The sequence below is a fragment of the Ambystoma mexicanum genome, chromosome 8, assembly GCF_040938575.1.
Source record: "Ambystoma mexicanum isolate Mex_15411 chromosome 8, UKY_AmexF1_1, whole genome shotgun sequence".
Classification (NCBI taxonomy): Eukaryota; Metazoa; Chordata; class Amphibia; order Caudata; family Ambystomatidae; genus Ambystoma; species Ambystoma mexicanum.
This window is the reverse complement of record NC_090929.1, coordinates 1,466,268,279-1,466,340,367: the sequence shown is the minus strand read 5'-3', so window position 1 is coordinate 1,466,340,367 and position 72,089 is coordinate 1,466,268,279.

Genomic DNA, 72,089 nt, shown 5'->3' with positions numbered 1-72,089 from the left:
CACACAAACACTGGGCCGAGGAAGAGGGTGACTAAGAGCAACGAGGCTAACCCTTGCATATCCTATTGGATATGTCCCACCAATAGGGTCAGGCAAAGTCAGGCACTTGACGGGGCCGATTCATGGAACAAACGTGCGCTGATTCAAGGAAGGCGCTGCGCTACTTTCCCACTGGTTGTGCGCCAAATCCGTGCATGGCGCACGCGGGCACACACGTCATCAAACGGCATGCGCTTCGCGCACAGCAAAAGCGCACATAGCGCAGCGCACACAACAAAAGTGGGCGGAACACTGGGCGTAACACGCGGAATGGGGAACAACGCGTGAAAAAGAAGGCGTAACTGGGGAAGTACTGCAGGGAACTACACGGAACGCCCACACGCACGCGAACAACCCGCATTCATGTATTAGAATAAGGAAAACCCGCACACGGCAAAAGACGCACACAGGCGTCAACGCATCCGCCACACGAAGGCAGGCGGAAGCGTCCCCGCGCACAGCATAAAAGTGCGTGCAAACAACAAACACATATATACAGCTACGATGAATGCCCCATTTGTCGCAGCACTGATCGTGGGACACCACAGGAGGAGAATAGCCAGGTGTATTGCTCGCCAATCGTGCACGGACAGTAATTTATCACCAGTGCCGCCGCAGAGCCAATACTTTGAACGCAGGTAGACAACGCAATGACTTACAACCACACGCACGCTTAGAGAGTAAGTAGCACTTATACGGCTATTTATTCATAGTTAGGCATATATACAATACAAGCATAGATCAGATAAATCATAGGAAATTAGCAGGAATACATCACCATGGGCGTAACTTGACGAAACCTCATCTCGCCAGAAGCGGCTGAAAGACCCCGATAACAGCCAGGCCAAGAGCACAACAGCCCACAGGTATATCGGACCAGGGCGTCCCCCCTCCGACTGAGGTCTTTGTGCTTATCCCGTCTGACCGTTGAGGGTTTCCGCATATATGCCCTCCTCAACAAGGGGTGGCAACTTCTCGAACCTTCTGGCAAATGCGCTTGCGCATTGATGGGTGACCGTTGGTTGCCAGCTGGGTCAACCGACAGTAACCTCAAGGAGCACAGCGCTTCCCTCTCCTAAACGGCCCGGAAAACAATTCCATAACTCATCTCAAAACCTTGGCGCAAGCATAGCAAACCAAAACAAACTTCGTTATCAGGTACCAGCCGGCACCTGCGGATCTTAGCTTTCCCAGCGCCGTGTCCTTGGCTGAGAAGGCCTGCATTCCAAACCCATCAGCGAATAACGTTGAAAACATGTTGTTTCGCAAAGCAAGTGCAGCTTTCCACTGAGGCATGGATAAATATCCATCATGGCTCTGAGTTCCCCCAGAATGCACTGCGCACCAGCGCCATGTTTTTTAGCTCGAACACCACAATCCACCCTTGGATATTTACCTTCCATAGCCCAGTGGCAAAGGAGGCGGTCTTTGAAACCGCCGAAATATTAGAACCAAGTTGGGAATACATTGAATACAACAACAACAAGCTATTATGATAGCTAATATAATACAAATGCAAGCAAAAGCATAACGCAGTGTACCTCCAATATCAGGCAATGGATCGTGAATGGTCACTTAGATTGAAACAACACATACCTTCAACTGCGTTACAGCCTAAATTATGCTTCAGCAATACGTAATCAACAGCAGCTCTGTTTTGCAAAGTAGCTTTTCTAATAACTTTGCTGTCAAGGAGTAACTCTTCTAAAGCTTGAGAAGTATGATTGAGTCCTTTTACTACTAAACATGCTAATTTGATCAAAGACTTGTACCCCCCAGCAGCTAAACCCCACACTCCCACTAATGAAAGGGTTAATGCTAGAACTTCAGCTTCTGATAGCAAATGCACATGTGAATCACAATCGGGGGATAGACCCACAGATTCGAAAGTTGATCTTTTGTTTCGGGATATTGCTGGGTGTAAAGGAAACATCATTAGTCCTAATCGAGTTAAGGCACATGGACCTCCAGAAATGTTAGCTGGAATGTAAGTGTATGTGATGTTACCACATGAAAAGAGCCATCCTGTTGGAAGTTTCACATGATTCAAATGACTGGCAGCTATCACGGTATGATTGCAAGACATAGGGCCTCATTACGACCCAGGCGGTAAGTTACCGCCTGGGCCGTCACTTTACCACCATGGCGTAAACTACGTTTACGCCATGGTGGTTGGCGGACTTACCGCCCCATTCCGACCTTGGCGGGGCGGTAAGTCCCCAATCCCCATTTACCCTTCCCCATTCCCATTTTTGCCCCATAGGGCATAATGGGAGTGGGGAAGGCGTTAATTACGCCACCGTAAATTACGGTGGCGTAATTAACTCCATGGTCCCTTAGCGCCATGGATTTTAACACCCGCTAAAAGCGGGTGTTAAAAGGTCCATGGCGCTAAGGGACCTCGTAATTGGCGGTAAGGGGTCGGCGCAGCTAACGCTGGCGTAAACCCCTTACCGCCAGGGTCGTAATGAGGCCCATAGTATTATTCACACTGGTACATGTGCTTGGAACTCGTGAACACAATTGTTTCTCGAACACAGTTTGATTTTTCTGTTTGGTTAAATTTAGCTGTTGGCATTTGCCAATTTCTTTAGTATTACAGGTCATAAAGTAGCACACATCGCCTTGAGTTATATTGTAGGTTATAATGCGTGTCAAGTTTCTCCATTCGCGATCCGTTTCCTGGCAAAACCTGCAGTACTCATAGACAGAAAAGGATTGTCTGATATCGGAATCTTGAACTAACGAATCATTGTGTGTGACGCCAAAAATGTGCTTTAGAACTGGAACTGGCGTCGGCACTGCAACTAAACATGTAGTCAGTAAAGCTTCAGCATTGGGCACATCGGTTAAGCAAAAGTGCGTAATGTTGAGTACTTGTTGTGCCAGGTATGTCCACATATTCTCCATTTGGGTAATCATCGGGGAATATTTTCGCCGTCCTAAAGACGCCTCTTGCATAGCTGGCATTGATGTTGTTTGCACCTGACGTGTTCGTCGCCTTCCATGAATCCATGTCGTTGGTCTGGCTGGCTTTTCGGCATCGGTATCGAGCTGCTTTTGGACGTCATTGCTCCTCATCATCGGTCTCCCATGGATCATTGGCACAGATATGACATTTTTTATCCGGAGCATCATGCCGTTTGACTCTCCCAAATGGAGTCCATTTAGTTCCACAATCACACCAGCCAGACACAGGATCTAAAAGGCAAACCCAGAGAAGAGATATCAGTGTTGAAAATCACTCCCTTAGGTAACATTTGTCTGCGGGCACATACTGCCATTTGTCTTTACCAGGTTCCATTACTAAGACTATCTGGTCTTTGCCTGATGCAATAACATCTGTGGGCACTGGTGGACCACTTGGCCTTTCGACCCACACCTTTGCACCCGGTATCATGCTGTCTGAAGAGCCAAAACCACGATCCCCACGGGTAGTTAACACTGTGGGAGGCTCCCCTTTTTTAATCATGGACAACTTAACAGGGATGATAATTAGCTGAGCCACTCTATCACCCTTATGAATCGGTAACACTTGGTCCCCACTATTCATCAAGATGACTTTGATCTCGCCTTGGTAATCAGCATCAATGACCCCTCCCAGCACTTGAACTCCCTTCAATGCTAGTCCAGATTTAGGAGCAATCCATCCCATATGCTCTGGAGGAATTTGTACCCCAATCCCTGTTTCAATCACAACAATCCCTCTCGGGTCTAATCTGATTTCTTCATGAGAATACAAGTCTACCCCTGCTGACTCGGGAGTCGCCCGATAGGGAGCTAAAGAGCCCGGGGTAATTTCCCAGTACAATAGAGTCTCTCTAACTAGGTTAGGTTGAATCTGTAAAGCAGGAGTCATTAGTCGCAACAATGGAGTCTCATGATTGTTCACCGGTCTATTATTCCACACTTGCACCGCATCAAACACACAATCACGCCAACCTGCCAAACTGCCATCTCCAGACTTGCGTAGATGTTCCTTCAACAACCCATTCATTCTTTCAATTAACCCTGACGCTTCCGGGTGATAGGGCACGTGGTAAAGCCACTCTATACTCTTCTCCTGACAATAGTCCTGAATTAATTTGCCTTTGAAGTGTGACCCGTTGTCACTTTGAATTTGCAAAGGCACTCCGTAATGCAACGTGATCTGATCTAGCAACTTAATGGTATTCAGTTGTGTGGCACGCTTGCATGGCAAAACCATCATGTATCCAGAGTAGGTATCCACAATAGTGCAGGCATACTGACAACCTTTGCTGATTGGCAGAGGACCGATATAATCGATCTGCCAAATTTGACCTGGTAACTTTCCTCTTCGCAACGTGCCGTGAACAATCTGAGGGATAGGCCTATGCTGTTGGTGTTGGCACACCGGACATTGCAAGATAACTGTTTTCACTACCTCTAAAGGAATACTAATTCCTCGAGCTTGTGCCCACCTAATAGTAGCCTTTTCTCCAAGGTGCCCACATTTCTGGTGAGCCCACTTGGCCAAACACTCCAAATCGTCTTCCTGAGCCTCCGCATCCACAGATGAAATCTTGGTGTGTTCATCTGCAACAGAATTAAACCAACGTTCCAATGAATCTGTCACTCAATGCGCATGCACATGATATACCGTGACTTCACTTTGTGATAGCATTTCTGCAATATCTTGCCACAATTCTTTTCCCCACAATTCTTTCGAATGAATCTTCCACCCATTCTTTTGCCAGGTTGGCAGCCACACCGCCAACCCATTCGCCACTGACCATGAATCTGTGTACAAATGACATCGACCAGGGGTCTCTTGTTTCAATGCTTGGTAAACTGCGTAAAGCTCTGCAAACTGACTACTCTTCCCTTTCCCTGACGTTGTCAAAATCTTTTTTGTCTTGGGATTATATGACACCGCTTTCCAGTATCGCTCTGTTCCCACATATCGGGCTGAGCCATCAGTAAACCAGGCATGCTCTGTCTGCTCTACGGTCAAATCGCCATATGGTACTCCCCATTTCACGGGAGACTCGCGTTTCTCAGACACTTCTGGTGGTATGTAATCCGAGGGCGGTATGTTGGCTACTTGCTCGTGTAACTTTGCAACCCCACCCTTTCCTGATTTGGCTCTGTCTTGAATGTACCATTTCCATTTAATTATGCTGGCTTCCTGGGCATGTCCTATTCTGTGTGTTTTAGGAGAACTCAACACCCATTGCATGATCGGTATTTCTGGCCTCATCAATACATCATGGCCCACCGTCATTTGCTCAGTATCAACCAGGGCCCAGTAACATGCCAGCAACTGCTTTTCAAATGGAGTGTATGAGTTACCTGCATCGGGCAACTTACGACTCCAAAACCCCAATGGCACACGTTTCCTGTCCTGTTTCTGCCACACACTCCAGTTAGCATAATTGTCTTGTACAGACACATTCAATTCCACTTCGCCTTCTTTAATGGCCATAGATCGAGCACCTGCTGCATGGTGTCTTTTGCCAACTCAAATGCTTTTTGCTGCTCTTCCCCCCACTGAAACTCATATTTCTTTCGTGTCACTTTGTAAAGGGGGGCCAGTATCTGCCCTAAATGGGGAATGTGCTGTCTCCAGAACCCAAACAGCCCTATGAACTGTTGAGCTTGCTTTTTATTCATTGGCGTGGTAAACTCAAGTATTTTCTGTCGGGCCTTCGGCACCATTTCTCGATGCCCATTATGCCACTGAATTCCTAGAAATATCACTGTCTCAGCTGGGCCTTGAATTTTGTTCGGGTTAATCTCCCACCCTTCCTTCTTCAATCCTTCCATAATGACTTCTAACTGGTTTTGCACACTGCACTCATCCTTGCCCTGAATCAAAATATCATCAATGTAGTGAGAGATTTGTATGTCCGGTTTACACGGTATCTTGTCTAAGTGCTCTGCCACCAGCCGGTGACAGATAGTCGGGCTATGTATGTACCCCATAGGTAACCTTGTGAAGGTGTACTGACGCCCGCTCCAAGAAAATGCAAACTGCTCTTGACACTCTTCAGCAATTGGCACAGAGAAAAATGCATTGGCTATATCTACCACTGCATACCAAGTCCCTTCAAACTTTTGGACATTTTCAATCAAGGTAATGGCATCTGGGACTGCGGGCACCAAGGGAGGAGTGTGTTTATTTAACTCGCGGTAATCCACCGTCATCCTCCAAGACCCATCCCCTTTTTTGACGGGCCAGAGGGGGTTGTTCCAGGCGGTAGTGATAGGTCGTAACACACCCGCCTCTACATACTCTTTGATGGTGCCTGAAATTTCCTTGTGCCCCCCAGGAATGCGGTATTGCTTCATTGCTACCCGCTTGGTCGCCACAGGCACATGTACTGGGGGCATCTTCAATTTGCCTACTGTAATGGGTGTACAAGTTAATGCACTCACCCCAAACTGGTATGTTTTACCTCCAAGTCCCAAAGTCAACCCTTCCAGAATGTCAAAGCCAATTATGTACTCAGGTATCGGGACAATCAACACTTGGTACTTCTGCCTAGCCAAACTGCCTATTTTCATTTCCACTTCAGTTTGTACTGCGGGGGTCTCCTTCCCCCCTAGACCTGTAATAGTAAAGTGTCTGCCTTTGAATCGTGTTGGATTTCCGTGAATCAGAGAGGCCTCCGCCCCGGTGTCTATCAATGCTCGCACCCCTTGCGTATTTCCTGGTCCCCAAAAAATCTTAACATTAACATGGGGCCGCCTGTCCACCTTTATGCGAGCAGACGCTGCCGGAGCTTGGCCATAACCCTAGTCAAATTTTGAATGAGTGTAACCTGACTCTGCCTCTAGCATCGCACTCACCACCTTTCTCAAATCAGCATATGTCGGTTGGTACGGGGAAGGTGTCCCCATAGACCCCTCCTCCTGTTCTTCCTCAGGAGGGGCAGAAGGTGTGGTGTCCCTCTGTGGTTTAGTCACTACCTGTTTCTTAACCTGTTTGTAGCGCTCCTTGGCTGCAAGCCCTCTCTTTCTGTATAGTTCGTACATGACCCTGGTTTCAATGCCATCAATTTCTTCCCGTGGCACACCATCTTTTGACAGGGCCAAAAACATGTCTTTTCTGGACACTCGGGAGTCTCTACTATCTTGCCTCCTGCCTTCAGTTCTTCTCTCACTACGCCCCTCTCTCTCCCATGGCTTGTTGTCACTCTTATCCCACTCCCCTAAATCTGCCAGTTGCCGAATGGCATCCACTACTTCATCTGTGGGTTTGCCCGTCATACCTACGAGCAAAGTCATAATGACACTTTTGTATGCGGGCAGTGCAGTTCTGATCACCATGTTTCTAGTTGAAACTGAGAGCGACACGGCCCCCATGTGTCCTGGAGCATCTATATGAATTGCCTCTTTCATAGCATGCTCTCTGACCTTTTGAATCGCCTCTTTGAAAGTATACCACTTTGTTTCCTCACTAGGCCAATCTGTGGTAATTGGGTACTTGCGGTTACATGCTTGGGCTGCTAAGTTCAACAAAGACATTTGTGAAAGTTGGCCATTCTCATCAGGGGGCGGCCCTGCCCTTAAGACCTCCTGTAAATTAGTGTCATTGGACAAAGGCAAAAAGCGCGGTGAGTCTGCAGCATCTACGAACAACCCTGCAGCTCCCCCGTCTAGCAGTCTCACCATCCATGTCAATAAAGGTTCCCCTGACTTTTGCCTCAAACGAGTAATGATTTCTCCAACCTCCTGCTGAGTGTAATCTTCCAGCGTGGTTAAATCCACAACCCCGCCTCCAGGGTCCTGCGGGTGGGGCCCAGCACGGCGTCTTCTAACCGGCTTGGCTGCCACTGCCTTTTGATTCATTTCTGCTTTGGAATCTGACTCATTTGCCGAGCTACTCTCTGGGCTTGTTGAGTCAAAGATGTCTCCATCCCATTTATCGGGATCCCAATTTACATCTGCGGTAGCGATTACCGCTGCCACTTTTCTTTGGTTGACCCCTCCCCGTCTTTTTCTATACTTATATCGGGCTACTCTGACTGCTGCCCTTTCAGCCACAGCCTGATATTTGTCAGCTTTGTCTTTGAAAAGTTTCATCTGAATCTGCTGCATTAACGCAATCTGTTTCTCAGCAGCTAACTCTTTTTCCAGTCGCAAAATATTATCCTTCATTTCCACATTTTTCTGATGCATCTTGCGGTAGGCATGCAGGAGAACCCAACCCCGCCTGCCTAGCGCGGCGCATTCCTTTCCCCTCTCTACTGAAATCTGTTGTAAACAAGACATTGCTTCTGACGGATCAGCGTCTCCCACTTCATCATCCCATGTTTCACACAGCCCCGCACCGCATGCCCATAACTGAGCCAACTTATCATATGGGCTTTTCACCCACCCTGGAATCATCACATCGGGACATTCACCGCCAGCGAGAACTCCCTTTTTCTTGAACAAACTATTCATCACTGCAGTAATGTACAAAGCCTCTGTATATATATATAAATATTTCTTCCTACACCGCAGTCACTTGCGCAGATACGCACACACACACAGAACAGATTAACACAGTCCAGCACTCTCTGCCAAATGAAAACAACCTTTCGCTCGCAATGTAAGCAAAACCTATCTGCGTTCAAACGGATTCTTTAATATTTGGAACAATTCATCACAAACATCCCATCCTCGTCGCCAAAGATGTATTGCTCGCCAATTGTGCACGGACAGTAATTTATCACCAGTGCCGCCGCAGAGCCAATACTTTGAATGCAGGTAGACAACGCAATGACTTACAACCACACGCACGCTTAGAGAGTAAGTAGCACTTATACGGCTATTTATTCATAGTTAGGCATATATACAATACAAGCATAGATCAGATAAATCATAGGAAATTAGCAGGAATACATCACCATGGGCGTAACTTGACGAAACCTCATCTCGCCAGAAGCGGCTGAAAGACCCCGATAACAGCCAGGCCAAGAGCACAACAGCCCACAGGTATATCGGACCAGGGCGTCCCCCCTCCGACTGAGGTGTTTGTGCTTATCCCGTCTGACCGTTGAGGGTTTCCGCATATATGCCCTCCTCAACAAGGGGTGGCAACTTCTCGAACCTTCTGGCAAATGCGCTTGCACATTGATGGGTGACCGTTGGTTGCCAGCTGGGTCAACCGACAGTAACCTCAAGGAGCACAGCGCTTCCCTCTCCTAAACGCCCCGGAAAACAATTCCATAACTCATCTCAAAACCTTGGCGCAAGCATAGCAAACCAAAACAAACTTCGTTATCAGGTACCAGCCGGCACCTGCGGATCTTAGCTTTCCCAGCGCCGTGTCCTTGGCTGAGAAGGCCTGCATTCCAAACACATCAGCGAATAACGTTGAAAACATGTTGTTTCGCAAAGCAAGTGCAGCTTTCCACTGAGGCATGGATAAATATCCATCATGGCTCTGAGTTCCCCCAGAATGCACTGCGCACCAGCGCCATGTTTTTTAGCTCGAACACCACACCAGGGCACGCATTTTTTCACCACGGACAAGCCTTTTTGGGATGCCTGACGACCAGGTCTATGGCAGGTATAGGTTTCCACCCCATATCATCCTAGACCTGGTCAGGGAGTGGGAAGATGACCTAACACCCCCCACCCTCTGCTCCCAAGCATTGAGCCCGTTGGAGAAGGTGCTCAATGTCCTGCATTTTTTGGCCACTGGGTCTTTTCAGCGGACTACTGTCCTAGTGGGTGGGGTCTCACGGGCCACGCAGTCACACTGCCTACACCAGGTATTGGCAATCATGACAGCGCGCCCCTCAGTCAGCAGGCACATATACATGCCCAGAACACCGGCAGAAAGGCAGGCCGTTGTCCAGGACTTTTACAGGGTTTTGCACACTTCCCCAAAGTGCTCGGTGCCATAGATTGCACCCATGTGGCCCTACGTCCACCTAGGGCCACTGAGCACATCTACTGAAACCGCAAGCACTGGCATTCCATCAACATACAGGTGGTATGCGATGCAAAGGTAATCATCACCTCTGTCTATTCAAACTAACCTGGTCCCTCCCATGACACTTTCATATACAGAATGTCCGCCCTGAGCCGGTCCCTGGAAGCTGGGCAGCATGGCGACACATGGCTCCTAGGTGAGTACAAATGCCTGTGCACATGCATGCATGTCACACACACACACAAATACACAAACCCCAATAATCACAACCATTATCACCTCTCCAGGGGACAGTGCCTACCATCTGAGCAACCACATGATGACGCCAATCCGGATCCCCACCACACCACCCCAGGTAAGATACAACGCGGCCCATATTGCAACCAGGGCCATAGTGGAGCGCACATTTGGAGTGCTCAAGTCACGCTTCCGCTCCCTTGACCACTCTGGCGGGCAGCTACTCTATGCACCCCCAGTAGTGTGCAGGATCATTGTGGCAGCATGTGTCCTGCAATGTTGCAACACGGCAGGGCGTACCGGTGGACATGGTGGTGCCCCCACATCCCCAACCACAGGCACAGGCGCTGCCCATGGGAGGGGATAGGCCACGTGGCAGGGAAGCCCGGTCCCAGCTTGTGGCCAGATTCTTCACCTAAACCTCCAACCCTGCGGAGTGCACACAGGCCTGTCACATACCAGGTGACAATCGATGATGACAAAGAGACAGTCAACTGTCACAACCTTACCACGCTGAGATTGCTGCCATGGAATTGCCACATTGTGTGCATCCCTAGCTACTTAAACACAAGCAATCCTGTGTGACCAAAAGGCACACATGCAAGGTGTGAATTACACAGACCTGCAAAACAGGTCATGGCTATCACTGGTATGTCACTCAAACCCTCCCAAACCACAACATGACATGGCAAGCAATAGCCATACACCAACAGAGTACCAATAAGGTACACATTGCCATGTGAAAAATGTAAATGGGCACCAGACAATGATGCCTGACATGGAATCAGATGAAATGACTGACCAACAACCTCTCATCAAAAATAAGTCATACCCAAATGCATTGCAAAAGTCGTATTTGAAACATAACAATGAATGCCTGTCCACATGCATTGTGCATTGCATAATCAACACTGCAGCTACTGTGTGCCATGTCCACCTCCTGCAACACACTGCTCAGCGCACAGCACAGTGAACAGCCATTGTGTGTGATGCACACCCTGAGCATCACATCTAAGCGAAAAACTACATAAAATAACAAAATTAGGCATGTACAGGATCCACAAATGGTCATAGAACATTTGCTGCAGGGACACAGTGGGCACCAGAAAACAAACAGAGTGTACACGTGGACATGTAAGGGTGGTTGTACATGTAGTGGATCATAGTGCGAGTATGTGGGTCAGTAGGGACATGCACTCAGCATATGCATGTGAAATCAAGTGACCATCACTGTCCTCTACACATCACATGTGAACATTCACCATGTGTATACCCCAGCATGTCAAACCACAACTATCCCCTCACACCTGAAAGGTAAACACAACACATGAACAGGCATTGATGAGTAGAATACATCATGTACATAGTAAAGCACAATTACAATTTCAGGGTGCCCATCACACTGCAGGGCAAGGCAACTATCAACAACAAAACACCCCCCCTCCCTCACAAATCACCACGACCCACTGAACAACTGCATCTGGGTTATTCATCCGACATCCTTGAATTCCACCTGGCCACAGGATCACCCTTCCCCTTTGTCACCATCTCCCACCTTGTGTGTAAAAAGTTGCCAGCACCCTCAGCGTCCACCTAGATTTGCAAAAGCACAAAATCCAAGAGAGCAGGACAACACAGAAGCCAAGCAAATACCCTGCAGGCAGTAAAACAAACCAGAACAGCCTCCAGTAGATGACTTCAAGTAGCAGTACGCCACAAAGGCCAAGTACTACCACAATGATGTTAACAACCAAGGTAGCACAGTAAAACAATGTCACAACAGGATCTGAACCATGTGTGGTACATAACATAGAATGATGCAACACGAATGGATGTCTACAGTCACAGTTCCCGTGTACAGGCGCAGGAGTGGCACAAAACAACCACCCCCACAGTGGTCTGGGTGCCTGCAAGGTCTAACTCACACAGGCCTCTGAGACCCTGGTGGGGAAGGAGGGTCAGGGATATGCAGTCGGCACAGGCATTGGCATACTGGATAACCGGAATGAGCGGCAGGAGAGGGGAGTAGGATTGACAGAGGAAAGTAGGGAATGCACCAAAATGTAGTACACACATTAACACATACACAAATAGATAAATGTTGACATGCACATAGCAGCAAATTACTCAAATGGAAGTCAAAGAGAAACTTATCTCTGGGGTGAGTGCTGGCCTCCTGCCTGCGCACTCTCCGGTCCGGTAACAGGAGCAGTTCAATGCTGCAAAGAGAGCCACAGTTAATAATCTGTGCGTGCCCAAAACACACAAACACACCACCAAATATGCCCCAAAGTAACAAAATACTCTACAAACAGACAATCTTGTGTGGATGCTTCATACCCATACATAACATTACCCCTGTGATGGTTCATACACAGTCAATGCATTAAGTCAGGCACCGGTGGGTGCGTGGCAAATGGAACAGCAATGTGTCACGATTCACACAACATGCAATGTTTCCTGGGTAAGCAGACAGACGCATATAGGAAGGTCTGACTTCAGAACAAGTCCTGTACCACCATGGACAAAATAAAGTAGCCAGTGCATGTGTCAAATTCTACTTGGAAATGAAATGCACTGCACCCGAGTCTGTCCCTTGCTGCCTGTCCCTGTGAGCTGCTTCATTCCATGTCTTGCAACGCTACATGGCTAATGCAAGTGCCTCAATGGACCATTGTGGAATGGAGGGTATGTGCCACTGCCCATGCAGGTGCCCCAGACAACTTTCCCATCAACTAGCCATCAGTCCACCAACACATCTGAGCTGTATTGTGTGCTTCAACACCAATATTTGTCCAAGCTCACCGTCAATGCTGTTACTAAGCATGCATTTTCAACTGGCCAGGTGGAAGGTTTGCTGTGTTGTGACCCCCCTGTGTTGCTCACCTTGCCTGGAGTCCCTTGAAACACGTCATTGTTTATTGGATGTATGATCGCAATCCCTGTGCCTCTGCTTGCGCACACATGCGCATGTCAGCACCACCAAACGTGTCCAGATTCCAGACGTCCAATGGCCCATGTCTGCTGGCAAAGGTGGTCTTGAGGCTCATCCCCCTGCAGAAAGTCCATGAAACACATGATTAATGATTAATATTCATCTGTGTGTCTCTTCAGGCATTACATGAGTGGACCATGTCAGAGACGTACATCAGAAATCACACCATCAGTCCGTCTTTCACAGCAACAGTGCGGAACACACTATCTACGGCATGATTTTCAACAAGCACATGTTCATTAAAGATAAGAAGCATACTACACAATGCATAGCAATGAATGTACACATGAATCATTAAACACCCCATCTAGCAAAAGAAGAACAGTGGTCAATTACACCCCAATCATCCCCACTCATCCAACTCGACATGGTCGTCAGAGTGTTCTTCAGGGCTGGACTCATAGGCAGCCAGAGACAAGATTGACTGTAGCACCTGGGGGTTTTCGTGGCCTACCACCCCACTACCCCCACTTGTGCTTGAAAGGTGGCAGTCTGCATTGAAGTGGGTCTATGCAGTGCAGCAAATATGTATGTTACTCAATACCTACATGTACAAGGACTCCATGGTGTGTGTCAGAAAATGTGAAGGCAGTGCAAGGTCAACTTCAGGCATCACGTGCAATGTGCATTCAATGGGTAGCATATCTACAAGCAAAGCACCCCTCCACCCAAGTGCAAAAGCAGGGATGCCTAGCATGGTATCAGAAGGCTGACCATACACCTGTGTATTGACAGACAGTGTTGACTAGCATCAACAGCTTCATGTGAGTCAAGTGACAACACTGCAAATGATGATGGGACAGTAAGCAGGACACATGATGAAACCTCTGGAGTCCACCCACGTGTGAAGAAGACACTACACCAGTTGGACAGAGTCATTGGCCATTAAACAGGCTGAGGACTGTGACCCTCACAGATTGTCAGACCCTAAACATGTGTGCAACGCAGTACTGAGCCACAGTTGACATGGGAAGGCAGATGAAATGCCATGCAATTTGGGTCATCATGGACTTGTGTAACAGTGATCATCCAGTCATGGACACATATGGGCATGCGTGGAATGCACATGGAGCATGAATGGGCACTCATGTCCCTGCAAGGCATCTGACCCCTGCACAGTCCAAGTGAGACACCCTGCATCAAGTACTAATGATGTACCACAATGGATATGTCTGGCAGATTGGCCGTTGGATGTTAGAATGTACACAGGAGGCATGACCAGGGAAGTAACCAACGGCAATATTGTAGCAGACCAGTGCTAAAATGGAATTGGGGTGCAGAGCAGGGGGTTGAGGGACAAGGGAGCATGCCTACATTGGCTACCCTCTTGCAGGCAGAGGACACATGCACGTCAGTCACACTATGCATAGTTCCTGGGCTGAGAGGAAGCTCACCCCACGCTGCATGCAGAAGTGCCAGTGAGCTGGAACATGGACCGGAGGGGCATACTGGTAACCAGCATGTGACTATGGTGCAAAAGTGGTGATGTGGACAGTCCCCTTCTGCTCCACATGTCCACCATCCAGCAGAGTAGACATGCATCAGGGAAGCATTGCATTACTCACACATCATAACCATGTACACGTGACATGTAGTGGCAGTCATGCACAACACATCACACAAGTAAAACACACACGTCCTCGACAAACATGCATCAACACTCACCGGACTGGGCATCAAAGTCCGGCATCTCTCCCACTCCTTCGACCGATTCAGATGGTATGAACTCCGCAACAAGTGACTCATGCGGAGTGAGGTCTTCCTCCTCCGGTGCAGGCCCACCGCCAGTCACCAGAGTCAAGTTGTAATTTGAGGCATGCTTAGCCTCAGCGCTGCGTTTGAGGTCATTCCAATGCTTTTTGCACTCTTGCGCAGTGCGCACCTCATGGCCGAATGCACTCACATGTTCCGCAACTTGCTTCCAGTGGGTATCACGGTGGGCAGCCGTAGTCTGACAATTAGCACCCACTAGCATGTCACGGCTGTGTTTCCGCACGTAGCCCATGAGGAAGTCCAGTTCCTGGTTGCAGAAAGGCTTCTTCCTCGAAGTGCAGGAGGTTGTGGCTGGGTGTGGGGTCCCAGCCTGTGCTGCAGGTGCAACCTTCCTCCTCTTGGATTGTGGCGCAGACCCTGGCTGGCTGATGCTGCCCTGATCAGTATGGCCAGTGGGACTGGTGGATTGAGCCAAGGGAGTGGCAGGTGGAGGGACGACCAAAGGGCTGATTTGTGTCAGTGGCAGCTGGGTGCCCTCTAATGGACCCTGCGCATCAACATCTGTTGTGGCAGGGTCATTGACCGCAACTGTCCTGGTTGGCAGACTCACAACCGGGGTGTTGTTGGCTGCATCTGCCCCTGCACTTGCCAACACCCGGCTGTTCGGGGCAGCAGATAACATTACTGCCCCAGGGACACGTGTCTTGGTCAAGGCAGCCCTGCGTGCCCCTACGGTTTCCCTCCGGTCCTGTTGGAAATCTTCCAAGGGCACTTCAATCGCCAATGCAGCCTGCGCTGGCAGACCCTGAGCCTGGGTGGTGGGGTCCACAGCTGCAGCTACCACTACCCTTGGGCCCGTGGCAGTCGATGAAATGGACTGCCGGATCACACGGGCGCCAGTGCCAGATGCAGAAGCTGCATCTCCCAGAACCACAGGGGGTGGTGGTATGACTGCACCGACACATGGCACAACAGCGTGCTCAAGTGACGCACCCCTGCCTCTTCCCCCTCTGCGGCCACCCTGGACACCCTGGAGTCCCCCGACTCCCTGGTCACCCCAGCCACATCCCTGACCACGCCCGCCACGAGGAGTATGCCCAGCTGAGGCGCCCCTCACCTTTGGTGGCCTCCCAACCATGGCACAGATGGAGTAGTGCCGGCACAGATGGAGTAGTGCCAAAGGTGTACACCACAATTGACCTGGGCAATTGGGGTGAAGGGGGGTGGGATGCAAGATGTTAACAGCGCCCCTGCACCTGCAAGGTTGTATGTGACCCGGTGATGTAGTGACGGGTCACGCTATGCTCAGGCACCCAAAACTGCAGTAAAACAGTGCACGCAACCCTGCAGCCTACGTGCAAGGAATCAACCTCCCGCAGTATGCGGTGACAACCAGTAACACGAAAAACACGTACAAGTGGGACATGCAGGCTACTATGACCTCGAAAACGGGTGCGATACACAGGGGCACCCGCAGTGGGAAAAATAGCGTGCGCGACTCACCGTCTGACTAGCGTGATAATGAAAAACACATGTAGCCAATACCAAAAACACACGTAGCCAAAAGAAGAGATACGTCCTCGATCGCTGTGAAGATGTGATGGCGCGTGAAACAACACGAAGCAGCTACACACGTCGGTCTCCACGAAAGGCACGTACAGCGAACTGCTGGCCCTGCTCACCTTTAACCCGTGCTGAGGGAAACGCCCGCGCGCGTCATGTCAGTTACGCGCGTTGGCCCTTTCCTCGGATTACACGCATTCACATGCGGACGTGCAGTTTTTTCACACGCGCTGAACCACTATGCCCACGTCACAAGGGAAACGCCTGCGCGCGTAACGTCAGGGAAGCGCTTACGCGCTAAGGGCCTTTGGTCGAATGAAAACGCATACGTGTGCTGATGCGCTTATGCGCTAAGGGCCTTTCCTCCAATTACACGCTGATGTGCAATTTTTCACGTGCCAAATCACTCCGTATCAAGCTGGCCACGTGAAAACACACGGAAGACCACGCTCCTGCCCAGAAGGCTGAATTACTGCCCCCCAGAACCCCAAGCACGCTCCCACCTGCAATCTGCTGCTGCCTTACTGCCTGCTGCCCACGTGCCCTGCCATTTGCTGCCTGCACGTCAGCCAGAGGTGCAGTTGCTGTGACCACCCCTGCTGGAACTGAAGACTCCCGACTGGGATTCCAACCCTCCACAGCCCAGCCCCAGGACCCAGTTGCCCACCCACTCCTGCCTCTGGGGTTGCCATGTCCAGCACAACACCATCTGGCAGCACTGGCAACCCCCAGCCAGAGAGGCAGAGGGCCACTAGCTTCAGTGCCAGGGAAGTTGGTGTCCTGGTGGAACAAGTCCTGGGGCAGAATGATGCCCTCTTTGGAAGTTTGCGCGCCATAATGAAGGACGGACCAGGATCTGGATGGACATCGTGACTGCCATCAACGCGGAAGGTGTGGCAGTACACGACTTACATCATGTCAAGAAGCGCTGGGAGGACTTCAGGTCCAGGACCCTCAACAAGGCCCGGCGCCTCGCGAAGGCAGCGGATGCCGAGTTGCGACAGGGCCAGCTGTCGGACCACCAAATGAGGGTCCTGGAACGCATATGCCCAGTGCTCTACGTCCAGATCCTTGCGAGGCAGACCCGTCTGGAGTCGAGCGATTAGTGTACATGCAGGGTGATTGGACGCTGTGCATGTCGCGGTGTGCCAGTAGTGTGCAGGTTGCACATGTGTTTTTGTAGGGCCATGTAGGGATGTGTATGAACATGGGTGTGAGGCTGCCACATGTGTGTCCTCTCATGTGTGAGACACATTGATGGTGTATGTGTTGGTAAGCATGCTGGACAAATGCAGGTGTGGGAGCACACATGTTTGAATTTCTGTGTATGTACATTGGCATGGATGGTGGTTCCTAATGCATGTATCTGCACTGTGTACATGTGCATGTGTGTGTATTTGACAAGTGTGCAACTGTGATGCAACATGGATGCATTTGACACTGATATGTAGAAGGCTGAATGGCAGATCTGACACGTATGACGTCTCATCACTGCAACAGTTGGAGGAGATGTAGACATGCATGTAAGTGTGGTGGCGTGTGTGCATGTCTACTGCACTCCCTGTGTTTCATGTGATATCTGGCTCACCTTTGGATGCTCATGCTGTTGTATGTGTATGGATGGTTCTGGCTGTTGTGATATGGCTGTGGAATTGCTCATGTGTGTGAGTTGAAATGACATGTGTGTTGGGGATTGTGATGCCATGTCTGAAGTTTGACACTGCCACTCATGTGCAACTGTCATGTGTGTATCAGTCCATTGTACAGTGCCCTGATGCCTGTGTCCTATCTCTCCCTGTCTGCAGCGTCAACTGATGAAGAGGGCAGAGAGGGTGCTGTGGAGCACAGTGGCAGGGATCGCACCGCCAGCCGGAGATGCAAGGCCCGGCTCCCCTCGCAGGTTGTCATCTTGTCAGGGAGTGAGGAGTCCGGTGCCGCGTCCCAGGCCGCAGCTGCCGAGGGTAGGCCCAAGAGGCAGAGGTCGGAGTTGGACTCCTCGGCAGCAGAAGGGGCAGCTGAGACCCCACAGGGTCCGACAGAGGAAGATGGCACGGAGTCATCCAGGTTGGTGGGGGGTTTGGTGGAGGAGGCCGTGCAAGGGACAGACACGGGGTATGGAGGTGGGGATTCCACTGGTGCTATTGGTGCAGTGCAGGGGCAGGGACAGGAGGCAGCACAGGCCACCGTGGAGGTGCCTGTATGTAATCCTGTCCCCGATCCAGTGACTGCATCATCCTGCACCAGCAGGGATGCCTACGTTCAGACCCGTTTTCAGGGAGGGGATCCGCTTACAACAACTGGCCTTCCTCTCCCTGCGAACGTGGCTATCCGGGACCAGGTTGAGCCTGTCCTGAGTGGGATGGTGTTGCGTCAACGGGGCATGCGAGGTGACCTGCAGTGTTTTCATGAGGACACTGCACGTCATCTCAAATGCCTCGTTGACCGCGTTGACCTACTGGGACGGGTCACCAGGGCTGGATTCCTCCGTTTGCTGGACCTTGTTCCGACTCCCTCTCACCTGAACCCCCTATGCACTGGTCGTCCTCCATGCCATCTTCCCACCCATGTATCACCTGGGTACCCTGTGGAGCTACCTCTGACCCTGCAGCCAGGCTGGTGGAGGACACATCCCTGCCACAGTTGGGAGTCGGACGTCCAGCAGGGGTGGCCATCTCAACAACTGCACCCCAGCCGGAGGAGGATGTGCAGGCAGCAAGAGCCAGGGCACAGGCAGAGGCACAGCAGCAGCAGCAACAAGGTGGGAACCATGATGGCTCGAGGCCTTCAACATCGGAGGGGCAGGCATCGGCCAGAGGGCAGGAGGACGCAGGACTGGAAGTGTCTTCCGTGTGGCAGCGGTTAGGCCATGCTATAGATGCGGAGCGGCAGTGGGCAGAAGAGGCACGGCTCACAATGGTCAGGGTGGAGAAGGAGAACTCCATGCGTAGAGCTCTGAGGCGGGCCGAGTGCTTCGAGGCAATTCGCAGGGACCTGGAGGTCCACCTGTCATCGTCCCTGCGAACCCTCAGGGCCATGGAAGAGGACCGCCTCTGGGACATCGAGCAGGAGTTCGATGATGCCCTGGCCCGGGAAATCGGGAAGTGAGCCGTCGGACTAGCCCGCTGCCATTGTAAATAGTTTTTAGAGTTAGGTTTCCTTTTCCTTTTCCTTTTATTTGTGGTCAATGGACAATGCCACACACATTTGTATATAGTTTTATTTTTATGTAGTTTCTTAGGTAGGTTTCATTTGTTTGGTTGGGATCATGGACCCTTTACATAGTTGGACAATGGATTGATTTGATTTATTTTTTGGATTTTGCACATGGATTCATGGATTTTTCTTTTGGACAATGGATTGTGAATAGTTTGATCATGGATTAATAAGAATATTTTTTTTCATTATGCACATGGAGTAATGGATTTTTTTTTGGGACAATGTATTGTAGATAGTTGGACTATGGAATAATTTGATTTTTTTTTTTCATTATGAACATGAAGCAATGGATTATTTTTTTTTACCTTTCCTTTGGATTTGCGTTGGTGGAGGGAGAGTTTGGACAGTTTTTCTTTCATTTTTTTTTGGATTGGTTATAATTTTCATTCACTCATCTTTTGCACATGCTTTTCATTTCATGTTTGCTATTCTTGTATGATTTCATTTCATTTATTTATTTTTGTACATAATACATATTCTTATTTTATTTCCATGTGTGGGATTTGCTCATTGGGTTGATGCATGTGAAAATGTGTGTTTACACAATCAATGCCAACCAGTGTATCTGTGTGACGGGCATGTGTTGATGTACATAGTTGACTTTTGGTTTGTGTCTTGAGATAGGCATGTCAGTGTGGGGTGGATTGGGAAATCACTGCGTCTCAAGAATGGGGTGGCGTGATGTGGTTTTTTGGTGTAGAAGTGGCCCATGATTGTGCTTCTTTATTTTGTGTAGGGGGGACATGAGTGGGGGCCTGCTGGCAGGTGCCCCTCACTGCTGAGGGGTGGGGGTGCAGGGGGACATGAGTGGGACATGAGTGGGGGCCTGCTGGCAGGTGCCCCTCACTGCTGGGGGGTGGGGGTGCAGGGGGACATGAGTGGGGGCCTGCTGGCAGGTGCCTGTCACTGCTGGGGGGTGGGGGTGCAGGGGGACATGAGTAGGACATGAGTGTGGGCCTGCTGGCAGGTGCCCCTCACTGCTGGGGGGTGGGGGTGCAGGGGGACATGTGTGGGGCATGAGTGGGGGCCTGCTGGCAGGTCCCTGACACTGCTGGGGGGTGGGGGTGCAGGGGGACATGAGTGGGGGCCTGCTGGCAGGTGCCTGTCACTGCTGGGGGGTGGGGGTGCAGGAGGACATGAGTGGGACATGAGTGGGGGCCTGCTGGCAGGTGCCCCTCACTGCTGGGGGGTTGGGGGTGGGGGTTCAGGGGGACATGAGTGGGGGTCTGCTGTCAGGTGCCCCTCACTGCTGGGGGGTGGGGGTTAAGGGGGACATGAGTGGGGGCCTGCTGGCAGGTGCCCCTCACTGCTGGGGGGTGGGGGTTCAGGGGGACATGAGTTGGTGATCACTAGTGGAAGGTGACATGTGTGCTGGCTGGGGGGCATGCCCAGGGGTGCAGGGTAGTCCCCTGTGTTGTGGGTTGCCTGCAGGGGCCGTGGATGGGGTGGAGGGCACACCTCGGAGGACCCACACTGCCAATTCACGTGTGGGACTCCCCGTGCACCCCACTAGATACACGTACAGGGCCTATCGCGTGTGAAACTTCCCACGAACCCCAATAATACACGTACCCCACTGGCACAGGGCCTATCGCGTGTGAAACTTCCCACGAACCCCAGTAATACACGTACCCCACTCGCACAGGGCCAATCGCGTGTGAAAGTTCCATCGAACCCCAGTAATACACGTACCCCACTCGCACAGGGCCAATCCTGTGTGAAACTTCCCGCAAACCCCAGTAATACAAGTACCCCACTCGCACAGGGCTAATCGTGTGTGAAACTTCCCGCGCACCCCAGTAATACACGTTCCCCACTTGCCGTGTGCTGTGTGGCGGCCATGTATACTGGTTCAGGGTTAAGCGCAGCCCTTTGCGCTGGATTGGGGATTTTGATGGCTTTTCCCTGTGCAAGGGGCGTTCTTGGGGGCGTAACTGCCGCTGCTGCAGGGTCGCTGTGCCACTGTGCGCCACAGCTGGTTTTGGTAGTTAAAATCCATGAATACGCTGTGCGCGGAAAAGGTTTTAGCGCACGCAGCTGGCACAGAGATTCGCACGCGCACACTGTGCGCCAGCCGCGTGCGCCACTTGTGCGCTAAATTCTATGAATTACCCCTATGCATACATCTGATACCAATTAGCTCTCCTCAGATAAAAGGTACAACATAGAGACACACTCTGAGCAAGGTGGAACACGAGCAAGAGCAGAACTTCTGGGTTGAAGGCAAACCTACTGGAGTACAGCAACGGATTGAGGGATGGGAGCAGAGGTTGGAGAACCCCAGGAGTTCCCTGCAATGTTGTTACCTCTAAAAGGCAGAGAAAGACATGTGTAAAAGGCCAAATCCCAAACAAGAAGGCTGCATTGTGTTTCAAGGACGCCAATGTCCCCCATCTGAACAGCAGCATTGGGGAGGTGAGGCCCATGCCTGTGGTTCTAACCTTGATACGTGAATTGAAAAACTGTAAAGACAAGAAAGAAACGCACAAAGCCGGTGATTTAGTAAGCAACATAAAAGACTTATGTGTGTTAAGGAAAGATTGAAGTTGCAAAATGATATCACACAATTGAAGGTTGCATGCGTGTGAATGAGACGCAAACAAAGCAGACTTGTGAATTAACTTTTAAGTAACGATAGATATAAAACCAGCAATACTGAGTAACGTAGTGTTCCGGCAAAAGGAAGTAGCCCACTCGGAAGTCTCCATGAAAGGTGATATGTTTGTAGCAATAAAGGAAATTAACTGTAAAGGCAAAGTGGTCAAAATTAACCCAGAAGATAGGGGAGAGTAAAAAGGAGAATGTTGAACGTTGGTGCATATGACATTGAACTACCCAGACCATGAAGCACTGGGGCAAATAGCACAAGAGTGTAAGCTGAAGGGAAAGTCTAAATGGTCCTGAGGAGGTCTGTAGGTAAAAGCCACGCACATTCAAAAGTTTTCGACATCAGGAAATGGTCCGAGCCCAACTAAGGGAGACCAGAAGTGTAATAAATTAGGCGAGGGGAACTCCTAAAGGATGTGAATTAAGCTTAGGGAAGGGAACCCCTGGAAGTGTTGTGAACTTTTGCTTTAAGAGGTCTGAGCCCGACAGAGAGGGCCCGGAGTGAACTTTTTGTTGAACTGTGTTTTGAAAGCTGGAAAGATAGAGACTTTAACGTGGAAAGCCAGGTGGGCCTCAATCCACGTTTTGAACTGACTTTGTGTTAAGAACCTGAGCCAGAATGTGTCATCGTGTCTACGGGGACCGTCATACTCTGTGCTGTCTAATGTGGGGAGGAGAGCTGACTCATCCACATTTATTCTTTATATTGGCCCACTGACTTTGCATACATATTCTCCTTTACACACCTTTTGTACAAGAGATAGGGCAGGCATTAGGTTGTGTTAGTATAGGCCATTTTGATTTGACAGACTCAACTAGGACTGTTTTATTTATTATTTGCTGGTCAAGACTACTCCCATCCTAGCTATAGGGCAAAATAGGAGTTTTTGAATAAAGTTTTTTCAAATTGTACCTTTTGTGTCAGTGTCAGTGTCATACTTCTGATACCATGCCTCCCTTAGAGCTCCCACCTTCTATGTGGTAATTATTTGAGTAATGTGAGACAGTCAGTAATATTACTCTATGGTTGTGGAAATTTCATTGCAAAAGAGAGAAGAATTGTACACAATATGCTAAGTTACAAAGGCCAACTGATGCAACTGTAAATATAATAAGATGCCTTCACTTTTTTTCCACAGCCTCAATGTAACTTTTAACATTTCAAATGTAAAATTATTTCTCCTATGTGTGTATCTATATGCAACACAAATGTAAACTTTAAAGGCATTGGCCCTCATTCCGAGGTTGGTGCTAGTCATGGCACTACTAATACCGGTTCCGCCTCTGACGTGGTGGTATGGTGCCTTACCGGTCCATTCTGCCCTTTGCGGGACCGGTAAGTCCCCATTTGAAATGCCATTCCCCATTCCCATGGGAAGGGTGAAGGCAGCAATAACGGTACTGCAAATTGCGGTACCCTTATTGACCCCGGTATCCCATTGCGGGTCCCGTCCTTAACGCCTGCTAAAACCAGGCGTTAAGGAAGGACCCGCAAAGGGACCTCGGAATAGGGTGCAAAGGGATTACCGGCACCACTGTCATTACCGGTGCCCGGTATCCCTTTGTGCCCAGGTCGTAATGACCCCCATTGTCTGAATTGTGTTTTCTTTCCACTTTGAAACTATTTACAACATAAAAGCACTTCCTTATGGGTTTGGTGATATTTCTGCACATCCATTGCAGGTTGCAGTAAAATAGCGGTAACTTTGATGATCCACGTAATTTGGAGTCATACAGCTTTCAGTATTTACCACTTTGGAGTCCCAGTGGACTCACTTGGTGGAATGAGCAGTAATAACAGATCCCAAAATCACCTAGTCCATACAACCAGATTCTTTACACAGTGGTAAAACATGCAGTATTTGGAAATACGTGTTTTTCCATCAAAGCAGTGCTCGTAATGGAGTCCAAAGAATAATTTGAGTCATTTTAAGTTCTATTTCTTTTTTACTGCCTCTAAACGTGCAACTGTAAATTATTTCATTAGTTTTGGCTATTAGGTGGTGTTGAAAGCGTTACCTTGAAGCCAAACCTATTGTAATTAAAATAAGAGCTTTAAAATAAGATCTTCAAATGGGAGCTGTGAATGAGGGTCTGCAATGCTTTTCAATGGCGATGACATATGAGGATCGATACATAGGCTTTTGGTGCTCTTTGGTTATGTGTCCACTTATTTGACACTCATTTCTAAGTCAAATCTACATGATTTTCCACCCATTCGCACCCATGCCCACCCGCACCCCTTTTTCACTCTTTGTCTGCATTTGTATTGTGTGCTCAATTTGGCAGCCATATGTTAATGTTTATCAAAAGTTATTTTATGCGTTTTTTTATTTAAAAAATATATATGAGTGCTTTAAAGTTATGCAATATATTTGTATTTATTTTGTACTAAAAATAAACAACTTACTGTTATATATATGTTTTGTTGCAAAATGTCTCTGAAAATGTCCATGCACTTACTTGTGGGTGTTGGTCATGTGTTTTGTGATGTAAGCAGTACCTGATTATATGTGCAGTATGTTAGTGATGTCAGTATGAGGAGATTGGGTCTAGAGTATGTGCTTTTAGCCACAAGGTAGTCCTTTTCTTTCACTGATTCCTGGTTTGCAGCCGAGCAGGGCTCTACAGGCTGTGGTGAGTGAGCCTGATCTTTGAAAGGAGAGGCTAGTTTTAATCAGTCTAGGTGTGGCAATGGTAAATTATTGGGATTTATACAGCATCCCTCTGATTTTAGTGGTGACAGAAATGTACTAGACTTTTCTGATATAAGTACTTGGTTTCTGCCCATGGTTTCCCCTCTGTGGGGTGCACGTGCCTCAAAGTGGATGAAAGATATGTTGGTTGGCCCAGCGAGGGTGCATTCAGAGTGATGCTGCATTACCAGCATCGCAAGCAGCTGGCCAGGGGACGTATGATCTATTCCTGCAGCCACTGAGACTGGTTCTGGCCTGCCTGCCCTGCCACACATACACATACATTGCTGCATGCCCCCAGGCTCTGACGTGCTGTGTATTCTTAGAGCAGGCCAGCTTATTCCAAAATCCTTCTGGAGGGAGGCCGGGTTAATTAGTAGATGGGACGGTGACAATGAAAATAATGCCATTTGCATAGAAATTGTAAACCACAATGTCATCTATTTGACTAGTCCCCTTGGGTGCCATAGCACTTGCTTTTTATCACACCGTTTGATGTATTTTGGAGACGCTCTTCATCCCGGTCCTCGGAGAGGCTATTTTTATTTTGTAATATTTTTTCTTTTGGGTTTTGAAGATGTAAATGTGGTGGGCGAGGTGGCAATCTTAGTGTTGCTTCAAGCTCATAATCCTTTTCTGACACTTCCCTGGCAGAGACCAGCTGTGTGAGCTGAGGGTTTCTCTTCAGGCACTGGTTAATGGCACCTCCCCATCGCTGATTCTCAGACCCTCCTCAGAGAAGGACGACCCATGTTGAAACGTAGATTGGCACAGCAAGCAGCCAGCCAGGGGTTGTATGATCTATTCCTGCAGCCGCTGAGACCAGAGCCGACCCGCCTGCTCTGCCACACCTACACACCTTGTTGGGCGCCCACGGGCTCAGGCGCGCTCAACATGCTGTGAGTGGGCCAGCTCATTCCAAAATTCTCCTGGAGGGAGGCCACGTTAATTAGTAAGAGGGACGGTGATGATGGAATTAATGCCATTTGCAAAGAAAATGTAAAACACAATGTCGTTTGTTTGACTAGTCTCCTTGTGCGCCTTAGTGCTTGCTTTTCGTCACACCATTTGACGTATTTTGGAGACACTCTTCATCCTGTTCCTGGGGGAGGACATTTGTATTTTGTAATATTTTTGTTTTGCGCTTTGAAGTTGTAAATGCGGCGGGCGAGGTGGCAATTTCAGTGTCGCTTCAAGCTCATAATCCTATTCTGACACTTCCCTGGCAGAGGCCAGCTGTGGGAGCTGAAGGTTACTCTAGAGGCCCCGGTCAGTGGCACTTCACCATCTCTGATTCTCATACCCTCTTCAGAGAAGGCCCACACATGTTGAAACGAGCATTGGCAATGCCAATAGTTTGGGCTTTAGTGTAGACATGGGAAAGGCACTTGCCAGGCACTGCCATGGTGCTATTAACTGGCCATTGGTAGTGGCAGGTGCAACATTGTGCTACTAAATGGGCATGTAAGAGCAGTGTCTTTCAAATGCCTAATAGTTATGGAAAAGCCAAAACTGCTGGCATTGCTAATGCTTGTTTTTCGTAATGCGTCTACATTTGAATTGTACTGTTTAGAATTGTTGACATTATGTGATGCATGTATTCTGAAGTTACCCAACCGTGGAATCAAAGCATACCCCTAGATAACGCTGAAATCTGCTTATCAGCTATGATGCATGTGCACATCTAAATTGCTATATTTTGCATTAAATATATTTTATAAAATGATGTATTGACACCCAAAAGATGTGTGTGTGTATTATTAGATGCATTGGGGATTTGTGTTATGGCATTGCCAATCAGCCAAATTAAATTCAATCATTAACATAATGCAAATAATAACCTGTTGCAGGGACGGTCTGATACCCTTTTTTTAAAGCACCGGGCAAAGCACCTCTTCTGCTTCCCTCTTGAACACTCTGATGGTGCTTCAATGTGGCATGTGGCGATATAAAAACACATTAAATAAACTTGTATAAGAAAAAGGGAGCAAATTAAGAGGACTGGAATCTAAGCAGACAGATTGAAGCATAGCCTGCAATAATGCTAAGGACTGTTTAAATGCAGTAATCAATACAGACTTCCTGAAATATTTATTTGATTATGTGAAAACCCTGCAGGGTTTCAAAACTGCTTGCAACTGGCAACAGTTTGAGAAGAAAAGACACATTTACGGCATAGTCGACCATGGCAACCTGCCTAGCCAGATGTCCGAAGAGCAGACGCTGAACAGACGTCACCCAAATGGTTTCAATCCTTTACAAGTGCTGTTAAAGTGTTCCTTTGGGCGCCCATTTCATTTGGGAATCCTATCCGCGCACGCTTAAAATAATAAGCTCCAGCAGCTAATAGATGCTGAATTGCAACGCTTCTCTTCCATAAAGTGAACTCCCTCAATAGCATCCAATATCTTTCTGGAACCCCAGCTACTCATGCCAGCATGTGTCCTTCAATTTCACATAAATGCCAGCATACCTTCGGGGGAGGTGGGGTGGGGGCTATTGGTACACACTTCTCACGTTCACTTTTAGTTCGACACCTGTTGGTTGTACGACCAACATTGGGGAGGGTGCCCAGAGGGGTTGGGGGCGGGGCGTGTGTGTCAGAGTAAAGAGGGAGGAGGGTGGGATTGTGAAAGGGAGAAACCAAGGCTGTATGGGATGCCCCTGCCCGCCCCATTAAAGAAAAGAAATGTGTAAAACCAACAGGAGTCCAACTAAATCTCAACGAGTTAAGTGTGGTTGACCAAACCACATACAACCATCGTGTTACTTACATATGCAGATGTGCAAGTGATGTTACCAAATTATCACCAGAGCAAAAAAGCTTGCTCTAGCATAAGCGTCAATTGCAAATGCGTAAACAGCATGTGCGAATGTGCAAACATACCAGAATGACGCCCCTCTGGCCATAGCAACAAAGGCCTGGTCTATCCTTGGCAAGGAACACACACAACAAAGAGCCAGCTGTGTCCCAAACCTTTGCATTCCATTACTATCACAAATGCTGCTCCCAAGTTCACCCACAGTGCTCAGGAGTGGCATGCTGCCAGAGCTGCTTGACCTTCACCAATCCTGCCCTGACAGGATTAGGAAGGGGCAAGCAAGATACAGATTAAAGATGGACCCAGGGCAACTCCACTGCCCACTCTCGTAGGGGGGTGGACGGCACCCAGGATCATCCTTCTCCCTTTTGAACGCCTCATCACTGGGCGCACTGTGCGCACTTTCTATGTGACGCACACAGCTAGATTCCTCTTATGCATGCAAGAAGCTTGTATATGGAAAATCAGATCACCCCATTTTCATGGGGCACATCCTGATCCAAATGAGAGAATGTTCCCGCCAGAATAAATGCCCGCAAAGGTAGCAAGCACAGATTTGATATTACAGAAGGGCCCCTATATCTCGATCCATGATAACAATGTATGCTGAGTGTAGTAACATTTATGGAATAATGAGGCTCCTGGGCTGGTCTCTTTTTACCATGTGGCCTCTGACTTTAATTTTAAACATTTAGAAAACTTCAAGCAACAAATAAACACACAAGGAAGCTTGGCAAAGCCATTAATTAATCCCCTCAGCTCTCGCCACCATGGGTGGTCTGGTACAGAAAAACCAGCGCCAACTCACCTTCGACCTGATTATTCCCATCCTGAAAGTATATTCGTGCCATGCTGGCAAAATAACATCCTACATAGCTCAAGATTCAAGGATCCCATCTAACTAATTAGGAAGATGCTGGATGTCATTATGAGTACGGCGGTAATGGCAAAAAGTAGGAGTAATAGAATTATTGCCACTTTTACTTCTCTGCCAAATTACAGGGAACCTAAAAATGGCCAGTCATTCCCCTAGAGTTATTCCACTAGGGGAACTGACAAGTACCAGCTGTAAATTCTCCTGTGCTTATTGCACCCCCGGAATTAGCACCCAAAATAAAATTGTACATTCACAGTATCACAAACTGAAAGATCACCATCATACTGCCAAAAATGGATGACAATGCCTCCAAAAACAGAGTGCAGAAATCTGCCACCTAATAGGTGAAAGGAAAATGCATCCAGGTGATGGAAATTAATTCACAAGTGCACCCAATAGGGGCTTAAACATTATGTAGGGGCCACAACTTTCCCAAACGCATGTTTCAAACACCATTCACCCACAAGCAGTAGCTCACTTTGAGCTCTAAAATCTCCTGCTGTTCTATGAGCTACAGTGACCAGCAGCCGCATTCCATGGCAAATCCTGGCCAAAGGCGGAGGAGACGAGAGCACCCATTCCCCGGAGCAGGCGATCACCCTAGACTCTCTCTGATGGACAACTAATTTAACTGTAGTGCCTAAACAGCGAAACAAAAGCTGAGCTACTCACCCCGATTCAGACAGATATGGCAAGCAGTATCAACATAAGAAATGCCATTCCACCACTGTTGCTTTCCAACACACTGTGGGCATGCTGCATGCCATATCCGAGCCCACATTTTCTATAGGTGTTAGATGCACTTATGTGGCAGCACATTTCCTTGCCCACCACTCCAGAAGAGGTAAATGCTACACAGAAAAGGTTCTATGCAGCTGTCCAATTCCCAAACATACTATCAACCATGGATGTACGCATGCCACATTGTGGGGCACCCCCAGTGTTGAAAGAGGTGTACAAGAACAGTAAACAACAGGATTTCGTAACCTCACATGTGACTTGTTATGGTGGCATGAGGATTGCAGCCTGAAGGGCACATTCCCAGAATCCTGGCGCACCAAACACTGTGTCACATTGCATGCCACTCAATGTGACAGGCTTCCGGCAATGCAGGATGGAGAGTATCAGGAGAGGTCGCTGTAGCCATTTAAGATAAGTGGTGGGTGGGGGAAGTGTGGCAGCAAACCAGATGGCGGATTGTGGTGGGGAACTCCCCTAAAATGGACAGGGGAGAAGAGGGGGGCAGAAAAGACTGAACTTGCAGGGGGCAGTCTGCATATTTAGACCCCAAACCATGGCATGATCGTGAGTCACGGTAGTGCTGTGTTGCCGGGTTCCACACATGATGCCATGGTCCTGCAGAACAGTACACTACCTGCATACATGGAGACCTCCAGAATACAACAGGCCTGGGTAAGTAGAAACGCCATCAAACAAACCATACAGCGGACGCATAGGAAGGACTGGGAGGAATGCTCACCTATGAAATGCACATGCAATGCAAGCTGACAAAATGCATAAGGGGTCATACACCACCAGCCATGCCTAAATGTCCAGGCATGCCCAAACATGAGGCCATGACACAAACAATCCCACAAGTACAAAGGTGGGACCACAGGTACTACAATGTACAGGGTCATGATTCAAACACAGGACTGATCACAGATCATCAGGGGAAGATGCAAGTGTAATCCAGATACTTACATAGTAGTATCGTGAAGGCTACACGCCATGAATGGCATTTCCTAAGTGCGTGGCCACTGTCACAAAGTGCAACTGCATTTTGGAAAGCAAAACAAATGCGTGAGTACCAAGTGCAGACACTCCACAAAGAGAATGGCGATGATCAATCTACAAGTGGTGTGAAAGTGTTATAACTGGTGGGTCAGCGATTGTGAACATGAGGGATTCACTTAATAGCATACAGCATGATGCCCATTATGTCTTGAGGCTCTACCTATCTGGGGGCACAGAACTGAATGGGGGAATTTCCATTCTAACTATACATACGTAGCCTCAAAGTTTGCCCATCATGCATACCTACTGATGACTCCTGCTATTGCCACATCCAACACCTGTCCCCAGTGGTTTTACATGTGACCGTGCCAATCCCCAGCTCCTGTGACTGATGACACATGTCTCTAACCCACAGACAGCACAGGAAGTAACATACAGTGAGGCGTTTATCAGGACCAGGCTGTGCATAGACCATACTTTTAGTCTTATGAATGGAAGGTTGAGGTGCCATCATCAGACAGGAGTCCCGCCAATATACACACCAGATAAAGCGGGAAAAATATTTTTGGTGTGTGCCATATGTGTATCAAGAGACATGTCCGATGCCCTCAAGGTGACATCACACCTCTGGAGGCAAATGGCACCATGCATGCTGGGAAACACATGCCACCATGCAGTGATTTTTGTGGAAAGCAAGGATAGAAGTTTTATGTGTCAGCATCCCACAGGGAACTTTAAGGATATTTGATTTGAGTTACTTCACATGATTGTATATAGTCATAAAGTACATATTTGATACCCACTCGATGACAAGGCCCTTAAATGTGACTTTAATGTCTGACTATGCAACCCCAGGGCCCTCCCTCCACCCTCATCCCCAAATACCGTGACCTCCTTCCACCATCATCCCTAACCCCCTTTCCCACCATCCACCCTCGTTCCCAACTCCTGTGCCCTCCCTCGCTATCATCTTCAACTCCCTTGCCCTGCCACCACCCTCATTCCCAACTCCTATGCCCTTCCTTTACCCTCATCTCCAAAACGAATGTCCCTGAAACGGAAACCTGATGGACATGGCCATTTTCTCAGACCAGGATGCTCTGCCAGTGAGCTGCAGCTGAGTGCTCGGACCGATGATGGAGGCTCTCAACAGTGAGCTTTCAGTAGAGGTGACAGAAGTTGAACTGTCAGATTCCAGCCCCCAGATGTGCTGCATTTTTAGGAGCATTGTCCTCTGCCTCCTCTCTATGCTGGATGATATTGCCGCTGCCAGTTCAAGGACCATCTGGCCCACCACTGCATTAGATGCCAACACATCTGTGAGGTTTACAACTGCTCCTCTACAATGTTTTTATATGCTTTTACTGCTGCTCAATGCTGCTCAGCCTGACTCATGTCCCTTTAAGGGTGTACTGGGTCACAGTGTCAGGGGTTTGGACAGGCCTGGGGGTGTTGCACGAGTACTTGTCCCCACCAAGCACAATCCACAAATACAATGGCAGCATCCTCAGTCCCTGTTTCAGTGTCCTAATGCCGGCGCCATTGAATAGGTGGAGCAAGTGAGTAGCCGATTGTAAGGGCCTGGAGATTGGTTTCATCTTGAGCAAGGATTCTGGTTGGCAGTGGAACCACATGGATGGCTGGAGGAGCATTTAATTGCTGACTGGTACCCACAGGGGCCCGCCAGCTGGTGTTGGCAGGTGGACCTGGTGCAGCAGGAGTAGTTTCAATAGTAATGGTGGTAATAACCACAGATCTATGTGATTTTACCTAACACGAAATGTTTGACCCCAAAGGTCCGGTTATTTTTAAATTTCCGCAAATATATATGTGGGGGGAGACCCCCCACTGCCCTCCCCACCTTACCCCTATACATTTTTTATTCACTTTACCCCCCACATATATATATGCAGAAAATTGGGGGTCAGACTTTTGGGGGTCAAACTTTTGGGAGTGGGTACTTTTGTACAATACCAATAACCACAGCTGCCGAGGTGGTGGCAGTCAGTGTGGTGGATGCTGCTTCCCTGTAGGTGCTGTTGGCAGATGTATTCATGCCAGGGGTCTGCAGTGGATGCCCAGACTGCCGTAATTAGGGGTAGTGGCTAAGACGCTCACCTCTGTGGTATTAGCAGCAGGTTGTTTAGATCCAGACATACTAAGGGCTGCTTCAACCCCCTAGGAAGCATGTGAACGTGTTTGAGGACGAATTACATCATGGTGGCTTGTATGTGGCAGGACATGACACTCATTAATTTTGGAAAATGCTGGCCAAAGGCCAATGGGAGAGGGGTGGGTTTAGGGGCAAGGGTGATGTCTATTTTATAATTGGTACGTGTGCCTTCTGACATGCACATGCCTTGGTAGGCATGTCAAGGGAATCTGGTTCCCATGGTTTTTGTTGACACGTTCCCCTTGTGGAGGAGACAGCATGCTACTGTACCATCATGCATGGGGTATGTCTTTTGGCCCAGGCCCAGCAGTTGCTTGAGGAGTTGGTTTGAATGGGGATTCATGGTCATGTAATGGCATGGTTGGACTGGGGCAGAGGTCAGCAACCAGTGGCTGTCCATATGTTTTAGAGGACAACTCCCATGATACTTCACCATTGACTATGCTGAATAAGGCTAATGGGATGCATAGTCCAAAACATCTGGAGAGCCAATGGTTTCAGAGCCCGGGACTAGGGCATGGAGACATGATATCTTGGCCTGTCACTTGTAATGATGCTCATTGGCAGATGCATTGCTCATGTGGCACCTGGCGCTGGTGTTTTCAATGTGAATTTAATGGTTAATGTTAATTTAATAGAAAGAGTCCCAGATGTTCCAGAACAGTGTTTTTTTTGCTCTAATTTAATGTGCATGCTTACTTTATAGTAACCTTATTGATTGGCATTGCTTGTAATGGGGCCAATATCCCCTTCTATGTTTTGCAATCCCCAAGTTACCCACCCCTCTCACACTCACCAACACCCCTCGAGAATTCTAAATCAAAGCTTACACTCGGTCAGTCATGCACGTACTCGCTAGCTCTGTCACACATCCAAGTTGCAATGTGCACTCCCCAGACTCTGCTACTTTCCCAGCTGGGCTCCCAAATCACACCTTGGGAACTTCAGTTCCTTTAGCAGCCCCCAGTCTTTCATTCTTACTCAGTATCCCTTGCTCCCTCAATCTTCTTCCACTCCTTCCGCATTTCGTGCCCTGCCCGCTCCCTCTTCTGCCAGTTCCTCCCCATCTTTCTCCCCCAGTAGCGCCTCTTCTATTTCCACAGCTGTCCCACTCTTTTCCCCCTGCCGCCCTCCCTCTTACATCACAGTCGCTCCCCCTCCTGCCCATCGCTCCAGATGTGGCCCACTGCTCCCTCTCTTCCATTCCCCCCCTCTTAGCAGCATCTTATTAAATATTGTTTTAATGCATCTTTTGTGTACTTATAAAAAAAAACGGTCGATTTTGCGGCCATTTAGGAAAACGTCTGACTTTGCAGGTATTTAATAATTGCAAAATTGTTGTTGGCTGGGTGGCATCTGACTGTGGTTTTCTGTTCCATCAGGCAAAGAAACATGCGTGCCACTATGATTTCCTCCTCCCTCTAAGAATAAAACATGTGTCTCACTCACAACACAGTCATTTCCTGCTCCCTCAGAGAAAAAGAAATCATGCACGTCACCAATGAAATCAGCCAATGCTCTTCACCAAAAAAGGGCTGTGTCATTCTCAGCGAGTCACTGATTTTTTGACCCATCATAAAAAATCAATACGTTGTTTTCGCTGTCTTTTCTTTTGTCTTTTGTACCCAGTCACCGGTTTTCTGCTCCCTCCTGAAAAAAAAAAAACATGGATGCTGTTCTGCAACCATTCCATGTGAAGATATTTGCTGCACGGGAAAAAATAGGACACAATAGGGATGACATTAAAACCTACTCTCTGGGAAGCTCTGCTCCATTAACACAACAAAAAAGCACGTGACTCCCCCTGAACCTGGCCACTGGGACTTGCGCATAACACAGGCAACGGCAAGTGTGTCACTAAAACCCACTCACTCTATTGCTCTTTTCCCTCATTTTACTCGGAATAGGTTCTGCTCTATCCGGGAAAAACGTAACCCTCCGTCAGCAAATGACAATGAATTTAAATCATTATTCTAATTCTAAACCAATTTTAAGAAACACATGTCTACTCTAATGTATTTGCATTGTAAACCTACTATAAATATAATTTTAATTTAACACGATTCTAAAGTAATTATCATTCCTACATTAGCTTTACTAATTATAACGTCCTGATGCCTCTCTGAACACCGTCTCAGACTGATCCTAAAATGGGTGCGGTTTATACAGGGCCAAGGTCAAACTTGCTCAAACTCTTTGCTTCGACCTCAAATACAGCTTTCCAAAAACACAGGTGATGATTTTGCTTGGACTGTTTTGAACAGAAGATCAATGTGGCTTCTCTTCGTTGTGTTGTCTTTGTCCAATGTATTTGAAGGTTGTGATAGATGCTCAGGAATTCTCAACAATACTGTGGATGAGATAAGCATTAGCCAAAGGTTACCTTGTAATGGAGGAGAGAAATGTTGTAGATTTGGTGATGGGCGATCTTAACTAGCGTACTGACCTGAGGTTTGAATGTAATGTTAGAATTCCACATGCCCCCTTCCCTTTGCCTTGTTTCTACAATTCAAATCCTCTGGTTTATTACCGTTTGAGCACAGTGAATTAACTGCATTCCTTGAAGGCATCTACCTTTCCGGGTGGGAGCTAACAGTCTGTGTAGTGGTTTTGTAGGATGTTAGTGTCATCGCCCTTCATTTGATACTGATGACAGCAGTTCCAAACACCAGGACCATGTTAGTGATATAGGTATTCAACAGGCCGGGTAAGAATGAAGATTCTCAAATCGTGTATCAGAAAACCCCAACTCTCTCGGCTAGGAAATCTGAAACTTTGATCTGTACATTTTTCTCAAAAAGGAATGACTAGATCTGATACTGCAGAAGGTCCTGGTTACCTTGCAAATAAAAGTTTTGGTGAATCTAATGAATACAAAAGATCTGCACGCTGGATGCAGTGGGGCAACATAACCCCCGGTTTACCATTACTTACCTGCCTTGAGAAAGACCATCCGAGGTCGAAACACGTGTCGGCTGACCACTTTGAGACCATGTGTCTACACTACAGAAAATAAAGAAACACACTTTAAAACACTGCATCCAGCGTGAGAGTCTTTTGTATTCATGAGATTCACCAAAACTTTTATTTGCAAGGTAACTGGGACCTTTCACTATTCACATACAAAAGGTGTGGGTTCACCTCTTCCCACCTGTGACCCTGCACAGAGATATCGAGACCATCAGATCTATCACCGAGCCCAGCACAGGAGTGTTCACAGCTAGAACCCACCCTTCCCCCTTTCTTCTAGATCTGATACTGTACTGTTCCATGCATTACCCCTCAGGCTTTTCACCCCTTAACCAGCATCATGTGATTTGTCGTATAACACGCAGAATACACATATGCCAAAATCAACACCACAGGCACTTATCATCCCACGAGGTCTAAAGATGTCGTCACAAATAGATACGTGTTATCTTGGTGCCTGCATGTGCTGGAAAGCCCCACTGATAATTAGGTAGTACATTATTTTTCATTTTTTATTTTTTATGAACATTTCATCACCACTAATTTCTGGAAATTCTTGCAAAGCCCCTGTTGCCTCTCAATCCAGTATTTTGGCCAACAATGTTATATAAGAAGGTTGGTTCTCTGGAGGCATCATCATTCCCTCTGAACCTTTAAGTGTTAGAGTAGCCACTGCTGGTAGGTACACTTTTGCCACATCTAAAAGAGTAATTAATTACTACCATAGCGGCATACCCAGTTCAAGAGAAGTTACGTAATTTAATTAGGCCCCAAATAAACATGATATGACTATAAACAGCAAGGGGAGCTTCCTGTCACGTGTTCGTCTCTGCTTTCAAGAACAATCATTGAGACTATTTGGTAAGTTCTCAGGCAGTCCATGCATTGAGAGGACAGAATTGCTTTTAGACTTTGCATGGTTACATTCTTAATTACATTTGCCAGGAGAGGAGGCCTTGCAATTCCCTTATATTCTGCTGGATGACTGCTTGTTCATTTGGAAAGGCTCTACTGGACAGGACACAGATATTGTTAGCCATTTTTCTCTCCAAACAGTGTTCTTCTATGACTCGCTACTGCACCGTGAGGGGCACTAAGTTCAAGCCATTTAATGATTATATTTCCCCCTTTGTTTTTAGTTTGGGCTATTAGATATCAGAGCCCCCTGTAAGCAGAAACTATTGCATTAGAGCACAGATAGGCAGAAATGACATATGAGGAAGGGCATAAACTTTGAAGGTGTTTTGATTATTTACTCGCCCATTTACTGCCCATGGCCATAATATTATTTTACTCCCAACTTTAAAAAATAGGGAGTAAAATACTCCCACCTCCAAATCTTATCTGGAGCACTGCCTATGGCCATTCCAACCCAATCCTGCCTGTCGCCGCCAAAAACACCTCCTCATGGGAACTCTTTGTGTTTGCATTAATCAAGCCTTGCCATTCAAGTTTGCACTCAAAGTACTTGCCAGTGTTTTTTCAAAGCAGTCTTCTGAGAGTTAATGACTTAATTAGAGCAGTAAACACTCTACTGGTATAATAAATATGTCTAAAGTTCTGTTAAAAACAAGCTTTGGTAAAGCCAACTGTTTCGGCTTGTGCATAGGTATTAGGCATTTGCCAGGCACTGCAGTTATATGCCCAGGTACTCACACCATTTTTCACCTGCTACCATCAACGGCCGGTTAATAACACTATGGCAGTGTAGCATCCTGTGATGCTACTGGGAATGTTGTATATGTAATATGTGGAACAGCTGCATCGGTCTTTCAACGCATCATATACCAGTTATTTCACAATATGAATGACGTTCTGTGTTTCCAAGACGATTTGTTGGTATATGGTAAAGATCGGGAGGAACATGATAAGAGGTTAAAGAAAATGTCAAATATCTTTATGGAAGTGGTTTTAACCTTGAATAAGGACAAATGTAAGTTTAGTAAAACTGCTATCCAATATTTGGGACATACTATATCTGAAAGGGGCATTGAGCCTAATACTGAGCTAGTGGACAGCAGTGTACATTTTCCCAGTCCTTCTGATAAGGAGAAAATAGTATCTTTTTAGGCATGGCGGAATACTATTCCAAGTTTGTGCCAGGTCTAGCGAGTAAATCCACTTACTTGAGGGAAATAGTAAAGAAAGGGGTAAGATTCCATTGGTCCGATCAGTGTGAAAGAGAATTCCAAGAGATTAAGCTTGCTCTCACCAAGGCACCCATGTTGAAGAACTTTGATTCAAGGAGAAGTACCATAATCATCAATGATGCTAGTAACCATGGTCTGAGTGCAGTGCTGTCAAAGGGTGAGAAAGAAGAGTACACTATTGTATTTCCATCTAGGGTGTTGAGGGCTGCTGAAAAAAATTACTCCACGATAGAGAAATAACTTTTAGCCATAAAATGGACAATAGAGAAGATTCGTCCCTTTTTGTGGGGGATAAAGTTTGACATTAGATCGGACCATAAGCCGTTGAAGGAAATTCTTATGTCGAAGGGATTGGATAAAGTGTCATCCAGGATTCACAAGTATGTGGCTGGATTACAAGACTTCAATTGGGATATTGAGTACCTACCTGGTGTTAAGAATAAGGCAGCAGATTGTTTATCCAGGCACACTAATGTGGCTAAGGATGAGAAAGATGATGAGGAAAAAGATGAAGAAATTGTGAGTATAGACCAGGCAGTAGTGACACAGGAGGAATGGTGTGAGGCTATGTCGGCTGATGAGGTCATCATCAATGTTAAGGAAAAGTTGGAGTGTGGTATGAAAGGTGCTGAATTAAGAAAAGGGGTGGTGCCTGATCCCTTTAGGCATGTTTTCGATGAACTATGCATAAAAGGGGATTTGATTTTAAGGGGTGATAAAATATTACCCCCAACAGGTGTTAGGAAGAACATTCTTGAAATGGCTCATGAAGGCCATCAAGGAATGACTAAAACTAAACAATTGGTTGGACAGGACTATTGGTGGCCAGGTATGGACGTACATATAGAAAGGATTATCAGGGAATGTGGCGTATTTGAAGAAGCGGCCAAAGGTTGTTTTTCTAGAGCTGAACCTATGACCCTTATGTCTATTCCCTCTGTTCCCCGGGAAAGAGTAGGTTTGGATATCATTGGTCCGCAAGGTCTCAAGGAGTCAATAGATTTGGTTATAATACTAGTTGATATGCTGTCTCACTGGGCCGAATTGACGTGGGTCCAAAATGTGTGTGCCAGGGAAATTATTGCATTTTTGGATAATAAAATTAGGAGGGAAGGCTATCCCCCTTCCATTGGCACTGAAAATGGAGTCCAGTTAGTTGCAGATGAGATGAAAGAGTATTTTAGGACCAATGACATTGAACATAAGACAAGTTCCAATTACCACCCGAAACCAACGGGATAGTCGAATGGTTTAACAGAGTTATTAAGAACAGTATAAGGGTGGCTATCTCAGAAGGCAGAGATTGTAAGAAGGATGAGGAGAACACTGTGGTAGCATAAAAGTTCACACCCCATGTTACAACAGGTATCTCTCCTTTTGAAATGTTAAGAGGAAGGAAGCCTAACACAAGAATCTGCCCACCTTGGTGAGGTAGAGCGTGTCAAAGGACTATTGATTAAGATAATGTCAAGGAGAGGATAACTGCTAGACAATTGAGCAATAAGGCTACATTTGATTTGAGGAAAGTGGGCAAGCAGGTTGTTAAAAAAGGGGAGTGGCTGCATATGAATCTTCCTGATAATAGAATGTAAGGGGGTTTGAGATGGTTGGTGCCCATGAGGGTCATTAAGAAATTACATAACACTGTGCAGGTGTCTGATGGGTGAGTGGGGAACATGAATAAGGTATATAGCATCAACAAGGAGGTTAAGGAGAAGGAGATGGTGAGCGATTCAATAAGGGGTAAGCCATCTTGCTTGAGCAAGCAATCGTGTGTGTTGCACAAGACTGACAATTTGATGTGTTTCAGTAAGAGGGTGGTCCCCAGTAGGAAGCGTGGGAGACAATCCCATTTTAAAGATTATGTGGAATGAAAAACTTTATCTTTATCTGCATGATCAGATGAGCTTTCACAAAGTATCTCTCGGAATTCATGACTATTAGTTATTTGCCTATCTGTGCATCACTGCAGTTATTCAGTCCCAATGTAATGTTCTTAGATAAGTTCTTAATTTTAGGTTGTTGCTTTCAGTTATTCAGTTGCAATGTATTTTTCTTAGATACGTTCTTAATTTTAGGTTGTTGCTTTCAGTTATTCAGTTGCAATGTAATTTTCTTAGATACGTTCTTCATTTTAGGTTATTGCTTTTTAAAATGCTCAGGCATCATTTCATTTCATTTTCTGATTTTCTTGGAGTGGCGGCGAGGGGCAGCACTGACAGGACATGGAGGCAGGAAAGGGTCCAGTCAGGAAGGACAGTGAAAGATAAGGGGGTACCAGAGAGGGGACCTGAAAATGAAAATCTACAAAACGGTGAAAAAGAAATGAGGAAGACGTTAGTGCAATGCAAGTAGTGAATCGACAATGAAACGTGCCGCAGGTTGAAAGTGAGGACCACTCACTCAGTTTTCAATTTAAACATGATCAAACCAACTGGTTAGTGCATTTGTTGTTTGTGAAAAAAACATTGTTTTCTGACAGCGCATTCAACACCTGTGGCCAGTGTTTTCCTAGTTATACCCTAGAAAAATTAAAGTCCCCTTGACAAGGACTTGTTTTCAGAGAGAATTATTTCCTCAGAAAGGCATGTTTATATTTTGGCATCCATGTCTGCAGAGAATAGGGATTGATGGCTGAATCAGACCCTTGGCTGAAAAGTATAATATTGCGACAATGTATCAAATGAATCATTAGAGCCTGTGTGGATCCCAGCAGCTGGGTCTAGGTAAGCAGTGCCCCCGTCACTGCACATTCCACTCCCCTTACAGCCTATCTCAAAGCAATCTAGCTGCAGCAACAAGCTTGCAAAGCCAGTTCCTATCAACCCCACCTTACTTCTTCTACTCGTGGGGACATATGGGCAATATGCATCCAAGGCACAATTCACCAAAACACCAGTGGCTGCATTTTTGGATGAGGATAAAGCACAACAAAATCATACCAGGGACAGCTGTGTGCTTGGCAAAACACCTTTGACAGTGAGGTGTATTATAGTTGTAACATATTCTATGATGCATGGGCAGATTATGCAGATTTCGAAAAATGGTATACGACTATTTGGTAAAGCTATTGAATTGTGTTCCTCGGGTACATTAGATGCCTCTTTCTACACTAAAACTGTTGAAGTTTAAATAATTGTGGAATTTATAAATGGAATAGGTTCATATATGTACAGATACATAAAATAAACGGCTTCTTTCTCTGATTTGCATAAAAAAGGGTAGACGCTATGATCTATAGACAGGTGGTAATTAGAATGTATAAGCGGGATGTGGTGTTGTTCAAGTGGCTGTAGTCGATTCATGTATGCAATTACGTAGATATAGTGTGATGCGTCTATTTTTTAATATTGTAATGACTACAAGTAGAAAACAGTACATTTCTAATAATACAGCAATACTTGGCGAGGAATGCAAGTCCAGTTGATATTTGTTGGTAATTGTTTTAAATGTTGGAGCTTTTTCATCATTTCAATTTCCTTACATGATAATGTTTTACAGAAATTCCAAGCATTAAATCCAGCAGATCCCTTCTGGATACCTACTGCACTTTCTATGAGGAAATACCTCTTCACAAATACCACTTCATACGGTTTTCATACAAGTATTTTAACAGCTCTTTTAATTGCTACAAACAGAAACAGGACAGGCTAAGAAAGTATAATTTTTAACATTATTGAAACTGATATTGAAAAACAATTATTTCAGATATGTTGATCACTTTTTAAACAAATGTATGGTACTTCAATCAGAGCGTAAATGGCTCCAACTATGCCAAAAGATGTATGCACTATTTAGAAACTAACAATGTCTTACAAAACACACAATGGAACAAACATTTTAAATTTTACAAGCGTGTTTAGAGCGATTTTTTACCTTCCATAATTCATCCATACTAGAATTGAATTGACCATGCAGATGAGTCGGACCAAAATACATTTCTTGAATGTAGAAATATATAGAGTTAACAATAAATGTGAGACTACAGTGTGTGTGTGTGTGTATAAACTAGGCCAACAGATAGCAACAACTTGCTTTTAGCAATGGGTTTTCATCCACCAAATGTAATTAAAGGAACTCCCTTTAGCCAACTTAGAAGATATAGATGTATTATATCTGGCCAGGTGGTGAAAATGTAAGTGTCAGGGTTTATCGCCCGGTCCCACTCAACTCAGGGAGTTCCTTTCCCCCCAAAGAATATAGCGCACAATAAAGCACTATTAGTTTTGTTAAGGTTCAATTTGGTAAGGCCTCCAACCCGTCTCGCACCCAACCCCAACAAGTACCCGGTGCCACAATGGACTAAGAACCAGGTTGGTGTGTAGTTAGAACATATATGATGTAATATGATAGGTTATTCATAACGCACTTAATACCCAGAGGTTTCTAAGCGCGGAACCGGAGATTGAACCTGTGGTGCTCCGTGTCATCTTGCTTCCAAGGTGAGCACGTTGCCCCTGAGCTATCCTTTATTAATTTATTTAAACCAAATTTTACAAATAGACTAACATCAGCCACCAAAGCTGTGGCAACACAAGAACAAAAATGACTTACATAAAGGCACCAACACAGAGACACACAGTGATTGCTGAATTGGTTATGATACTTTTCTCCCAGCAACCCGCACCCTCCAAACATCAATTAGACCTGACCCCTATGAATTGAAGGCCAGTGGCAGAGAGTGGGAACACAATGGGAACATTGTTTTTGGGATTCTAATCACAGATGCAATATGAGGGAAAGAAAGGCAATTTGGATTTTGTTTTGCCACACCTATAAAGAACATGTAGGGCTTTGTGGTTTTGGTCAGAGCACAATGGGACCAAGGGGGCAATTTCGTTTTGAACCATGCACATGCAAAGGCACTACCAGGCTTCACACTTCTGATTTAAAATGAAGGGGGTCAATGGGGAATTTCATTTTGCATCCTGTGCACTCATGTGGAAACAGGGTCTGATATTAATTCTTTGGGCAAATCTTTATGTCTATAATGGCTCAAAACACACTGGGAAGAGCTTGTTGGTTTTGAATGCCAACAAGACCCATCCCATGATTTCTATAGGGGAATTAATTGATTTACTTTAATTAAATATGCTAAGGATCTACAGCGACAAACAGGATATTTTGCTATGGGGAAATAACGAAAAAAATGCTTAGAAAATGCAGGGCCTACACAATCTATGGCTTTGGGGATAGTTTTACTTACAGGAGAGGCCTTAGAATGGGCGTCACGGAACAGCAGGGTCAGTCAAGGAGAGTCTCCTTTAAATCCTCCAAGGGTCCCCGTCAGGTTTTATGTCTCCTGGTTCCTGTCTGCAATGCAAGATTCGGGCCTCTCTGCTGGGATGTTTCTTGCGAGGGTTCAGCAGCAGTTGCCTCCCGGAATAAGTGGAAAAAGCCCAGTTCTAATGCAAACTGGTTTGCTTACAGGGCAAATGACATCACAAACCTGTCATGAATCCTGCAAAAGGGATTGGCTGATTTTCTCTACCCACTTCCCACCTATGTGCTAATAGGACATGGAGATGGGGGGAGTGAGTCAGGACAGCTGTGGGAGGAGAAAGATTAGTCATACCAATTTGACAGGGGACTCGGCATGTTTAAAACTAAAAAAATCTATCAACATGGCAAGAACCCACATTTTTTCAAATCTTTAAATGTATGAATACATTTTTCAGAACTACATTTTAAGGCAAATCAGATGATGCTAATCTGAAGCAGTCCCACCCTTTCTATGCAAGAATACAGTTTTTGTTCATTTACTCAGGAGCCGTATCAGTGAAAAATATGCCACTTCATAGTTTTCATGTTACTTATTTTCTTCAACCTCTCTCCAACTTTCAAATCTCACAGAATTAAGGGAGGGCCGAAATCACATTTTCAATAATAACTTAATTATGTTTATCACACAAAAATTGTTTTAGCATGGTTCAAATGGGGTGACTATCACCATTAATAAAAGTCTTGAATTACCTTTGTGGCATCTACGCTGCCCTTTTTATGCAATAATATGTATTTTCCATTCACTTAAACTACAGTTTTTTCTTTGTTTGCTTTCAGTTTCATTTTCCCTTAAGCATGTGACAGCAAGAGCCTGGTTCATGTTTATGTTTGCCTCCCACTTCAAGGCCTTATATCAACTCGAATGGACATTTTATGGGAATTGTGACCTCAAGGTCACTTCTGCTGAAAAAACAGGGATGGCCTTATCTGTCTTTACCATGGTTTACATCTAAGCTGTGTATTTCTTTCTATATTTTTAAGTAATGACCCTGATTGATGGTTGACACCCAGGCCCCTTTCTTCAGGGCAGCAGAGGAAAGGTCTTGGAGGTTAAGTTTCATGTTTGGAGAAATTACCGGTTCATATTCATACTTTACATCTTGGAAGCAGGTGAGTGCAGATGCCCCAGCGACCCCATTTTGGGCCAAATTTTGTTTAAAAATGATCTCCAGCTCCCGTATGGCCGCATAGCCCTGGGACCACTTCCTGGTCTCCCTCCCGCCTCCACACCCGCCCCCTGCCTCCCATTGGCTAACTCTCCCGTTGTTCCTCGGGTCTAGCGACCCTCTTGCTGCCCCCTGCTTCCACTTTACATCTTGGAAGCAGGTGAGTGCAGGTGCCCCAGCGACCCCATTCTGGGCCGAATTTTGTTTAAAAATTATCTCCAGCTCCCATATGGCTGCGTAGCCCTGTGACCACTTCCTGGTCTCCCTCCCGCCTCCCAGCCTGCCCCCCGCCTCCGATTGGCTAACTCTCCCGTAGTTCCTCGAGTCTAGCGACCCTCTTGCTGCCCCCTGCTTCCAATTTACATTAACATCGCAACGTGGTGATCCCTGGTGAGCTGCAGGGACCCCCTGCTCCATTTTGACATCTTGTGGCCAGCAGCCATGTCCCCATGTGCCCCCAGGCTCCCTTGTGTTGCTCCGTTCCCCGTCTCTTTTGCTTCCCCCTTCACCTCCCTCCGCCCTCCGCCTGGACCTCCCTCCACCCTGTAATTGACTGACTGTCTGGTCTTAAATGAACCGACCAAGGCAGCCCTCTGCCTGGCAGCCCCTGCGGCTAAGGGCCCCAAGGGCGGCTCTGACATTGGCGGCTCCAAGATGTGTCTGCAGGTGTCAGCAGGGGAAGCCAAGGAAGCCAACAGACACCAACAAAACCGTGAGTGTGGCATGGGTGGGGTGTAGAAGAATTACTCTACTCCAGAAAGCCCCTGTCACTCTACCTTACCTTCCATAACGTAGACTGCCATAGACTTAAACAATACATCCTTAGGAAGACTTGTGACCACTATAAATGGACTGTAAATGATGCCTTGTGATGCATATTAACTTACTTGCCATTTTCGCTAGTCCCACACATGTAGGAAACTGAACTTTAGCTTGCACCGTATCTGGATAGAAATGTGCCTATTAACACGCCTTGGTTGAATTTAGAAATGTGTCTATTAACATGCCCTGTTTGACTCTAGAAATGTGCCTAATAGCGTGCCCTCGTTGAATTTGAAGTGTACCTAATATCCTATCCGGGCAAAGTTGAATCTTGAAATGTGCCTAATATCCTCTCTCTGCAAAGCTGAATCTAGAAATGTGCCTAATATCCTCTCTCTGCAAAGTTGAATCTAGAAATGTGCCTATTAGCATGCCTTGGTTGAATCTAGAAGTGTGCCTAACATTGGTTGAATCTAGAAGTGTGCCTAACATCCTCTCTGTGCAAAGTTGAATCTAGAAATGGGCCTATTAGCGTACCTTGGTTGAATCTAGAAGTGTGCCTAATATCATCTCTGTGCAAAGTTGAATCTAGAAATGTGCCTATTAGCATGCCTTGGTTGAATCTAGAAGTGTGCCTAACATCCTCTCTGTGCAAAGTTGAATCTAGAAATGTGCCTATTAGCATGCCTTGGTTGAATCTAGAAGTGTGCCTAATATCCTCTCTGTGCAAAGTTGAATCTAGAAATGTACCTATTAGCGTGCCTTGGTTGAATTTAGAAGTGCACCTAATATCCTCTCTGTGCAAAGTTGAATTTAGAAGTGTGCATATTAACATGCCCTGGTTGACTTTAGAAGTGTGCCTAATAGCGTGCCCGGTCGACTTTAGAAGTACGCCTAATATCCTCTCGGTACAAAGTTGATTTTAGAAGTGTGCATATTAACATGCCCTGGTTGACTCTAGAAATGTACCTATTAACGTGCCCTGGTTGACTTTAGAAGTGTGCCTAATAGCGTACCCTCGTTGAATTTTGAAGTGTGCCTAATATCCTCTCCGTGCAAAGTTGAATCTAGAAGTGTGCCAATTATCCTCTCTGTGCAAGGTTGAATTTGGAAGTGTGCCTAATATTCTCTCTGTGCAAAGTGGAATCTAGAAGAGTGCATATTATCCTCTCTGAGCAAGGTTGAATTTTGAAGTGTGCCTAATATCCTTTCTGTGCAAAGTTGAATCTAGAAGTGTGCCTATTATCCTCTCTGTGCAAGGTTGAATTTTGAAGTGAAACTAATATCCTCTCTGTGCAAAGTTGAATCTAGAAATGTGCCTATTAGCGTGCCTTGGTTGAATTTAGAAGTGTGTCTAATATCCTCTCTGCAAAGTTGAATTTAGAAGTGTCCTCTCCGTGCAAAGTTGAATTTAGAAGTGTGCATATTAACATGCCCTGGTTGACTCTAGAAGTGTGCCTAATAGCATGCCCTCGTTGAATCTTGAAGTGTGCCTAATACCCTCTCTGTGCAAAATTGAATTTAGAAGTGTGCATATTAACATGCCCTGGTTGACTCTAGAAGTGTGCCTGTTAGCGTGCCTTGGTTGAATTTAGAAGTGCGCCTAATACCCTCTCTGTGCAAAGTAGAATTTAGAAGTGTCCTCTCTGTGCAAAGTTGAATCTAGAAGTGTGCATATTAACATGCCCTGGCTGACTCTAGAAGTGTGCCTAATTAGCGTGCCTTGGTTGAATTTAGAAGTACGTCTAATATCCTCTCTGTGCAAAGTTGAATTTAGAAGTGTCCTCTCTGTGCAAAGTTGAATTTAGAAGTATGCCTATTAGCGTGCCTTGGCTGAATTTAGAAGTATACCTAATATCCTCCCTGTGCAAAGTTAATTTTAGAAGTGTGCCTATTAGCATGCCTTGGTTGAATTTAGAAGTATGCATAATATCCTCTCAGTACAAAGTTGAATTTAGTAGTGTGACTAATAGCGTGCCTTGCCTGATTTTAGAAGGGTGCCAAATAACGCGCCGTGGTCGAATTTAGAAGTGTGCCTAATATCCTCTCTGTGCAAGGCTGAATTTTAGAAGGGAGCCTAATATCGCGCCCTGGTTTAATTAAGAAGTGCGCCTGATATCTTCTCTGTGCAGAGTTGCATTGGGTTGCCTAATATCCTCTATGTGCAAAGTTGAATTTAGGAGTGTACCTATTAGCGCGCCTTGGTTAAATTTAGAAGTGTGCCTAATATCCTCTCTGTGCAAAGCTGAATTTTAGAAGGGTGCCTAATACCGTGCCCTGGTTGAATCTAGAAGTGTGCCTGATAGCGTGCCTTTGGTTTACCTTAGAAGTGTGCCCATTAGCGCACCTTAGTTGAATATCCTCACCGTGCAAATTTAAATTTGGTTGCCTAATATCATCCCCATTGCAAAGTTGTTTTGGTTGCATATTATCCTCTTTCTGCAAAGCTGAATATAGAAGTATGCCTATTATCCTCTTTGTGCAAAGTTTAAGTTAGAAGTGTGCCTAATAGCGTGCCTTAGTTGAAATTAGAAGTGTGCCTAATAGCGTGCCTTGGTTGTACTTAGAAGTGTGCCTTTTAGCGTGCCGTTGCTGATTTTAGAAGTGTGCCCAATATCCTCTTGGTACAAAGTTGATTCTAGAAGTGTATATAACAGCACCACTCTGGCATAGCGAGATTTGACAGTGTCCCCAATAACGTCATTATGCCAAAGTCTAGAAAGTCTGCCCTATATCGGGTGAGCGGGTGAAGTGGATACCCTATATCGCGTGAAGTATCTGGATGGAACGGGTAAAGTATGTGGATGGAAAGGGTGAAGCACGTGGACAGAAAGGGTGAAGTATTTGGATGGAACGGGTGAAGTATGTGGACGGAAAGGGTGAAGTATGTGGATAGAACTGGTGAAGTGTGTGGATGGAACAGGTGAAGTGTGTGGATGGAACGTGTGATGTATGTGGATCAAACGGGTGAAGTATGTGGTGGAACAGATGAAGTATGTGGATGGAACGGGTGAAGTTTGTCGATGGAATGGGTAAAGTATGAGGATGGAACGGATGAACTGATGTAGAATGGGTGAAGTGGGTGGAACGGGTAAAATGGTAGAACGGATGAAGTAGGTGAATGAGCAGGTGATGTGCTTGGAACCGGCGAAGTGGGCGGAACTAATGAAGTGCATGGAACGAATGAAATAGGTGCAATTAGTTAAGTGAATGGAACGTGTGAAGATGGCGTATGTGGATAGATGATGCCTGGAGTAAGGATAACATGGGTAGAACGAATGAAACAAGCAGTGTGAACATGACGTATGTGCATGGATGATGCATGGAGAAAGGATAATGTGGGTAGAACTAATGAAAGGAGTAGTGCATAAAATGGTGGAGTGGAGTGCATAAAATGGTTGAAGGACATGGAACGGATGGGAGTGCAAGGAACGGATGGGAGTGCATGGAACGGGTTGGAGTGCACAGAATGGCGTGACGTTGGAATGGAATGGTTTGGAGGGCATGGAACGTCTGAAAGAGCTTTGAAAGGAACGGTCTGAGTGCTTGAAACGGTCGTAATGTACGGAACAGTCAGAGTACATGGAACGGATGAAGTTCATGGAACTATTGGAGTGGGCGCAAACTCAAGCACCTACAGTAAACCACCATATTCACATCTCCACGCTTACTCTCTTCTTTACACCACCACTCAAATAGAACACAGCGACACTATGACACCATTCGGGATAGCTGTCTTCATACTAACATCTGCCTCAAACTCCCCATCACTACTAAACACTGCTGGTTACACACACCCCAGCCAGGCGTTCTCCTCAGCCCCAACGCAGCCACAATTCGGTCTAGATAAATCCTGCCAGAACGAACACATACTATTGACCTCTCAACCACCACACCTACCACTAAGAAGCAGCTATTACACGAATGCCACACCAGCTGCACACATATCTGGTGCTCACACGCACCTTTGACTCTCTCTACTCTCTCTACTGACTTGAACTTCGGTTCCCAAGGGCGTTCCACCTACCAGCGCCTTCAGACCATACCAATGGTACATACGGTGCTATATAAATGCCAAGTAACATAACATAACATATACCCTGGAAGAAATGGCCTGTTAAACTCCCACTCAATACAAATTACATGGCATCTTGTAAGGTACCTGGGCCTTATCCATGTAGTACAAAGTTTCTTTAATGTCACAGTTTCAAAATACATGAGTATCACTTCTGGATTGTCCATATGTATAGGGCAGTTTTATGAGAAAACCATGTTCAAACTTTGAAAGTCCAGTGAGCATTTTTCTCTGCATACTGTCATCTGGATGAGGGAAAACGAAAAGGAAATTCTTTTATTTCTTGTAACTGCAATGAGCTCGGTTTCACTCTAGCTGCCTGGAGCACCATCTGGTATTACATTGAAGGTATTGTACGCACTGCTGTCTCTTTAAGTAAAAGTGCAGCTCTCCATGGATTGGCAAAATGGCATTATCAGCCACATGTCTTTCTTTTCCTTGCTGAAATGGATTGTGCATATCTTCGCACTTTTGATTCCAACCCACTTTCTTTCCTTGGTGATTTAGGCCTGTTTTTGGATCAATAGGCCTCTTGTCTGACATCACCATTTCTGTGCTGGCCTTATATTTCAATGGGCATTTCCCATCACTCTGGCCTCTTTATTTCTGGCCTTCGGGGGCTATATTTCACCCCACATAAGGCAGGTTGCCCTTCAAGACTACCAATTGCTCCTAATGAGATGGATTTGGGTGCAGAGAGTAAATGGGGGATGGTTGCGCTTGTGGAACTGAATACAGTGCAGTTTAGGATGAAGAATGGAAGAAGACATTGCTGAAGATGACATTATGAAAGAGATGATGTCATGTTCAGAGTGGGAATAGCCAAAACGAATGTGTGTGCATGTAGAGAGTCAACCTTTATTAAGGTACAGAAAGAGTTGTCTTTTGAGGGTGGAGTGCTAATGTGAGGGTATAAGTTTGAACCACTGACAAGTGAGTGAAATAAATTACTGTGTACTGCTCATGAAGGGAAGTGTTGAGTGGCGATGACAAAAAGATGGTCAAGAGATTGATACTAGTGGCAATCTATAGATAGGGATGCAGATTTGTTGGTGAAAGGATGTACAGTGTGCAGCTTGGCTGACAAGGGTTTAACCACAAGTTATGTGCCCATGCATGGTGGATTGGCCAGAACACTCATGGAACAAGATCTCTCTTGACTTAATTAGTCAATTGGAATTGTTGTCCTGGGAAGAGCATTCTGGTTTGGTGGTGGTTTACTATCATTAAGCTGGTTTGAGGTGGAGTTTATGTTGTGTACTACAATGAAGGGTGTTGTTATATTAAATACCTACACAATGTATTCACTGTTTTACGCTACTAATGATCTTAATTATTGGTTGTCTCCACAATATACGAGACATCACACAGAGGGTCTATATGTTAATCAACTGCTGGAATGTCCTATATTAGGCTCCCTGTGTTTTTTATTTGCATATCTCCCTATGTCCTCATAACGGACCCTTAAAATCTAAGGGCCCAAAAACAAAAAACACTTAATTCAATTGAGTAGTTTCAAAGGTAACTTATTCATTACTAATATATAAAATTTGTAAACTTCAAGCAACAGTCAGATGCTGCATCCAAAGTAATTATGAGAAGAAGTTCAAAAATCATAAAATATACAGTTCAAACAATAAAATCAAGGATCCTATACACAATATACACACGTAGAAATAGTAATGGCACAACGAATTAATGAAAAAGATATCCTGATATTTGTAAGCGATTATACAAAATAGAATAAACAACAAATTTGTTTTTAACTAGTGTTCCAAAGCATAAACAATTTTTTAACATACGCTTGGGTACATGTTATCCCAAGTGTTATCTGAGTAGTGTTCTCAATTTCAACTACTTTTCAATAAATTCAAGGATTGACTTCCGGTAACTAAACTGGGAGTCTTTCAATATTAAATCCCAATAAATTCAAGGATTGACTTCCTGGGCAACTGAACTAGGGGTCTATGAGATCAAGGACCATTCTGTTGTATGTTGTCTGGGACAAGACTACTATGCCCCCTCCCTTATCTGCTGGTTTTATCACCAGCCTAGAATCTGATGTTAGCTCTTCCAATGCTTTTCTCTCATTATTATAAAGATTATTCCTGATGGTTTTGTTTTTACCTTTAAGTCTTTTGAGGTCACTCATGACACATTTCTCAAATAGTAAAATTTCATTCACCACTTGGTTATCCATGGGGGTAAAGGTAGACGGAATCCGAAGGCCCGTATATGTATATTTTGTTCTTCATCTTTATCCATAAAATAGTGTCTCAAATGAAGTTTTCTGATTTTTTTTTAAATTATTTATTTGTTTTTGTTTTTTACAAAGAAAACCTTTACAAAAGAAAAAAAAATGCAATAACACTTGTTTGCACCAGAGCAAGGTGCAAACTAGATTAGAAAGATAAAATGAGAATAGTATAGACCACCAAGGTTGACTAGGAAAGATGAATCAACCTCATCAATCATGCTCACTAAGGGACCCATGACTTACAGTTCACTAAAATAGAACGTTTTTCCAAAACCTGTACTATTGCCGCAGTGAGCATGATTTCTTGACCAGAGATGAGTCTATCCCAAAATGAATCCTGTGCTAAGCTCCACTCTCTGGTAACAAATCTCCCCAAAAACTGTAATCTTGTGTCCCATGTGCCTTCGCACTCCAACAGAAGGTGTTTGAGTGATTGTAAGTTCGGAGAGTCACAGCGCCTGCAGAACTTTTTTGCTTTGTCACCCTGGTTTCTTTGGGCTAAGATTTCCCCCGTATAAGCTATATTTAGTCTCACCCTAAGAAAATTATTTCTTATATTTCGTTCAGGAAATTTTTGGAGGTAGCGTGGAAGAGTACCAAGTTTTCTCTCCACTTTCAGGAAGAGATTTGGTGGGTTAAGATTCCTTACTCCATCAATTGTTCGGATCCAGTCGCTCATTTCAAGTTGTTTTTTGACCTTCATAGGATTTTGAATGAGCGTTTCTGTTGTTGGATCCAACCTGAGCAAGATACCTCCCACTTTTCCCTCCAAGCCCAGAAGGTGTTTCGACTTTGCTTTTTTAAGGTGTTCATTTGCGTCAAAATAAAGGGTATGCACACTTGCAGTTATTATGTTACGGTAAAGGGACAGAAGTTTCCAATCCGCTCGACAGGCCAGGGAAATCAGACCCAATTCGAATCTCAGGCTGACAAGTGGGGTACATAATTGAAGGTGTAGTGTTGTTTTCCACAAACATCCCTCGATTTTGTTCCAATCATAGTTCCAAAGTAGAGGTTTTACTTCCAAGCCATAAAGGAGAACTGGGACTGCTTTGCCTATATAGAATTTGATGAGTGAAAGCATTGAAAATGTGCAAAATTTTCCGTTCAAATTCTTCATCTGAGCAGTAATTCTTGAGGTATTTTCAAGTATAACCGGTATCACCTTACTCAAGGCTGGGGAGGCTAAGATTTCGTAGCCCAAGTAGGAGAGCTCATTAACCCGAGGAATTACCTTACCATCCAAGGTCCAATTCCTAGAGGACAGATTTTTCTTGGGATGTTTGAATATAAGTATCTTGGACTTTGATGGATTGATTATAAGGCCATTTAGTTTGGCATATTCACTTAATTTGGACAAGAGCTGCTGCAGACCAATCGCTGAACCATCCAACAGGACAAGATCATCCGCATAGGCCAACCAATGTATTCTTTTACCATTTATCCTAGGGCATACCATTGATGCTGAGGCGAGGAAATCTCTGAGGTCTGACAGAAATAGGTTAAAGAATAAAGGGGCATATGACACCCTTGCCGAACTCCCGTCAGTACCTGTATTACCTCTGAGAGATTGCCGACGTCATCCAGCCTCACCCTAATGGTAGTGTTCTTATGTAGCTCTATGAGCATGGCCAACAAGGGTGCTAGGATCCCCCAACTATAGAGCTTCTGCCAGATAAGGGACTAGGTCGAATGCTTTGGACAGGTCAACCCAGGCCCCGAATAGCTGAGTGCCCTCCTTCTCATTAGATCTTTCACTAAGTAAGTTCAAGAAGGGTCCGTTAAGCTGGTGGAAAGACCTTTCCTAAAGCCCATTTGATGCTGTGAAAGGATCTGTTTAGAGTCCACCCACGACTTAAGTTCTTTCAACAATAGTCGCATAAAGAGTTTGCTGTCTATGTCCAGATGGGCGATAGGTCTATAGCTTGCTGGGCTTAACCTATCGCCCCCCTTAAAGAATGGAATAATTAATGCACTCTTCCATGAGGGAGGATATATCCTGTTCTTGAGGATTTCCTGAAAAAGATGGTATAGCAGCTTTGCCCATAATTTGGGCTGATTTTTTAACACCTGATAGGTGAGTCCATTAGGCCCAGCCGCCTTTGACATAGAAGAGGAAGCAATGAGCTCCTCAATGGCTTGTTCGTTAAATGTCAATGCCCAACTGGTAGAAGGCCCTATGAACTCTCTGGATCCTGGATGTTCAGAATTTTTGGACAGGTTGTCCACCCATTTATGTTCTGGAACCAAGTTGCATAGGGAACTATTGTAGCCAGTCTCCAGTTGGTTTAGCGCTGCCCAGAAGTTTCTACAGTTGTTAGCATTAAGGAGGTATAGCATTCTCTCCCCATATTCTTGCAGTTTTTGATGTTTATGGTTCTTCGTCCAATTTCTATAGGATTGTTTAACCTTCTTAAGTTTTTGCATGCAATCGAAGGGGTCCTCTACTCCATTTTTCCTTATGTGGCGGAGAGTTTGTCACAGGATTCTATTCTGTTTGTATGTTTCTTCATCAAAATGATGGCCATGTATTTGTTTCCCTGCGGCCTTTACCTCACTTGGAAGACAGATGGACCACACAAAATTCCCAAATTTCTCTGGGTGAAATTTCTCTATCCACGCTAGAGATGGAACTGCTTCGAGAAGTTCATTCAGCTTTTTCACTCCATGTTTATATTTTACCACTCTCAGTTTGCCCTTTGTGCCTTCAAGTTCCTGGGAGCTGAGCTGATTAGGGGATTTCTGTATTTCCGAGAACCAAAGCTCCAAACTTGCATGGTCACTGCCTCCTTCCCAATTAAGTGTGAGACTAGGGCAATAAATTGTGAGACCCGGTGTTGCGAAGATGTAATCAAGTGTGGATTGAGAGGGCCCTTGACGCCATGTGGGTTCTCCTGTTTCCACACCCCCGTTTTTCTCATATATCCTTTCAAAATCCCAAGATGAGAGGAAATCCCACCAGTATTTGCCCTTCCGCAATGTACTCGGCTTAGGTTGTCCTATCCTCACACTCCCTGGGTTGATATGATCTGCATTAAAATCCCCTGCTAGAATGATGTGGGCTCCCTCATAATCAGTCTTCACTGCCTAAGTGTAGAATGTAGAATTTCTGTGAACTCTTGAAGGTTCGTACTAGCTGGGTTCCAATAAATATTAATAAGCACCACGGTGGCGCGAGGTACATCTACTTCTACCTCTACTTTACAGGCTTGTATGCCCACCACATTATTGCACAAGGGTACAATTTCTTTAATGCTGGAGTTTTTGAGTACTATTAAAAGTCCTCCTGCCGGTCTCCCTTTCATTTTTGTGAAGCCCCAAGATTTAAGACTGTGAAACCCTCTATCTCGATGGGGTTAACGAGCCACGTCTCCTGGAATAACAAAATATTGTTATTTTGCAACAGATCCTTTTTTAGTTTCTTTTTCTTTAAGAAACTGGGACCTCTCGTATTCCGGGAGACTAGTCTTAAGCCCTTTTGTCTGAAGACTATTTTGCTCCTCCCCGAGTTTCAAAAAGATTTGTGAGATGATCTCAGGAAGTTTTGTTATGAGATTCTCATTTAGCTTAAACCCAGGTGTCATACTCCTTGGTGGCTCTTTCGATGTTCCGGCCACTCCTGCAAAGTTGGATGCATTCTCCAATCCTGTTTGTATTGTATTGGAATGATTTCTGGGCCTGTCTTCTTCTTCTGACTCATATACCAGCAGGCCTGCTCTAGCCAACTCATTCTTGTTACTAAAAAGGGCCTGTTGGGCTCTTCTTGAGTTTAGGCCAATCTCCACATAAAATTTGTCGTCACCTGCCGGAAATTCATACTCTATGGGCCTCATTACAACCCTGGCGTTAAGGGGTTAACGGCGCTGTAAAAGGCTGCGGCGTGGTTAAACCCTTAACGCCCGATTCACACTTTAACGCCTGCTTTTTGCAGGCGTTAAAGTCCAACCCGCTAAGGGACCTTGGTGCTAATTACGGCACCGTAATTTACGGTACTGTAATTAGCGCCTTCCCCATTCCCATTGAGCCCTATGGGCCAAAAATGGGAATGGGGAAGGGGCCATGGTGAATGGGGATTTACCGCCCCGCCAACCTTGGAATGGGGCGGTAAATCCACCATCCACCATGGCAGAATCCGGCATGGACCATGGTGCTAATAGCACCATGGTCCAACGCCAGGGTTGTAATGTGGCCCTATGTCTTCCGAGGCAAAAAGAAACAGATTGTAGTTTTTCTTAATTTCCGACAGTAAGACTGATCTGCAGAGTGATGTATACCTATTTGGTCTCTCAAGTCTTAACCAAACCTTCGGGATTATAAAATTTGCCATTTCAGATTCCATTTTTCGTGCAGTTTCAATATGATGGAATCCGTCAAGCTCCTCTCTTTCTCCACCCTGGGGATGAGACTCAGAATTTCGAGATTTTCCCAAGCCATTCCAACAGTCAGCTTCGTTTGGTGCAGACCTAGTTAGCACCTCATCAAAAATGATGGGTGGCTGGGAGGGTGCAGTTGTTAATATTGGAATTACTGGTTTCACAGCCGATTTTAAGAAGATAGGAGCCAATTTAATTTTAATATTTGAGATTTCTTGTAGGTCCGCACAGCTGGTTTTTTCTTTTTTCTCCTTTTGAGTCTTGTTTTTAAGAATATTGGGGCTATCTTAATGCTTGTAAAGCCCACATTTGGGTTTTGATTGTTAGGGGCTGCAATCACAGTAGTTGTAGGTTCAGTTTGCATACCAGTGTTTGAGGTTTGTACCTTTGTGCCACTTGATCCCTCACTAATTCTTACAGGTACCTTTTTTCCCATTTTTACCAGGACCCCCTTTGCTGGTACTTGGTTTGTTTGGATTTGTGCTCTGAGGAGATTCTGTGGCTAAAGATGTGGCAGCAGCGAGTTCTGATGATTTCTCCTCAAGATGTATTGCCAACTTTTTCACAAAGGAGTTTGTTCCTGTTTTTTTTGGAGCTGTTTTTTTTTTATTTTTAGATTTTTTCAAAGGCTTCTCGAGCTGCAGATATAGAAGGATGTCCCTGGCACTAACCTTCTTTTTCTGCTTTTGCCGCTTTCTTCTCTTGGGGTTTCGGAGGGCCCCAGGACTCAGATTTACTTCCCCAGTCGAACAATCATGAGGATTTTCGGCATTTGCTTTTAATGGGCTCTCCAAGATCTCTTCTGTTCCTTCAATATCTACATTTGCAAGTCTTCTAAATACAGCGGGATATCATCAAAACAATCAATAGGACCCTCTTCAATCAGTGTCTGACTCTGGATTTTAAGATTTTGAATTTCCAAGGGGAGATTTTTTAAGAGTTCTTCTGTTATAACATTACCCTTTGCCTCCTCCTTTAATAAAGTATAAATTTGGGGAATGTCCAGCCCTTGTTTCACTCCCTCTATTTGTGAGTCTTTTATGACCGGAATCAAAATTGTATTCATGATATTGTTCAGCGCCGTCATTGTTGATTCGTTCTTTGAGACTTCATTCGAAAGTTCCAGCAGAAGACCTGCTTGGGTTTGTACTTCTGTTTTTAGAAGTTCAAACACAGAAACCAAGGAGTTAAGAACAAAACTCAGAGCTGCCAGCGTACTTTCACTGGCCGAAGAGGGCACCTCTGAAAATGGAATTACGGCCCTTCTTGTTGATCCTGAGTTCCAGGCAATCTTACTCTGTTTTCTGAGATATTGTTTGATGACAACGGAATTGCCTGGAAACGTTCTGTATGAGGAGATCTTTCAACGTCCTCATGATTTTGATCAGAAAGCTGCCAGGTATTGTCTGTTAATTCAGCTAGATCGTTTGTACTCTTATTCCTTTTTCTGACAAAATGGTCATTAATTCTACTTTGGATTTTTTTTGTTGTTAATGTGTATTCCAGCCCTCTTTTCCAACCGTTTTGAATAAGAGATGAGGGGATAATTGCCTCAGTTATCTGCTGTCTGTCTGTATGAATAAGGGCATGAGTGGTCATTAAAGCTGGCTGGGATGTGCCTGAGGCGGAGGAAATAGACACTACTGGCTGTGCTACACCCTCTGCAACCAAATATGAGCCGTCTTGATCTGCCATGTCTTCCATTAAGGGTGAGCTCCGAAGTCTCATTTGTGGCCAGACAGGTAAAATATGAATTAAACAGTTAAATAGCAGGTGTGCTTAAGGAAATGGATTAACAATATGACCTGCGTAAGTGTAGTCAAATAATATCTGCTTCAAAAGTACCTTATGCGCCCCAGCGCCAAACAGCCGCCCAACAGCCAGTGGGCTTGTCTCCGACGGGCTTAACGGCGCAAGGGTGGTTGGCTCGGCGTTTTGAGGATGTTGGAACTCACGTGATATGTCACAAGCCCTGCCTCCTTCAGGAAGCACACGGGCACCAGCAAGAGCCCCTTCACAGCTCACAATGCTGGTTTGCAGAGACAAATAACGTTTGTTTAGCAGCACAGTAAAATTCTTTTAAAGCAGCAACGTTCGCCGCTCGGGCGGTTGGCTCAGCGTTTTGAGGATGTTGGAACTCACGTGATACGTCACGTGTACAGCACAAGCCCTGCCTCCTCCAGGAAGCACACGGGCACCAGCAAAAGCCCCTTCACAGCTCGCAATGCTGGTTTGCAGGGACAAATAACATTCGTTTAGCAGCACAGTAAAATTCTGTTAATGCAGCAACGTTCGCCGCTCGGGCGGTTGGCTCAGCGTTTTGAGGATGTTGGAACTCACGTGATATGTCATGTGTGCAGCACAAGCCCCTCCATTGGCGTTGTCGTCTCCTGCCTGGCCATGGTTCCCATTCTGGACTGTGAAATTCTCCTGGGAGCCACCGGAATTGGCCTCTATCCAAAAAAGGCCTTTGTCCTCTTGATCTAAATATTTGTTGCTGCCCTGTTTGGTATGGGATGTCCCCTGAAGAGTCACTACTAGTATCCGAGAAAGTTACCCGCCTCCGGTGACCTCTTCTGTTGTGAATTGCTTGTTGTTTTATAGGCTGTTTTTTTTGTTGTAAATATTCAGAACTTAGATAAGGATAAATGTTTTCAAGTGTGAATTCTTGTATATCCTTATCTAATTTTTTTGTTTTCTTGGTTAAGGTGGCTGTCTTAAATTCTTCAAAGAGTTTTTCTATTTCTCTGATTTTCTCATTGGCATTAATGTTGAGCTGATTAGAAGTAAATTTAAGTTCCTCTGCTTCTAGTTCCTTCTGTGCCGTAATTGCTAGACTTTGTGCAGTAGAGATTGTCAAAATCATAAGATCTCTACTGCACTTAGTTGCAATTTGACTGAATCCTGTTTTGTATGCCTCGTCATTCTAGGAACAGGCCTGGCTCATTTCTTACTATTAGGCCAACTGGAATTATATTTGCTCTAAGATATTCTCTCAAAAACTGGCTGTGAAGTTCAGTCCTAAATCCCTTTTTCTTGAGTTATAATAATTCATCAGCATTATTGCCTATAGGGATAGTACCCGTACCATTATTGGAGTCAAAAAATGATGGACTTCAGATAATATCTGTGATCACTGTAACTCAAGGTAGCACTCTCTGCCAGGAGAATTTCACAGTCCAGAATGGGAACCATGGCCAGGCAGGAGACGACAACGCCAATGGAGGGACTTCTTCCAATAGATCAGACTGTAAGACCTAAGATCAGAACGCCCCGGGGGAACAATCACAGCCTGATATTCCTATTTTCAATCTTTCAGATGTAGAGTTATCCCTCATCCAGATGAAGATACTAGGCATGGGTCTCTCATTCTTTCCTACGAATCGTATGGACTGGTTCACGACAGAGACGGAGCTAAAGACATTTTTCAGAAAACTTCATTTGAGACGCTATTTTCTGGATAAAGATGAAGAACAAAATATACAGGATACGGGCCTTCGGATTCCGTGTACCTTTACCCCCATGGAAAACCAAGTGGCGAATTAAATTTTACTATTTGAGAAATGTGTCATGAGTGACCTCAAAAGACTTACAGGTAAAAACAAAAACATCAGGAATAATCTTTCTAATAATGAGAGATAAGCATTGGAAGAGCTAACATCAGATTCTTGGCTGGTGATAAAACCAGCAGATAAGGGAGGGGGCATAGTAATCTTCTCCCAGACAACATACAATAGAATGGTCCTTGATCTCATAGACCCATAGTTCAGTTGCCCAGGAAGTAAATCCTTGAATTTATTGAAAAGTCTTTGAAATTGAGAACACTACTCAGATAACACTCGGGATATCATGTACCCAAACGTATGTAAAAGAAATTGTTTATGCTTTGGAACACTAGTTAAAAACAAATGTGTTGTTTATTCTTTTGTATAATTGCTTAAAAATATCAGGATATCTTTTTCTTTAATTATTTGTGCCATTACTATTTCTATGTGTGTATATTGTGTATAGGATTCTTGATTGTGTTGTTTGAACTGTATATATTATGATTTTTGAACTTGTTCTCATAATTACTTTGGATGCAGCATCTGACTTGCTTGAAGTTTACAAATTTTGTAAATTAATAATAAATAAGTTACCTTTGAAACTACTCAATTGAATTGAGTGTTTCTGGGCTCTTAGATTTTAATTGTCCGTTATGAGCACATAGGGAGATATGCAAATAAAAAATGCATATCTAGGAGTTCTCTATTCAACAGGGACCCTAATATAGGACATTCCAGCAGTTGAGTAACACATAGACCCTCTCTGTGATGTCTCGTATATTGTGGAGACAACCGATAATGAATATCAATATTGATTGAGCTATGAGGCTCATGCCTGTCAGGGCAATTCTTTGTTCTTTTGTGTTTATATCCTCGTCTATGACAGAGTAGGGAACCACCCTCCAGCATATTATGTTACTAATGAAACAATTGTAACCAACAATGAAGTTCAATGTGTATCCACGCAGTTCGTTCTGAGTAAGTTGGGGCTCAAGATGTGGATAACTGTGATATACGATCGCCCATCAAATGGGCTTGTTATGAGGACTAACAAGACAGTGAAAAGTTGTATTCAAGGGACTGTGGTTAATCATACAAATTTGAGTGAAGCTATTATGGATGTTATTGTTTTATCGGACTAATCTGCATTCTGTGATGGGCATGGGTCCTTTTGAATTGGGGTACAGCAGAAACCAAATGTGTTTAGTCTTGGATAGGACTGTTTGCTAGCCATAGGGTGTTCAGCCCAGTGGGCAAAGATATGAAATCTATGGCATTGCAGTATCAATGGCAAAACAAGTTGTGATGTGATGAGTGTAAGAATGTTCGTATATAGGATGTAAATGTGGGAGATCTAGATTACACATGAAAATCATTAGGGTTGTTAAAAGGGTTCCATAACATTATGATGGTAAGGTTGTTACAGTTCTTAGCTACGGAGGTAATGTAACAGAGAAAGGGGCATCGGGCAGGACAGGAGTAGTCTGAAGGAGGACCTTGAAGAGTTGAATGCTTGTGCTAAAGTTGTTGGTTTCAAGTGAGATAGTCCTATTGAAGTGTCCAGTGAATTCTTGGAACGTGAAGAAATGCATTTGCTGGGAAATGCTTCTACTTCCTCCCCAAATCTATCTAGGCATCTGTGTGCCAGTGGCAATCAAATTCCCACAACCAAGGAGTCCACTTTTAAACACTAGCGTAACGGGGCCCCCCACAACCCTTGCAGGTGCAGGAGGCCCCATGCTGCCCTTGCCCATTGGGGGGTGCAGTGGCAGTGTGGGGGGGCTCAGAAGGGCTTGCAGGGGCGCTCGCACATTTGGTGTTACACAAAGGTCAAAGTGGGCGGGAGCTTTTTATTTTTACGTTTCACTGTTCCCATACTTTTATTTTAAAAAGAAACCGTTCTGGAATGGTTTTGTTTTAAAATAAAAGTGTAGGAAGAAGTTGAAGCTTGCACTTCAGTGCACTGCACTGCACATTCCCTTAAGTAGCAGGTGTGTTTGTTTGGGGGTTTGGATTGTGTGTGGGAGGGGGCGCATCAATGGGGTTTGTGGAGAGCCGGGGCAGGCCAACAACGAACATAGTTCCACTACTTTTTTTCATACACTTCAACCACTGGTGTTACGCCAGTGCTTTTAAACTGTTGTAGGTCAAACAACGGCACACCAGCTTCTACCGTGGGCGAATAGAGGGAAAACCATGAATGGAGAGAGACACAGAAGAGATGGTTCACAGTTCAAGAGCACACCTCAAGAGCACACCTCAAGAGCACAGAGGGTGTGTCTCCCAAATTCAGAGATTATCTGCTGCGTGGCTGGTAGTGTTTTCTTTTATATTAATGTTTAGATTCTATTCTACACCCCATGCAAATATCTTTTTTTTTTAAAAGGGATGTTTGTCATACTGTGTCACATGACATGCAGAGCGAAAGCTGCTTGCTCCGCGGGCCATAGAACACAGAGTGGGGTGTTGGTGTACTGCAAAACGTTTTGGTGCCAGAGTTTATACTTCCTGTAATGGGCCCAATAGAGACGTCTCACAATTCCCGCTAGGCCTCAGTGGAGGAAGTCCCAATTCATTGTTGGATGTTCTTTGCATATTTAGTGACTCTCTAGAAGGGCTTCTTTGCTGTTCGCGGCGATGTTCACTGGAGAAGAGCCTTCAAAAATAGCTGGTACTGCGAATGACTTGCAATAATAAAGTAGAGTGACTCGGGCCTTTTTAGGCCTATTAAGCACACGTCACCCAAAAGTACCCGAAATTGATTTGCAGAGGGATTTCCATTTTCACGAGGGGCACAGCCTCGTAGCAGGAAGCAATTGGCTCCGTCATAAAGGGTCAGGGCCGAGATTCACTTTGTGCACAGCTCGCTTCCTCCAGAGCAGCCTTGATCAAGTGCGCTCACCTTTATCCTGTTCTCATTTTGTTCGCCAGGGCGCAAGATATCTCCAAATAAACGTCAAGGAGAGCAGGGGATAGCAGATGAAAGCTACCACGCTTGCTCACCCTTTCCGGAAGATGCGCGTACGCACGCTCGCGCATACACACGTATGCGCACACACTAACATTTTAATTAATGACAACGGATTTTTCCCCCCTCATAAGTGCTTTAATGTGTGTTCATCGCGGCGCTGGTCCCCATAGCCAGGGAAATATTATGTTGACGGATGTGCTCTGTCGCCAGCGCTCCCTCGACGGGGCCAGCTGTCAGCTCGAGATGATGACATTAACACGGAGAGAAAGTGATGACAAATGCCCGTTATCAGCGAACGAGGCCGGTGACAAATCGAATCGAGGCTCCCGAGCAGCCCCATTACGCAGTAATAAAAAAAGATGGATGGCTCTCTCTGGCGGGGCCCTGCGTTAATGCGATTTCGGCTGGTCTCTCTGGGTTCCAATTAAGGAAGAAAACAGAGAGAGAACAGGAGCCTCAGAAAGGAGAAAAAAAATAACAACAACAAAAAACTGCCATGCAAGCTGCACTAATTGAGTCTGAGCAGCCAAAGGCAATCCCTCACCTATAAGCTCCAGTCAAGACGCTACGTGCTGTAAGCCTGTTCCCCCACATCACACGCGCTCGAGTCATATATAAACAGCACCAGACATGCGCCCACATCCATGGTGCATCGTTTGGGGAGGCTTTAAAGAAATGTGTGCACAATGATTGGAGGTGTACATACAAGAAAACAAAAACAGGAAGTATTTGCTGGTGTACAAGGTTTAATTTTTGTTTTGAACATTTTAGTTGTGATAGATGATAATTTGTTCTTTTTCTCGTGTCTTTTTAAAATTTTATTTTTGTTTTTTTACTTTCTCGACCACCATACATTAATGATGTAATTGTACATGTGAAATATTTTTTTAAGCAAACTAAAGCACTAATAAAAACATGTTTTTGTTACATCGATATTTTAGAAATGTTTAAATACACACACACACACACACACACGCACAGGTATGCATTACACACCATTTTACATTTAAATATTTAAAGTTGCTTGCACAGTTCCTTAGTGAGTAAAGATATACACCAGAGGGAGGAAGACAAAGCATCTATTGGTCTGAAAGCAAAGCTGCTCCGTTTTACCTCTTGCCAGTGGGACGCTGCATCTCTCGCTAATGGACAGAAGGAATGGACAGGTGCATCTGTCTGAAAAGCGAAAAAAAAAGCAAATCAGCTGCTGTCCAAATGAGGCTTATTTGATATGGAGCGCTCTAGGATGCAGGTGAAAGAGGTAATCAAATTCGCGAGCGCGTGCCTCATTTCAAGGAGAAACAGCTGTAGAGAGCGCCATGCCGATCTCGGGTGAAAGCCATCCTTCCTTGGACTGAGTTTAGGCGGATTGGAGCAGGGAGGGGCATGAATGACAGCCGGCTCAGGGATACAAATCACAGGAGGCTGCCTGCGATGGATTGCACAGCAGAGCAGTGAGCCTACTGTACTTCAGACTCTCTTCCAAATAGAGGCGAGCAACCTCCTGTCGAAAAAGCTGCACACCTCTGACAGTTTAGGACGCTGCGCCAGGCCAGGGCTGTTTTCAACCACGCAGTAGTGAAAAGAAGTACAATGTGCGCATTGTCCTTCACACGCACATTAGCGCACACCATTCACACCTAGTGGCTTTGCGGGAGCTTTTTACTGAAAGTAGACATACAAGTATGTGCTGGCCATTCAACAGTGTCCACAGAATACACAGCATCACGGATCAAGTTTATGGATAATCATGGTTTGTTCATGATTTGGACCACGGTTAACCACTGAGAACCACAGAGGGTAACTGGCCCAGGGATAGTCCATGGATCACCCTGGTCTAGTGGCGCCCGTGCTACCGTGGATGTACAAGGCTTTCCCCTGAGAACCACAGATGGTAAATGGCTCAGGGATAGTCCATGGATCACCCTGGTCTAGTGGCGCCCGTCCTTCCGTGGATGTACATGGTTGTCCACTGAGAACCACAGACGGTAAATGGCTCAGGGATAGTCCATGGATCACTCTGGTCTAATGGTGGCCGTGCTAACGTGGATGTACATGGTTGTCCATTGAGAACCACAGATGGTAAATGGCTCAGGGATAGTCCATGGATCACTCTGGTCTAATGGCGGCGGTGCTACCGTGGATGTACATGGTTGTCCACTGAGAACCACAGACGGTAAATGGCTCAGGGATAGTCCATGGATCACCATGGTCTAATGGCAGCCGTGCTACCGTGGATGTACATGGTTGTCCACTGAGAACCCCAGACGGTAAATGGCTCAGGCATAGTCCATGGATCACCATGGTCTAATGGTGGCCGTGCTACCGTGGATGTACATGGTTGTCCACTGAGAACCCCAGACGGTAAATGGCTCAGGCATAGTCCATGGATCACCATGGTCTAATGGCAGCCGTGCTACCGTGGATGTACATGCCTGTCCACTGAGAACCACATATGGTAAATGGCTCAGGGATAGTCCATGGATCACCATGGTCTAATAGCGGCCATGCTACCATGGATGTAGATGGTTGTCCAACAATCCTGAAGGTTTGTGATAACCACACTGAAGCATGGAGACATATGAGATTTGAAATGCTTGTTTTTCGCTTGTTCGTTTGACTTGTGGATTGTCAATAATTTGCGGTTTAAATGAAAACCACGTATCTTCATCGGTAGCAATATTTGCCCACGCCATTGCCAGTGAAACATTGTGCTCTCAGCAGTACCAGACCAGAGTAAGTTTGGTGGTAATATGCCAGGATGAATTACTGCTACTGCATGCTGTAAGTATGCACTGCCTTCAAGGACTCTCATGAGTTGAGAGTCGTGCAGCCACTGCAGTTATTTCCCTCTGTGAAGTCCCATAGAATTCCCTGAGGAAACGCCATATTACTGCACGAAATTACTGTGTGAGATTATAGCACACATTAGTATCGCATCTGTTTATGCTTTTGTGTAGAGGTAGTTATCACCACCGAAAAGCAGGTGGAATTCAAAAGTTTCTGAAAGGAAGCTCATAATTGGCACAATGGTAAATCATGAAGTATTTTCAAATAATGTATGTTTTACCATTGCAGCCAAACCCACAGTGACCCCCTGTCGCCTTCAGACAACCAGTGGGAAAACAGTCCTTTTAGGGATGATCAGGTTTCTGTATGCTTAGTGCAAGTCTGCACGTTTGAAAGACCCTAACAATATTAGAATGACTTTCATGTATAGTGAAAAGCTCTCAAGAACGTTCAATGGAAAAAACATGTATGTGTGCACTTTGAACCTATGCATTGATTGGGAATGAAAACTTAACTTAGTGAAATCATGCAAAGCATTGTGGGTTACTATGCAAATTGACTCAGCACCAAGGTATCCTGGGAGCAGATGTCACACTTTGCCCTGCTTTGTATTTATGCAACTTGCCTATATTTCATACTGATTGTGCAAAAAAAGATTTATGTCAACTCAGTTTTTAGGGGCAAGAGAGGGAAAGGAGAATCCTTGGAGTTGGATTGAAATTAGTTTTAGACGGGTGCAATTTCAGTTGTATGTCCATTAACCATTTTTTTTGTTTTCAAATAATGTTCTCAAATGTGTTTGCTCAGTTTGTTTCATAGAAAGATGGGGAGAACCTCCACCCTGACCTCATTACACACCTCCATCCCGCCAATATTGCCTAAACCCAAAAACATTTGACGGAGAAAGGGGTACCACGTGTCTCTAAAAAAAAATAGTGATATCCCATGATAGAAGCTTTTCAGAAATAAAAAAGCTGCCATTTTTTTTTTCTGATGCGAGAGATACCCGTGAATATTGGAAAATGAAAAGCAGAAAAAAAGCATTTGGAGGTAGAAAAACAGTGAAATGGCACCAGGCTAGTGGTGGGTTTGGGATAGGGCATCATGTGCAATTTGGGAGTTGGGCTAGATACTGAGTTTGCAGCACAATCATTTTCCCGTAGCCTCAAATATTCGGTGGCATACTCGCGGATGCCAGAGAAGGTGAGATCGGCAATGAAAGTGTGCTACACAGAACATCGAGTGTTTGAAGGGGTATGGGAGATGGCTAGCGAGGAAAATGGGAGTTTGTGTGAGTGGGGGGACTTTATCATGAGGAGAGGGGAACTTGGTGAGTGAGTAGGGGAGCATTCATGTTTTTCCCGATAATAGCAGCTATCCGAAACTACTGATAATCACTGCTATATGTAGTGGATTGATATTATAGCTGCGGTTATGGGGGAAAAGTCAAATATTTATACAGCTACAGTGTGGGCAGGTGTGGCTTGGTAGCATTTTAAACGGCCGATGGCCTGGAAGTGTTGTGAAAATATACAGCAGTCATGACCGAAGGACGTGGCCAGTGGCCTATTAGTGTAAAAAAATAGAAAGTGGACACGGCCGGAAGCCATGGCCACTGTCCTTGGCCAACGGCCAGTGCTGGTGGCCAGGGAGTTATTTAAAAACTACAATGGGCACTGCCGAAGGTTGTTGCCGCTGGCCACTTAGTGTTTTAAAATATGTTGTTGGCATGGCCAAAGGCCGTTGTAGTGGCCTGTTACTGATTTAAAATGTACTTGCTTTAAAATATGTAGTTGGCATAGCCAAAGGCCGTTGCAGTGGCCTGTTACTGATTTAAAATATACAATGGGCACAGCCGAAGGCAATGCCCCGTGGTGCCGAGAAAATACAGTGGGCATGGCCTTCATGTTGAAAAATGTAGTGGGCATGGCCAACGGTGCCAAAAAATATACAGTCGCCCATGGCTAGTAGCCACTTACTGATTTAAAATATACAGTGGTCATGGCCAAAAGCCATGGCCCGTGGTGCTGAAAAAAGTACAGTGGGCATGGCCGAGCGCTTTGGTGGCCATGGGCTATTTGAAATATATACAGTGGTATATCAAAACCCTTGAAAATCAAGGATTTTTTTGTTGTTAAAGTGCAGTTAAGGTGACTAAACAAAGCGCAACAACACTCTTGAATGCAGCACATTGGGAAACTCAGGGCGGATTAACTCTGTGTGTTGCCATTGCAAAGCCCAAGAGCACATATATAAGCACATATATATTATAAGAGAAGGGATTCACAATGCCATTAAAAAATGGTTTTATGGGGGATATGGCATTCTGGGGGATATCAACGGGAATGTGCTGAGTTAAGCCGGTCCTGAGTTTCCCAATGCACTGCATTCCAAGGGTTTTGTTGCGTTATGGTTAGCCACCTTAACCGCACTTTAACTAAAGTTCTTTTCTTGAATATTGATATATGGGAAACTCTTTATCTATGATACCACGGACAGCCAAAGAACAGGAAGGGAAATTTGTGGAAAACTGTTGTCTGAATCCTGAAGTCGAAATCATTGCATGTGTGGGATGGGGAGATAACATTAAGCCCAGTTATATTAGAAAAATGAATCTCAATGACCAGCCATTGAAGTGCATGGTGTCAGAAATAGGGGCACTCATCTTTAGGAACTGTCATTAAAAGGTAACACAGAACCGAGGCACACATCTAGAATTACATCACTGCTAAGGTAAACCCTTTTGGGCCAGTACTATTGCACCAAAATATCAGAAGTGGTAGCTAACATTTTTCAAATAAGGGGGTGCTCCTTCAAGTACCCATATGCATGTGGATTGAAACCACAGCATAGGTGGCACACATGTCTGAGATGGAAGCAAAGATGCAGGAGAAAAGCAGAATACACAGAAGCGAACATTATCCCGCCATTACATCAATCCATGAAAACAATGTCTGGCCACAATTCCCAAGCTATGGAAAAGACAGTGGCCTTGACTGTGATTCCGAAGTCATGACAGTACTAAACACATCAGACATGGTCTAACTGTAAAAGGGGACACTACAGCACTTTCAAAGCAAACCCCACATAGATGAGGAGCAAGAGTGTGGCATTGTTAATTCAAGCTATCCACTACAACGCCCACATACATAGGGGTCACAGCAGGAGGCTCAAACCCTGCAAGACCGAATTCCTACTCCTCACCAACAACACCAAACACCCCGACATACAGACCTGGCTATCAACCCTGAACACTGAGGGCTTCACACCTGAGCTCACCTCGTGTGCCAAATTCATCGGGTTCCACATTGACAGCCACCTCTCTTTCAAGACACACATAGCTAAGAAACTCAGACAGCTTGGTATCAGCTCTCTCTCCTGCGAAAAGTCAAGGCCTTCCCCCATCTGGACAACTTTAGATCAACAGTTCAAGCACTGGTCCTATCCTACCAGGATGGGGGCAATGCACTCCTCAAAGGCCTCCTGTCATCCTCCATTGTGCCCCTGAGAAGTGTCCTACACGTGGCCGCATGCCTCATCAAGGGTCTACGCAGGTACAATCACATCACCCTGACCCTCATCGCCCTTCACTGGCTCCCGCTGCTTACACAACTCACCTTCAATTCCTGCTGCATCATCTATAAGGCAGTCGCCCTCAAATCCAGCTACCTCATGGAGAAACTCTGCATCTCCGGTGGACAGCACGCCACCAGAAGCCAGGACACATGCACACTTGAAATCCGCTACTGCAAAAAGGAAAGGACCAGAAAACAAGCCTTCTTTGCCTATGCTCCAAGACTATGGAACCTCCCCCCGTCGGCATCAGACTCACCCCCACGTTCCTACAATTCAGAAAAGAACACAGGACCCACCTCTTCAAGGAGTCTCTCTCCCTCCTCACCTAGGCCATCACATCGGCCCTGGCGCCATCTGACTCGCTAGACACCGCCTGCCCCTCTCAGCCCCACCACCTGGTACAGCTGTACCCCTCCTCTGTGCCCCTCTGTATCCTACCCCTGCTGTATATCTGTTCTGTTGTTACCACTGAAAAGTGCTTTGTTATGCAACTATAATGTTGTACACCTCTGTAAAGCTCTCCTTTGCTTCTCGAAGCTAGATCAGTGCTCAATAAATATAATAATACTAATAATAATAATAATAATAATAATAATAATAATAATAATAATAATAATAATAATAATAGGAGGCACATAGGACCACCATTAGTAGGAAGAGCCAGAAGATTTCAGGAAGCCACAGGCTTAACCACAAGAGTCAGCACAAGGACAGTCAGGTGCACAAAACAGGGGAGTGGAGTATAACTAAAGCCACCCTGAATGCCTTTCTCTCCAGAACTGGTTCCCCGGTCCATGCACTTCCTGCTATGCCATGGTGGATTTATCATTCTAAAGGGGAATGTTAGCTGAGCAGGGAGGCACCTTTTACAGCTCAACGTATGCTGGCAACATAGCTGAAGAGGCAGAAGGCCACAATAGCATTAGCATACATTGCACTATATTGGGTATTTGTGCACACTCTCCAACTCCTCTGCTTCGTCATCTGTTGGCCAAACCCCAAGCAGACCTACTTGCAGGCTTATAAGGCAATTTTTAGAGATGACCACCAAGTCACCAACAGAACCCCCAAAGAAGCATAGAAATAAAACATCATCTCAGTGCACTGCCTACGCTGCTAATTGCATGCTGCCTGGTTGTGCATCATGACAGTACATGGGTATCTGTGACAGGTCAGTCAAGACACAGACACAAAATATTGTTCGAGATGTTTTATTCGCACCTGAGGAAGTGCGCTCAGCAAATCAAGTAGCTGAAAACATGGGCGTACTTTGCCAGGGTACACCTACATTTTCCCAGCCACCGAGGCCTTTCTCCGGGTGCTGCCATCTTGACTGTGGGGAGGCAACAGGGAGCTCCCTGTTAACTCCCTACACCTCCTACCCCACCACCCACTCCCTACCCACTTACCTGTTGGACCAGAAATTTCTCTCTGGCCGTGGCGCTATGTCCCTGCCCTTGCTGCCCTCCTTAGTCCCTTTTCTAGTTTCTATGGTGATGGACATTTATTTACGACGGGAGGTTGGGCTCCCAATATAAGTGCAGAGCCAATTTCCAGTAAAAAAAAAATCTAAACAGTATTTGCACTCCGGACAGAGCCCCAGTGTGCAAATATATACCACCCCCTTGTTAGGGGCGTACAGGCACTGAGGCCCTTGATTCGCTCGTGCATGCCTAAGCTCAGGCTGGTAGGCCATTAGTGGCCCTGGTACGCCCCCCAATGCAGGGATGATTGCTACATTCAGGAGAAGTATATCTATGGCCCATTACGTTCTTCTCTTATCTCAAAGATTTGTGTGTTGTGGGGTCTTTGTTTAAAACCCTATTCATTTCACCATGTCCCTTTTTAATTTCATCTTTCTTAGAGCACCGTCAGTTGCTTCAGATACTGTTAGATTCAATCGGTCGTTAAACATTTGGGTGTTCAAAATGAAACATGAATTTAAAAAAGAATAGAGACCATGTAACATGCACCTGTTCCCTACCATCTTCTCTCCCAATGAGCATTGCCTTGTTGTTAATCTTCGATCGTTCCGTCATGTTTAAAATTCAATTGCACTGCCAAAAGTGTTTCTAGATACTTGCACTATGGATTAGGTGATGCTTCGCCCATTTGCCCATGCCGTTGCCTAGGTGATGCTAGGTCGCGTCTTCCATTTGATCATGCCATCAGCAACGTTACGGTCTTTGGGCTTCCGTGCCAGCTGTGGGGAAGAACGGTAAGGGTAAACCCGGCTTTCTGATGCCTTGATCCCGCTCCCCCACTTATGTTACTTGTTCGATTGCTCTCTAGCCACTTACCTGGGGTTCTGGTTTGTTTGGTGGCCTCCATTCTGCTCGCCGGTTGCCCAGGGAACTGACGAGCGTCCATGCAAACCTTTGCGTAGGACCCAGCGTTACCGTTACTAGGCAACCCGTGTCTCACTGCGCCTGCGCTACTTGTGAGACTGTCTTGTTACGTTGCTCTGATACGGAGGAAGCCTCAATTATATGTTAATATTATTGCGTTCTGAAAGAGGACTGGTGTATCAGGCGATCTGGGCCCGTAAATTGGCAGACTACTCTATATTCAACACAAGTAGTGTTTTGACTTAGCTTTATGTAATAAACTCTGACACCGGGGTAAGTAACTAGGAGCTTTATTTTACGGCCCCCGGAGGGTGGGGCAGTCAGGGGGAAAATGGCCTTACATTCCGTGGTGGAACGAGGGGACAAAGCATTCTCCGTTCTGGGTAGAACGGAGTAACATTAGAACATATAACATCTCCTTATCTATGGAAAAAAAAAGGAAAGGAGGGGAGACAGGGTGGGGGGGTGTGCGGGGTGAGACAGGGTGGACAGTTGCTGATCAATAATAACAAAATCATTGTTGAAATTCCGGATGATCCGCGATTCCTTCTCGACAGACTTCTGGCAGATGATTCCTCATCGTTGGGACAGTGTTCGTTGTGCCAGCTTGTGCCAACATGTGAATCTGTAGAAGTACTGGGTCTGTAGGTGTCGGTGGTTGTTCTCTTCACATCTTCTCTTGACCAGGTACCATTGTAGTTGTTTTTGGAAGTGCTCGGTCTGCAGGTGTCATTCTTTATTTTCACGAGATCGTCGTGGGACCATCTCTTTCCATCCTCTAATGTGACAGACTTTCAGTGGCAGCGCGTGACTTTTTGTGGGGATCTAAATTTGGATTCGCCCTTTAATATCTTCTTGGGTGGTTCTCTGACACAGACCCAGTCACCTTCCTGCAGTGTCATTTGTTTTGCTCTATTCTTCTGGTCATAGTAAGTTTTGTACTTCTTTTGTTTCTCTTTTATAGTTTTGTGGATTCGTTCCATGTCCACCTTCCTTTCTGTGTTTATTCTTGCCTCACCAGTATCTAAGAAAATCCATGCTGGTCTCAGTTGGTTGGTTGCTGTTTTGCCTCGCATCAAGGTGAAGGGTTCTGAGTTGGTGGTGGAATGCGGCGTTGTTCTATATGCGAGCAAGGCCTCCTTGAGGGTTTCTCTCCATGGCATGGCATTGGCTGTGGCTAGTTGGATGACACTTTTTATTAGTCTATTCATTCTTTCCACCAATCCGTTGGACATTGGGTGGTAGAGTGATGTGGT